General features: G+C 45.7%; 1 protein-coding gene and 2 pseudogenes across 7 annotated transcripts; all 3 read right to left on the bottom strand.

Moving 5' to 3' along the window:
* Positions 1 to 31,933: 31,933 nt before the first annotated feature.
* Positions 31,934 to 39,457, bottom strand: LOC123140095 (disease resistance protein RGA5). Of its 7 annotated transcripts, none has more exons than XR_006469783.1 (5): positions 39,073 to 39,456; positions 37,885 to 38,784; positions 34,188 to 36,252; positions 32,410 to 32,572; positions 31,934 to 32,304 (listed from the first exon to the last, which is right to left on the bottom strand). XR_006469783.1 is itself a non-coding variant. In XM_044559825.1 (4 exons), exons 2-3 carry the CDS (start codon positions 38,703 to 38,705, stop codon positions 34,197 to 34,199), a joined length of 2,877 nt encoding a protein of 958 aa, XP_044415760.1. In that variant the 5' UTR covers positions 38,706 to 38,784; positions 39,077 to 39,457; the 3' UTR covers positions 31,934 to 32,572; positions 34,188 to 34,196. The 7 variants fall into 7 exon arrangements, 3 of the variants coding, with proteins under 3 accessions (XP_044415760.1, XP_044415758.1, XP_044415759.1); XR_006469782.1 differs by having other exon boundaries at positions 31,934 to 32,293; XR_006469785.1 differs by having other exon boundaries at positions 32,410 to 32,555.
* A 9,258-nt stretch (positions 39,458 to 48,715) lies between these two features.
* LOC123135247 (uncharacterized) lies at positions 48,716 to 51,777 on the bottom strand (annotated as a pseudogene).
* Positions 51,778 to 63,921: 12,144 nt separating this feature from the next.
* Positions 63,922 to 70,180, bottom strand: LOC123135246 (UDP-glycosyltransferase 73C4-like; annotated as a pseudogene).
* Between the last annotated feature and the right edge of the window lie 1,909 nt (positions 70,181 to 72,089).

Here is a 72,089-nt window from a genome sequence, read left to right as displayed (position 1 = left end):
AAAACTGCAGGCGGACGAAGTGACAGGCAAGATACCGAGATGCCGCCTCGACTGTCCTGTCTTGTGTACACTAGCTCTGAGGCCACGCAAGACATGGACGTTTGAGCTGAAAGATACTATACTGCTGCAAATGGGATTACCTTTTCCAGTACGAGACAGTGTGACAGTGTATATTCTGAATCCTCTCAACCATTCTTTAGCTAGTCCTCATCAACATGGTGAGCTCACCCCGTCCCAACTCCCAACTCCTAACAACCCTTTTGTTTAGGAGCCCCACTTCGGTACAACCCTTATCTTTATCTGCATTGAACCACTTACAGATGATATAAGTGATGTTTTCCATCAGGTTCTGCAATATCCGAAGAAGGTACGTGTGCTCCATTTGTGTTTTTACAATAGTAGCAAGCTACCTGAATCTTTAGGTGTGCTGAAGCATCTTCGGCATTTGAACCTTGTCAAAACTTCTATTGCCGAATTGCCTGGGTCATTATGTGCTCTTTGTCAGCTACAGGTACTTCAGTTAAACCATAAAAGTTAAGAGCTTGCCTGACAAACTCTGTAATTTAAGCAAGCTACGGCATCCTGAAGGGTACAGTGATATGTCATACAGGATGTATGAAGTAGCTCTGCCACAAATCCGTTATATAGGCAAGCTAACTTTGCTACAACATCTTAAAGAATTTTGTGTGCAAAAACAGAAGGGGTCTGGGTTGCAACAGCTCAGTGACATGAAAGAGCATGGTGGCAGTTTAAGTGTCAGAAATCTGGAGAATGTCAGTGGAAAGAATGAGGCCCTAGACTCTAAGCTATATCAGAAAAATCACTTCGGAACCCTGTGCCTTGTCTGGAGTTCGAATAATGACACGAGTGTGCAGGATAGTTTACGGTTGGAGATTATTGAAGGTTTGATGCCGCCGCCTCAACTTCAGTGCCTCGAAATTGAGGGTTACAATTGTGCCGCGTATCCAAGTTGGCTACTTGAGGGTTCATATTTTGAAAGTTTGCAATCTTTTAAGCTTGTGAAATGTAGTGCATTAGAAGGCCTACCACTCAATACCGAGCTCTTTAGGCATTGCACTAAACTGGAGCTCGAGAATGTGTCAACTCTGAAAACATTATGTTGTCTTCCAGCAGCACTTGAGTGCTTAATAATTGGCGGTTGCCCGTTGCTTATGTTCTTTACTGATGATGAAGTAGAATAGCAGGGTGAGAGAGAGAACATCATGAGGACAGACTACTTTGCATCAAAACTTGGCTTCATATGGGAGGTGGATTCTAGAAAAGATATTAGGAAAGTAGTTGATCAAAACATTCATCTCTGAAGCAGTTGATGGATGCTGACATGTCACATCTTCAAACCATTGCAAGTCAGTAGGCTCCTTTGTGAGTTTTGGCGGCACTCACTCCGGCCACTTTGCCTTCAGCCATGAAATGCAATCTACGACAACAACTTAACGCAAAAGAGTATGGTTGTGCAGCGGCGGCGGTGGAACTTTTAGACCAAAGCTTGTAGCTATTGGAATGTTGGAAAAGTGGTGGTGATAACACATGATTGCCTTCGATTTGTTGGTGCTTCTCCAGTTCTCGGTCTCGAGCTCCGGAGTGAAAACTTAGGGCTAACCCAAGTTGGTTAGACTTGACAATGGCGATATTTCTGTTTCACTACCTTGTTGAAGGCATTGCTCGAATTTGCTCAGAGTTATTTTTCAAGGTGAAAACTTTGATTCTAGCCTTTGATGGTTGGATCTAGTGATGACGACACTTGAGCGTCACTCCCTTGCTGAGAAACCTCGTTTCCCTTGCAAATATCACTCCCACCTTCTCTGTGGTGACAAGTAGCACTTGTCACAGCTAAGAGTTTTTCAGTTTTTTTAAAGATTCATTTTTTTACAAAAAGTTTTATCTCTCGAACCATCCATCCAAATCACGAATCGTTTCCACCATTGGGTTTCTGGCATCGAGATCTTCAAAACTAGATTCCATCTTAATAGGTTTGGATGAACTTTTTTCCGGGGAAAACCAAAAATAAGAAACAAGTCCAAAAACACCAAAATCCGAAGAAAACCAAAAACTAGGAAATAATAAGAACCTAAAACAACAAAAATAAAAATAAAAATCAGGAGAAAAACAAAAACCAACGAGCGTAGTTGTGCTTTCACTTTTTTAGGAAGCGCACCAATGCACCCAAGTGAGCCAATGGAAAAATCCCAGGGTGGTCCATGGACCACCATCTGGCCACCCCTCGTTATGCCAATGCACTGAAGTGCTAGTGGTATGTCTCCATTGCACAAAAAAAGTATTTCTACAAAAATATAGTCCATATAGATAAGTACAAGGACAATAATAATTTAGAAATCACATCTTTATCTGTGCTAACGCAAATAAATTTAATATTTATCTAGCAAAAAACAATCCTATTCTGGGCTTTCTTGTGCTCAAGTACACCCAAGTAAGCCAGTGAAAAAAATCTAGGGTGGTCCATGGACCACCATCCTGGCCAGCCTTTGTTATGCTGCACTGTAGTGCCAGCGATGTGTCTCCATTGCACAAAAAATGTATTTCTTGATAAAACAGTTGATAGGGATAAGTACAAGCACCATAATAATTTAGGAAATCATATCCTTATTCACTTTAGCAATTGTAAAAGCAAATATTGATAGGAAAACTTATTGCATATCATCTCTTCCTTATTACATGAAAACTATTCATGGAAATTGTGTTGAATCACGGGCAATGGGCTTTGCAGACAGTATAGTCATCGTAGCATGGACCAGTATATGCAAAATAATTACAACAGTATTGTCGTTTCCGCGGCCACTTCAACTTCGTCTCTCTCACACAGTCGGGGTCATCGTTAGGCCGTATAGCCATTGTGCTGCTCCCCTTGTCGTCAATGCTCTGTCCTGAAGTGGAAATCAAATAAATTTATATCATCTCAACATGAATGTAATTTTATTTTGCATATGAACATGTAGATAATGCCTATGTAGAAAACCACTCTAGGTCTTTCCAAGGGGTGAGTACTCAAGGTTGACGAAACAAACTTTAAACATAAGGATGAACACTGAAATTTCATGAAATAGTTATTTACAATTGTTCATTACCTTGTACGACTGAAGAAACCAGGCAACTTAGAAGAATCATGGAAAGCAAAACAAAAGGTTGGGCATTGTGCTTGATGTGCTTCCCCATTGTGTGATCAATTCACTGGTTTTGATATGTACCCATTACTTGCCTAGGTCCATATATATAGAAGAACTGCAACTAGTATTGTAATTACTCATCAGTAACAACCATTAATTGAATGGGTTATCCAAATTGTTGTACTCCCTCCGTTCCTAAATATAAGCCTTTTTAGAGATTCCAATATGAACTACACACTGAGCAAAATGAGTGAATCTACACTCTAAACTATGTCTATATACATCCGTATGTAGTCCATATTGAAATAATTAAAAAGACCTATATTTAGAAATGGAGGGAGTAGTTTTTCATTGCCAAACATAGCTAGTGACTTTATCGTCTAGTCTTAAATGTTGTAGCTAAAGATAGGGAAGTCTTAAATGTCATGTCTAGTTTTAAATGTTGTAGCGAAAGATAGGGAAGCCTTAACTGTCGTAGCTAAAGATTGGGTTAATTTTAATGTTGTAGCTAAAGATTTGTTCTTAATGATTGTTGCTTAATGTCATAGATAAACGTAGCTTGATCTTTTCTATATTTCATTTAAATGATATGAAATTTCTAACACATGGAACTCCAAACTCTATTGTTTTAAATAAGGGTGCGGTTGGACCACCATCGACCTGGCAATACAGAATTGAGAACTAACCTTGAATTTTATCAGCTCTTTCGTTGTTGATCAATAATAACAACTAAGAATGCAGCAAAAATCAAATAGAGTTCCAACAAAATTTTCAACATCTAATTCTGAAGAAAACAATAGGGGAGGCAAATTAAGCTACTTTGCAACAAATGTCAAAATATTTAGGTATATCTTGGTGAGCATACTTGAATTGAACACTGAACATGCATAAAAAGAAACTTTTTATAGATGGGAATGAAAGTAATTTGGCAAAAGGAAATTAATTATGGCCGCGATGAGTTTCAGACTATAGAGACATCAATCAAGTTCTTATGTTCCTTGTTTACCTTCCAAGGTCGCTCAAAAGCCCAAGCTGTGAGCATGTGATATATATCAACATTTACATCACACAACCTCATATTCTGCTTCATCCTATTGTAACAGATCCATGCTCATGAAAATGTAGCAATGCATGAGCTACAAAACATATACGATGAAATTGCCCAGAAGTATATCATCGGTAAAAATATACATACACGTATTACTAGGTAATGATAACTCTAACATGTAAAAGTTGTTACTCGCTTTGGAGATCATAGCTACATATGGAAAGGTATACCGTTTTAATACTACTAAAAATTAGCACTGTTACCGGAAATCCAACTCGGTGCCCAGGCTCATCTGCTCCCGGTCAAAAAAAAATTCAAAACAAATACAATATTTTTTTTAAAAAAAGTCCATAACACTTTCTTCGTCAATTTTTATATGGCTAATACTCTTCTCCATATAAGTCAAAGTAGTTTTCCAAATAGTTGACTACCATTGGGAGATCATCTTCCTTCAAGTTGTACACACTACTGGAAAATGGGTTATAGGTGAACCCACATTACTTGTGGGAGCTGTCCAGATATGTTGTTGGACAATGTTACCCATGACAGGCACAAAAATGTGCCCGTCACTGGTACTTGAGTTACCAGAAGCGGGCGGACATACGTACCCACCACTATTAACTTTGGCCTCGAGGCAAATGTGCCAAAAATACCAATGGCGGGCAAAAATATATGCCTGCCACTTGTAACAAAAATACCAATGGCGGACCCTATTTCCTGCCCGCCACTAGTAATTTTTTCTGCCCGCTACTAGTAACATACCGTTCAAACGAGCTCCGAAATTGATGAAAATCGGCATGGTAGAGATTAATACGGGTTATCTAACAGCAGGGATTAACGGATAGCTCGGACCCACTAGTCAAATGTTGTCTCGTCAAATATAGCGGATGACATTTGTAGTGGCGTTTAAAATTGTATGAACGGCGCCAGTAACAGAAGTAGCAGCGATGTTGGCCCGAGACACTAGTAATATGTACCTAGTTACCGGTCGTATGCATGTTGTCAATGCTGCTAGTATACATCATCACCGGCGTCATACTACCGGTGCCTCGGCTCCGCGCCGGTAGCGACATTTCTCGAACGCTGGCATTAGGCTTTTTCCTACTAGTGCCTTCAGAATCTGAAGCAATGTGAAGTCTTTGTAGGTCTAGATTTTCTGCCAAAGCCAGTGCCTCTCGAGCTGCATACGTTTTCAGTATGGTTGGGTCAGTTATGCCTCCAAAATCAACTACCAAAGCGCCCAAAAAGCAGGCCGTTTTGATCTCTACACGCCACCGCAACAGCTTCATGCTGGCCCTGCTGATTGACTGCCCCATCTACATTAAATTTCATATAATCATCTACCACAACTGCTCTTCATGAACTATTGGGACTTTAGGCGGACCACAGTCTCGTTTGGGCCTAGCCCATCTCTGCCTACCCAGAAAGCTCTTTTTACCGGTGAAGGGAGCTACCGGTGAACCATCCACCGTCCACATGCTTTGCGATCTGTGTTTAAGTGGGACCCGTTCATATGTATAACCATGTATTGTGGCAGTTAATCTTTTATATATAGTCAAACCAGTGTCAGATTAATAGGTCCCATGTCAGGAGAAGCAGTACCTTTTGCAGTGGGAGTATGCATGCATGCAACATCTCTCCTCTCTCTCAAACAAACTGATGCTTTTTTTTTTACATTTTTAGATGGCCTATATCAAACTTTTGAACATAAGATCTTTAGAATGAGACCAGTCTTGAGTATATTTAAACTACTTTAATTTTATCTATTTCAATCATATCAAAAATATTAATTTCACTCATTTCAAATTACAGATTGAAATCAGTTATTGAAATGATTGAAACCACTTTTCTTAATATAGTTTTCTTTGTGAGTTTCATATTCCATCTTGCGAAATTGTTTCTTCAATGAAGTAACTGTAATGTGTTTTTCTGAAACTAGTGAAATCTATCTTTTGTAATGAGTATAATCAGTTTTTTGAAACAAGTGAAATATATTATTTAAATTGAGCAACTGTAATGTGTTTTTTGAAATGAGTGTAATATGTTTTCAGAAATATTTATTTTGGAAACTAGTGAAATGAGTGTAATGCGTGTTCTGAAAATGAGTGTAATGTGTTTTCTGAAACTAGTGAAATGGGTGAAATCTATATTTTGTAAGTGAGTACAGTGTGTTTTCTGAAATGAGTGAAATAACTTATTTCAATAAAAGTGAAGTAAAATGAATTTTTGCCGTGAAACTAACTTTTGAGTGTTTGAAAATGATATTTTTTATGAGTGGAATACATTTCAATATATTTCGTAAATTCACAGTGAGATCAGTATTGCAAATGACAGTAATGTGTTTTCTGAAATGTGTGAAATCTATTTTTGAAACGAGTGAAATCATTTATTAACTGAGTGAGTGTAATATGTTTTTCTGAAATGAGTTTCTTGAAACGAGTGAAATATAGTTTTAAAATCTATATATTTTTATGAGTGTAATCAGTTCTCTATGGGTGAATCTAATGTGTTTTGTAAATTAGTGAAATATGTATTATGAAATTAGTGAAATAGTTTGTTTGGAGTGAGTAAAATATGTTTATTGAAATGAGTGAAATAGTTTTTTGAATGAGTGATATCAGTTTTCTGAAACTTGTTTGAAATATACTCAAGTTTGGTCTTGCTTTACAGATCTTAGGGTTAGGAATTCAAATATATAAAATATTTCATAAGTAGAAATTTGGTTCATAAGTTATTAGCCATTCGGAATGTGACCATGAAATAAAATACAACTACTTAGAATGCATGCAGCGATCCAAACCCATTCTCACCTGCAAAAAGCTGCACACTTTCAGTGGTATAATAATTTACATGTTTATACTTGTCAGACTGCACAAATCTTGATAAAACTAATGGATGGTGGATTGCACACTGGTACCTCCCGGCACCGGTAAAAAAACTTTTTCACTTGATCCAAGCGTAAGGACCTGCTGGCTAAAAGTAAGAAGGGGATTATTAGTTAATTCACCTTAAGTGGCTGCTTAGAATCTCACGCCAGATATGTGCCGTTCCTTGTTGATTGGATGGCCCGTAGCAAGTTTCCAGATTTTCACTGAAATCTGGTTTTCACTAGATACTTCGCCCACTATATATGCCCCAATTTAAACTAGAGAGAGTAATTTTATATACGCTTGAACTTGGCTGTATGTATCTCGTTGTTATATGCTTTCACCTTAGATTAGAGGAGCCCAAAGATAACCAATCAGGAAGGAAGGGTCTACACCATAGTTGATTAGTAATAACAATGATAGTCTAATACTCCTTAACGTGGTAATTAGTAGCAATCATATGTCTACACCATCACCTACCTTTAAATAAAGTTTCTTAATATTTAGAGACTTGTCTGTTTGGTCTTGATTCTAAAGTCAACATGTCTGGTGCGTACTTGCTCACGTTCGGAAGTGACTAGCATGCCACCATCTATTCATTTATAGGGAGCAAAACCTGGTACCGGTAGGTCTTCCTCTTGTGTATTTCTCCTACTTGGATCTTTTCCTTGTGAAGTAACACTGTATTATTGGGTTTTCCAGGTTAGCTCTCCAGCTCTTAATTAGATCAACACTTTCAGAACCAGCCTTTTATAGTTCATACAGTTCGTGTAGATATATATTTTTTTACTTTTGAGATTTATGCTTTCACATTGGATCCAAAAGTTGGATGAAACAAAACTTGTTTTCGCATTTGTACAGTTCTAGAGTACATCCACGCAAAATTCATGATCCAAGTACTGCGCTTCTGCCAATCAGAAACACTTCTGTTTAACATTCTGTTAAACATCAGAGAAGAAGAAATTGGTACATAGCCGCAATTAATCCAGTTATCCAGAGCTAAGCTAGATGGCAGATCCCTCTGGTACTCGTAGCTGCGATCTGCAGGAGAAGTACTGGTTCGGGTTGAGCAGTACTTGAAGTTGAAGAAAGCAACCGAGGAGACCATGACCATGAATTCTGCAGAAGCAGTGCCTGCTCCGGATGAGAAATACTTGAAGCAAGCAGCTCAAGAGTTCAAGGCAGCTTTCTCCACAGAGATCACAGATGTACATGACATTCCTAGCTGCAGCCACGAGCAAGTTGATGAGGGCTTGAGCTTTGCTGAAGCAGTACTGTCTCCTGCTCCGGCTGAGGAGTACTTGAATAAAGCAGCGATGGAATTTAAGGTTGATTTTGACAAAAGAAAAGAGAAGATGCATAGGTTTCCTCCAAGCCTACGCGGTCTTGGTTGCCAGTACATCGTGCCGAGGGTCGTGGCCATCGGCCCTTACCAGTGCGGCTCACCACACCTTCGGCAGATGGAGAAGGTGAAGCACGTGGCTGCCTACCATTTCATCATAAGATCGGGCCACTCAATTGAGGAGGTCTTTGGGGCTGTCGTCAAGGTTGCAGACCAGGCTCGCCGCCTGTACACGGATGACGCGGTGGCAGGTATCAGCCATGCTGACTTTGAAGCTATGATGTTCTAGGATGCATGTTTCTTGCTGGAGTTTATGCTTATTGTTAACAGGGAGCAGCTGCCATGTCAAGAGTTGCAACGCATTTTTCTCTCGAGTGCGAAGCATATATATAATGATGTAATGCTGCTGGAGAACCAACTCCCCTGGCTGGTTGTGGACACCCTCATGAACTTTAGATCCGTGCCAGTGAAGCAGAAAATTTCAAATATGGGAGATGGTCTCACAAACCATGTGCATCAAACCAGACCAGAAGAAATCCTTTCAAACATGAATGAAGACATGTCCGCCTCATCTCCTTGGTCTCCTCCGATTCTACAAAACAAGCAGCAAGACCACCACCAAAGTCGGCAAAAAGGCCCACATTAATCAAGTATTTTCAACATTGAATCGTGTGAAATCTGGATCGATTGTTGAGCCTAACATCGACAATATGGAAAGAAATATACCGTCCGACAAGAAGAAGCCCGAGGAAACACATGGTTCAATGTCAACATCTACAAGTGCCATCGAGCTTGCAGAAATTGGCATTAAGCTGAAAGCCAGCAAGTCAGGAAGTTTCACAGAAATCGGCATCAGGAAAGGACCCCTCTTTGGCGAGCTTTTCTTGACGCCACTGGTACTAAGCAGTACAAGGACATGCTGGCTTGTAAACATGGCGGCTTTCGAGCTATGCACAACCTCAGGGGATCTTGATTGTGAAGAAGAGACGGCTGTCTGCTCATACCTCGCTCTCCTTTCTATGCTCATGGACCGGGAGGAGGATGTACACGAGCTACGGACGAAGCATCTTGTGCAAGGACAACTCACAAACAAAGAGATTCTCCGGTTCTTCAAGAGCCTTACAAAGCACCTGTCCGTTAGCAGCTCCTACCTTCGCATCCTGAGACGCATTCAGAAATACAAGGTCAACCGGTGGATGTGGATCAAGGTGCACAAGTTCATCTACAACAATTTCAAAACCATTGTCACGGTCTTCACCGTGGTTGGTGTTCTAGTGGGCATCTTCAAAACGCTACTCTCTCTCAAGCAACACCAGTAAAGTCCTACCATGCTTGTTTACCCTTCTTTAAGTACAAAAATACTCTGCTTTCCTGCTTAGTTACGACGGTCTGGTGTTAGTTTTTCTGTTTTAAGAGTGATGAACGATGAGATGCATTGTATGTACTGCATTTGATAGATTGTTGGTATAAGAGATCTCTTCAAATAATGTACTGTACCTGAAATTGAGTTACAACGTCACTTCATTTATGTTGAGATCTGGGCTCGAAGTTGTATTGAGATAGATACAGTCTTTGTTCTAGAAAAAGCAGACCTGACGGTTCGGTCCATGCCTGTTTTCCACGTGCTGTGGGCTACTATCGGAATATGAATTCTCTCTGATTATCAAACGGCTGTAGGAAAACAAGTAAACAATACGCTTCAGGAGACTCAAACTATAAACGTAGCATATGATTGTATCAAGTTTATTGCTATCGTTTTCTGCATGGCAAGTACATATGTTTCCAATGACCATGAGATCATGCAACTCACTGACACCGGAGAAGTACCTTGTGTGTACCAAACGTCGCAACGTAATTGGGTGACTATAAAGGTGCTCTACAGGTATCTCCGAGGGTGTCTGTTGAGTTGGCATGGATCAAGACTAGGATTTGTCACTCTGTATGACGGAGAGGTATCTCAGGGCCCACTCAGTAATACAACATCACAATAAGCTTGCAAGCAATGTGACCAATGAGTTAGTCACGGGTTCTTGTATTACGGAACGAGTAAAGAGACTTGCTGGTAACGAGATTGAAATAGGTATGGAGATACCGAAGATCGAATGTCGGGCAAGTAACATACCGATAGACAAAGGGAACTACATACGGGATTAGCTGAATTCTTGTCATCGTGGTTCGACTGATAAATTTTCTTCGTAGAATAAGGAACCAATATGGGCATCCAGGTCCCGCTATTGGTTATTGACCATAGAAGTGTCTCGGTCATGTATGCATAGTTCTCGAACCCGCAGGGTCTACACACTTAACGTTTGGTGACGATATAAGTATAATTGAGTCATTATGGTGGTTACCGAAGGTTGTTCGGAGTCCCGGATGAGATCCCGGACATGACGAGGAACTCTGGAATGGTCCGGAGGTGAAGGTCGATATATAGGACGAAGGGAGTCGAAGTCCGAAAGTGTTTCGGGGGTACCAGGTTATGGCCAGGAGTGCCGAAAAGGGTTTCGGGGGGGGGGGGGGGGCAAGTGTTGGGGGGCCTTATGGGCCAAGGGGAGGGGGCACACCAACCCACTAAGGGGTTGTGAGCCCCTCCCACCACATCTCACGTAACCAGGAGGGTTGGTGCGCTCCTAGGGCTGCCTCCCCCTTGCTTGGGGGGCAAGGCACCTTACCCATCTAGGGTTGTTTTTTGTGCCCCCCCCCCAGGGGAAATCCTAGGGAGCCTCCTCCTCCCCCCTTCCCCCTATATATAGAGAGGTAGGGAGAGGGCGCAGCAGCCGCAATCCATCCATGCCACGGCGCTGCCCTCCCTCTCCCTCGTAGTCCTATTCCTCTCTGTAGTGCTTAGCGAAGCTCTGCCGAGATTCCACCACCACCACTGCCACCACGCCGTCGTGCTGCCGGAGGACTCGAGCTACTACTTCACCATCGCTCGCTGGATCGAGGAGGTGAAGGCGTCATCTGTGTTGAACGCAGAGGTGACGTCTGTTTGGCGCTTGGATCGGGAGTTCGTGGGATGGATCGTGATTGGATCGCGAAGAGGTTCGACTACATCAACCACGTTTCTTAACGCTTTCGCTTAGCGATCTACTAGGGTATACAGATGCAATCTCTCCTCTCGTAGATGTTCATCTCCTAGATTAATCTTGGTGAGTATAGGAAAATTTTTGTTCCCCATGCAAGGTTCCCAAACAGGATTGCCATAATTGAAGATGAATAGAATGAAAGTTTTCTCGCAAAAAAAAAAACTACATTACTAACTATAGTCATTATTAGGCGGGCCACACGCTTGTTTGGGCCTAGCCCATCTCCCCTGCTCACCCGATGTGAGCTCATTTCTCCTTTCCGGCATCTCTCTGCCCCCTCTCAGTCACGGTTCGCCAAGTTGCTGCCAGCGGCCAGTAATGGATGGCCCCACAAACAGCCAGGCCACATCAGAGGAGGAAGACTATGGCGACATCACGGAGCATAGGGTTTAGGATTTAGGGTTGTAGGAGGAGGCTCCGGCTGGGCCGGCAGGGGATGGCCACTCTTGACTGACCTGGGTAAGCAATACTTACCGTGCAAGCCAATACCGAAATTCCATGAAATCCATCCAATTTTGCAAAAATCTTTTTGTCTATCTTCAGATAAACTTACACTACAGGTAGGGATTAGCAAACTGGCTAAACCAATTTATATCTACTCCGGCCACATACCATTAATGCAAGTGGCGCAAAAAAACAAAATATCTTCAGATAAACAACTGAGAATTAGCAATTCTCTAAGAAAAAAAGGGTGGTTGGTTCTTGGTTGGTGTCTTGTCTTCAGATAAACAACTGAAAACTACCATGTTGATGAGGACTAGCTAAAGAATGTCTGTTCCGATTCAGATTATAAATCTGTCCTGTAGTGTAAAAGCTAATCTCATTTGCATTAGTATATATGTAGAGTCTTTCAGCTCAAGCGTCCATGTCTTGAGAAGCCTCAGAATATATGTACACAAGATAGGTCAGTCGAGACGGCATCTAGCTCGTTACTCCGACCGCCCGCCTGCAGTTTTGTTTTTCGTCTTGTGAGTTGTGACCGTGCTATTTTTCTGGCAGTGGGTAGGTAGTCGCAGTCCAGTTGTTAGGGCATCTCCACTAGCGCCCCAGGATGCCCCCCAGACCATTTTTTGGGTGCCGACGCGCAAAAAACGCCCCACTCGGCCCCTCAGGACCTCACTTTTCGCCGGATTTTTGACGAAAAACACCGCCGGCAAGCGCAGCCCACACCCAGGCTATCGGGGGGCGTCTGGGAGCACCGGCGCTTTTGCTTAACCAATCCCTTCTCCCCACGTCAGCCACCCACCCCCTTTATCTCTCCTCTCCTCCTCTCTCTCCTCTCTTTTCTTTTTTCTTCTGCCCACCCCCTTCTCTCTCCTCTCAGCTAACCGCGCATCAACGGGGGTGGAGGCCATGGAGACGGCAGGCCGAGGACCAGGAGGGCGGCAGTCGACGGGGGCGGAGGTCGGGTGGGCCTGGTCGTGTGCATGTTGCGCCGTGGCGGCGGTGTGGCTGGCGGGCGCCGGCGTGCTGGTGTGGTGGGCGGTGGCGTTCCACCCGGCGCGGGAGCAGCTCTGGATGGTGCTCGTCGGGCTCGTCCTCCTCGGCACGCCGCTCGTCGCCTGGCTCTCCCTCTTTGCCTCCGGCGCATGCCGCCGCCTCGGAACCAGCCTCCTCTGCACGCCGAGCTGCACGAGGAGGAGCCGTGGCGGAGCTCGCAGTCGCCGCGCGTGGCCGGGGCGGAGCTTGCCCGCGCACGCCTATGCGTGGCCGGGGCGGAGCTCGCCCGCGCCCACCTGTGCGTGGCCGGGGCGGCCCGCACCCGCGCCCGCCTATGCGTGGCGGAGCTCGGCCGCGCCCGTCCGCCTGGGAGCTACCCTACTCCGGGTCACGGACGACGTCTCCGTCAAGGCCGAAGCTGACCGCAACAAGGCCGGCGCTTCGCGTGCCCGGCGTGGAGCTCGCGCTCACTACGCATGGCCCGGCGCGGAGAGCGCGCGTGCCCGGCGCGGAGCTCGAGCTCGCGCGGCTGTGGCGGAGCTCGCGCTCGCTCGAAGTTGGAGCGGAGCACGCATGGCTGGCGCGGAGCGGAGAGCGTGCCTGGCCGTGGCGGAGCTGGCTCGCGTGGAGGAGGGAGCTGGACGGAGGGCACGAGGACGGAGGGCTGGTGGTGTGTGGCGGATGGTGGCGGGCGTTCTCGATGGTGCTGGAGACGGTATGTGGGGGGCGGAACGAGTGGATGTTTTCTCAATCGCTGGCAAAAAAATTCGTTGGCAGCCCCCCAAGGGGCGATAAAAATGCCTCTGAGGGGCTCTACGGCTGGAGATGCCCTTAGATGGCAGCTCTCTCCGGTGCTAGTAGCTGCTACGTGCCGGCGGATTCAGCGGTTGAGGATGTGGAAGAAGTAGCGGCTCCAGTTGAGGAGGACTACTTGAAGAAAGCAGCTCAAGAGTTTTGAGGCTGCTTTCTCCTCTGAGATGACAGATATCTGTAGCCCCAAGCAAGTTACTGATGGAATGGCCTTTGCAAAAGCTGCAGTACCGGCTCCATCTCCTTTTCTCGTAAAGGGGGACTCCCCAGTCTCTGCATCAGAATGATGCATACGGCGACTTAAATAAATAAAATAGGTTCAACAATGTCATAGAGTCTTGAAACAAAATAAATGCGAGCTCACATAGAACCTCGACGCCAAAACAAGAAAATTCCATAACGCCACAACCGGCTGGCAAAATAAAGATAGGAAAACTAATTACCTATCCTATTACATGACCGCCATTCAAACCGGTTGAAGATATCCCGCGCTACCATCTCCCACCGGATAGATCCAGTAACCAAACACTCCCTGGGCTCCATCGGAGTGAGTAAGGACCACATACGGATCAACACCGTAGCACGGAATACAACCTGCAAAAAATGAATAGTAGTTAATCTGTTAAAAGCTAAATCATTTCTGCAGTTCCAAATTGCCCATAACAACGCACAAACTCCTACATGAATATGTCTAGCTGTATCGGACTCTATCCCATCCAGCCACGTTCCAAATAACGACCCGACCAAACTCGGAGGAGTAATGTTAAAGGCAATTTGCACGGTGTGCCATAGAATTCTCGCCAACGGACACTCAAAGAAGAGATGCTTAATGGTCTCGTCCTGATCACAGAAACTACACCTAGTAGATCCTGTCCAATTGCGCTTAACCAAGTTGTCCTTTGTTAAAATAACCTGTTTAGGGACAAACCACATAAACACTTTAATTTTCAAAGGAACTTTTACTTTTCAAACATGTTTGGAACTAAGAATGACAGTCGAGTTAATAACATCGATGTACATCGACTTAACAGTAAATTGTCCAGACCTAGTAAGTTTCCAACACAAGTGATCGGACTGATGAGCTAGCTGGACTTCCATCAGTCTACGCACCAGATGAAGCCAAGCTTCCCATCTATCACCAACAAGCACCCTCCGAAATTGAATATTAAGAGGAATGGACTGCATGATCGTTGCAACTAACGCATCACGTCGCTGGACAATACGATACAGGGTTGGATACTGTAGTGCCAATGGTGTATCACCCAACCAAGTATCCTTCCAGAACCGTGTATCATTGCCATCACCGACAATAAACTTTGTTCTATTAAAGAAGTCTGCCTTAACTCTCATAAGCCCCTTCCAAAACGGCGAATCAGTTGGTCTCACTGTTACCTGTCACAATGTTTTGGAATGCAGATACTTGTTGCGGAGAATCTGCGCCCAAGTTGCGTCAGTCTGAACTGAAAGCTTATACAGCCACTTGCTAAGCAGGCATCTATTCTTGACCTCAAGATTCTCAATACCCAAACCCCCTTGGTCCTTTGGTCGACAAATAACATCCCACTTGGCGAGTCTATACTTTCTCTTAAGTTCATCACTCTGCCATAAAAATCTTGATCGGTAGAAGTCCAGCCTTTTCCTAACACCAACTGGAACCTCAAAGAAAGATAGTAGGAACATCGGCATACTCGTAAGCACCAAATTAATAAGAATTAACCGGCCTCCACATGACATAAGTTTGCCCTTCCAGCAACTAAGTTTCTTTTCAAACCGATCTTCGATGCATTTCCACTCTCTGTTCGTTAGCTTACGATGGTGAATGGGTATACCTAGGTAAGTAAAAGGTAAAGCCCCTAATTCACACCCAAACAATTGCCTATAAGCCTCTTGTTCCTCCTTGGCTCTACCAAAGCAGAACAACTCGCTTTTATATAAGTTAATCTTTAACCCGGTCAATTGTTCAAATAAGCATAACACCAGCTTCATATTTCTCGCTTTTGCCAGGTCATGCTCCATAAAGATGATTGTATCATCAGCGTACTGCAGAATGGACACACCCCCATCAACTAGGTTGGGCACCAAGCAACCCACCTGACCGGCCTCCTTTGCCCTACCTATGAGAATTGCCAACATGTCAACCACAATGTTGAACAAAATAGGGGACATTGGATCTCCTTTCCTCAGGCCTTTGTGTGTCTGGAAATAATGCCCTCTATCATCATTTACTTTAATTCCAACACTTCCTTTTTGCGTAAAGGATTCTACCTGGCGTCGCCAAGCCTCATCAAAACCCTTCATACGTAAGGCCTGTTGAAGGAATGGCCATTTGACTTTGTCATACGCTTTTTCGAAATCCACTTTGAAAACAACCCCATCCAGCTTTTTCGTGTGGATTTCATGGAGCGTTTCATGAAGGACCACTACCCCCTCAAGGATATTCCTGTCCGGCATGAAAGCAGTTTGGGTAGGCTGCACAACAGCATGCGCGATCTGTGTGAGCCTATTAGTCCCGACCTTTGTGAAAATTTTGAAACTAACATTAAGAGAAGACAGATTGGCCTGAATTGCTCAATTCTCACAGCCTCTGTTTTCTTAGGAAGAAGGGTAATCGTTCCAAAATTGAGCCGAAAAAGATGAAGCTTTCCAGCAAACAGATCATTGAACAAAGGCAACAAATCCCCTTTAATGATATGCCAACATTTCTAATAAAACTCCGCTGGAAATCCATCGGGGCCCGGTGCCTTGTTATTTTTCATTTGCGAAATGGCCTCAAGCACCTCTTTCTCGGAGAAAGGAGCCGCAAGAATATCATTATCCACCGCTGTGAGTTGAGGAACATCCTCAACCCTGGACTCATCCAGAGACACACAGTTCTCATCTGGAGGGCCATATAGCTGCTTATAGTACTCGATAATGTACAATCTCGATCTAGGGGGATGAGGAGGTGAGTCGGCAGGTGGCCACTCCCTCTCGCGCTCAGCACACGGTACCTCCTCAGGAAGTGACACAGCTTGTCGTGCCTGGCTTGTCGGGTGGAGCCCTGGGGCAGGCGGCCTCGGGTTGCACTCCTTCTGCTGAGGAAGGGGACTCGGGGTAGGTGACTCCCGTGTCCTTTTCTTCGTTGGGAGGGGGTCTGGGGCAGGATGCCTCGGATACCTCCTCTCCCGTCGCGTCTACCGTTCGGTTCGTGGCGCCTTCGGGAGAGGGCTCGGGGCAGGTGGCCTCGGAGCCTTCTCCTCCTACGGCGCCTGTGGGGGTGGCTTCTCCGGTGCTAGTGGGGTGCGAGGGCAGGCGGCCCTTGTACTGCCTCCACCACCCTTCCTGCCGGCCCCATCCTGCGGGGCGCGCCAGGAGTCTGAGATCTTGGTGAGTGCCGGTCCACTCTCTGGCGAGGATGTGGGTGAGCCCGTGCAGATGGATCGGTCTGCTGGTTGGGGTCAGGCAGGAGACCGGACCCCGACCGCGGTCTCTCGGGCGGAGGTCATTACGTTTGGAGGGATTCAGGATCCGATGTCTGAGGGGCGCCAGGTGAGTGGCCGTCTCCAGGCACAGCCGGACGTGGACGACATTCAGCAGCGGTGCGCCATGAGGGCGGCCAAGCTTCGTGACGTGGAGGTCACTACTGGTATGTCGGTCAATACTTCTAATTCCATTATGCATTTTTCAAATGATGAGATTGTTGAAAATGCAAATCAACTAGGAGTTTCGCTGGGTAGTAATGACACTGAAATCTCTAATTATGTTAATGATCTGCTCGATCTAGAGGCTGAGCGAGCCTTAGAGATGATTCGTAATATTGCGGCTATTAAACCCATGAGTGATTCTGAGGTTGATGCGCTCGGGGTCAGGGTGCTCGACAATTTTTGTGCGGATCTTATGCAACCTATTACTGAGGGGGATGTAGAGGATGATTCTACTGAGATAATTTTGGCTAGCCCTCTGAGACTGGTTGTGAGGACCAGTTGCAGCGGCAAACTGTACCCAAGCGCAAGTGGAAACGGAAGGTGTTCCCGGTGTCCGCAGTGCGTAGGAGTGCTAGGATTCGTACGGTAAAAAAATTCCATGATGAACTATGAAAGGAATCTTTTGGAATAGCAGAGGTCTAAGGACTTGGCTAAAAGAAGGTTTCTTGCTGAGGCGTCTGTCGAGCATCGTTTAGATTTTATCGCTCTATCGGAGACGGGTAGAGATAACTTTGCGCGTCAATTTCTAAATACTTTGTCGGGGGGTATAGATTTTGATTGGCATTGCTTGCCGCCGAGAGGGAGACCGGGTGGAATCTTACTCGGCGTTAGGTGCGAAACGCTTGAGGTTCGCAGTGTGGTTATGGGTGACTTTGCAGTCAAGTTCCGGATGCGGTCGAAGAAAGATGGGTTTAATTGGGCTCTGGTTGCGGTATATGGGGCTGCGCAGCCCGAGTTCTTGGCTGATCTCGTTCGGATTTGTGGTTCCGAGCAGTTGCCTATCCTGGTGGGGGGTGATTTCAACATAATTAAAAGGCGTGAGGATAAGAACAATGATAACTTTGACGGCAGATGGTCGTTCATGTTCAATACTATCATTGAAAGTTTGGACCTGAGAGAAATTGAGCTCTCGGGTAGAAAATTCACCTGGGCTAACGCGCTGCCAAATCCGACATATGAGAAGTTGGATCGAGTGTTGGCCGGTGTCGATTGGGAACAGAAGTTCCCTCTAGTAACAGTCCAGGCCTTGTCCCGTGGTATTTCTGACCACACGCCGTTATTTGTGGACTTTGGTGAGCCCACCCACCTGGGGAACAAGAATGTGTTCTCCTTTGAGATGGTTTGGTTTGAATGAGAAGGCTTCCTTGATCTCGTGGCCAGAGAGTGGGCTAAGGATTCAGAAGAAAAGATTGTGCTTCAGCGCTGACAGAATAAGATTAGGCATTTGAGGAGTTTTCTGCGTGGATGGGCTAAGCATCTTAGCGGGATTTATAAGGTCAAAAAGGAAAGGCTCCTTTCCCTTATTCAGTCCCTGGATGTAAAAGCAGAAACCACGAGACTGCCGGCCGCGGAGCTTCATGCCAAGCTTGACGCGGAATTGAGGCTGAAAGAACTTCTTAGAGAAGAAGAGTTGAAGTGGGCGTTGCGGGCCAAGGTCCGGCGAGTAGTCCAGGGGGACGCGAGCACTCAATTTTTTCACATGATCGCTAATGGTAAGCATCGAAAAAAAAAGATCTTTCAGCTTGAGCAAGATGAGGGTACAATTACAGGCTCCATCTCCTGGCATGGAGTACTTGAAAAAAGCAGCAGAGGAGTTCAAGGTTGATTTCAAGGATACAAGAGATGATGCATAGGTTCCGTGCAAGCCTATATATGTGTCGACAACCAATACATGGTACCGAGGGTCGTGGCCATAGGCCCTTACCACCGCGGCGCACCCCACCTCTGGCAGTTGGAAAAGGTAAAGCATGTGGATGCTGCCTACCACTTCATCAGCAATTCGGGCCACTCACTTGAGGAGATTTAGGGATCTGTGGGTCACGCCATTTATGCTGGAGCTCGAGCATAGACTTTGAAGGTTGATTTCAAGGTGTTCCTGCCGCATCTATGCTCGACGATAAAGGGTTTCAATGGAGACATCCAAACGAAGCGTTATACGAGTCTTGTCTTTTTTAGAGGGGTGAGTAAGGAAGGGTCTTTGCGACACTAGCTAATACTCCCTCCGTTCCTAAATAATTGTCTTTCTAGAGATTTCAACAACTGACTATATACGGAGCAAAATGAATGAATCTACACTTTAAAACATGTCTACATACATCCGTATGTTGTAGTCCATTTGAGATGGCTAAAAAGACAAATATTTGGGAACGGAGGGAGTATGTTTCTGGACTCGCGGTAAGGAAGAAGTAGTGGCTCCAGTTGAGGAGGACTAGTTGATCGACCATATCTTATTTGACTTGGCTAAATATAAATATCCAGATCAATTTGTTTCAAACTGGAAGGTGAATCATATAGTTTGTTCAAGTGTAGGTACTTACGCAAGAGTGGCCGCAGTTCTTACTCCTCCACAGCAAGGAGTTGTAGGCTAATAGGAGTAGTATAATATTTAGCTAGGTGTACTTGGTTTAATATTTTTCTCTACTTGTCTTGATATACGATTTGTGCACATCATAATGTCCATTACTTACATCTACCCACTATTGGCTAGTGCATTGAACCTATCAAACTTTGTTATTCTCATGGACTCCGTAAAATATTCAGTAGTGCGCACAAAGGGAAAGGATGGTTAATTTTAAACTCTCACCTGTTCATCCTAAATCCTAAACCATAAACTCTAAATCCTAAACCCTAAACTAGTAGCTGCGACGAGGCAGCTCAGCCGACTCTCACACGACACAAAAGATCAAACAGTTGGTGCCAGCAATGAAAGGCTAGCACAGCATTGGATTCTCCATCGTGCACATATTGGCCAAGGATTCATCGTGCACACAGTAGTTTCGTTGAACTAATCTTTACATCGAGTCGAGCGTCTGTCATAATAGTAGTATGCTTGCTTGCCTTGGCTAGTGCTTGCGTTAGATGCATGATCCGCATCTGGCACCTAGAGTTGATCATAGTATTGGTATTATACTCAACTTGGCAGAAGACCCAGCCTGATTGGTGTTAAGCTTGTCGGTACTCACATAGACACATGGGGCTTCCATTTTTTTACGGAGGGTCAGTAAGGGATTGGTAGCCTTCGCAGGCACAGGTTCAGTTGCTTGATTATGGCTAAACTCTAACACGTACTCCTTCGGTCCTAAAATAAGTGTTTCGACCTTAACATAACTTTGTACTAAAGTTATTACAAAATTGAGACACTTATTTTATGCGGAGATAGTATTTTTTTGGACTTCTTCTTGATGTATGGTTAAGGACGGACGGACAGAATTGGTCGCCGTCGTCATAGTTCCACCGCCATGGATGTAACAAATTCCCTAGCCTGTAGTAGCATAGTCCGATGACGGTTGCATCAAAAAAGTCGCCGTCAGCACGGTGTCGTAGCTCCGCCTAGCAAAATCCTTCGCTGGTTGCAACTTTTTGCATCGCTGGTTCCAACATACACAGCGACAGTGTGGTTGCGGCTGGCCGACCGCCGATTGTAGCAGCGCCCCGTGTAGGTTGCAGCTTGCCAACCGCCGGATGTAGCACCACCAGATGCCGGTTGCATCTCGGTGGCCGTTGATTGTAGCACCAACGATGGCCGTCCAGCATGTCGCCGCACCGGATGTAGCAGACACGCCGCGCTAGTCCCAACCCCCTTGCCGCTCGCCTGCAGCTTGCCATGGCCTCGCAACATCACTTTCCATAGCATAGGGGTGGCCATTGTTGAGCGTCTGCAATGTCACTTTGGTCCTTGGTGCACGGCGGCCTTGAATCCAACGGCAACTGATGAGCAACAACGGAGAGGCGCATGGATGGGCATGTGGCTGTGGAGGTCGGAGGGAACTGAGATGAGGGGAGAAGAATCGAGAGAGAAGGAGATAAGGAAGAGAATAAACACGGGCCCAGTGCACAGCATGACACACGAGCGAGCGAGCGACCGGCCAAAAGTCTGGTCGGTCGTCCGGGTACAAGCTACCTTACCGGTTCGTGTTCGCTACCTGCTGGTCTTGAGATCGAATCATGTTGGCCGCGTATTTTTTGGATTTTAACAGAAGAGAGAAGAAGTGTGAATGTGTCGGCCCCCTTAAGCACGGAAATGCGAGAATTCTGGAATTACTAAACAGTAAAACTGAGCTACCCACGCCCTCCCACAGCGATTCGACATCCTCCGCCATCGGATCAGCCTAATAGACGCTTCAGATCTGGCGTTCATTTCGTCCCTCGCGCCTGCCCATTTTTCGTTCGATCACCCAGCGTCACCTGGCCACCGTAAACGGGCTGCTGCTCCGCTGGCTGACCTAGGCTTTCTGTCATTAATTGGGCTGAGAGGTAGAGAGAAATAGATTAGGCCCAGGAAAACGAGGGTAAACAACAGGCCCGTTCCGTGCATACCTAGGCTTCCTCTCAAGAGTTACTAAAAAAAGGGCATCCTCTCAAGAGTTATAAAAAAAAGGCATCCTCTCAAGATTTCTCCACCACACTGTGTGCGTTCTCCCCGAGGCGGTGGCGCGCGCCGTCGACTTCATTACCGCGGTTCTCCTTGACGTGTGTTGTCAGCTTCGTCCCTTGCGGTTGGACGGCTTCGACCCTTCTATTCAGCATAGCAGAGTGGCCTAGGAAGTTGTGCAGGTGTACAATCCGTCCACGGAGAAGAAATTGTTGATGCATGGATCGATTCTTCCTATTATGAAGGAACTCTCATGCGTCCCCACAAATCTCAGCTTCCGTAGGTAAACACACCTCGCGAACCATTTGCTTCGATTGGTGAGGAATCGTGTATGCATAAGCGACTGGCTCGTGCCCTAGTTTTGCAGTCGGCGAAGATGGAATCTTGCTCCACTTGATGTTTGTTTTTCCCTTGTGAGTCCCATGCTTGAGTGAATTGCAAGAAACCACCACATTTGGGGCTTATCTTGCAGAAAACAACCTGGTCACTAATCATTTGCAAAAGCCACCGCGGATTCAGTAAAAATGTTGCAGATTGCACTGAACATGTAATTTGGCGCGGTTGAGGACGTTTCCGACAAATGGGACCCGGTTGTAAGGATCTGACTCAGCAAACAATTAACACACACCCCTATATCTAACAAAGAAAAGCATGTTTGACTCCATTTTTTTTCTCTCATCATGCGAGGCAAATATATATATTTAATAATTATCTGGTCTAGTCACGTTGACGCATATTCACTTGTATGGGTCAAATCGTTTATTGGATCAGCCAGTTTGCCAATAGAATGAACCACATGTGCATGCACGGACCCACTGATCAGCAGCTATCCCAGCAATAACGTCTGGTGCGTATAACGTGAACGAAATCTTGTACGATGCCACCGGCTAGTTGGACGCGTATATATTTAAACTGGTACAAAGCAAGGTGTGTAGCGGCTGGAGATAAAAAAAGCTAAATCAATTGGACTTGACTAGATCCACGAAGAGATAAGTATTGGCCAAGAGTTTGTTGTTTTCTCGGTTCAACAACACCGAGAGACTAGAGATAAGATATGGTTTGTTACTAAGTATTAACGGCAGCGGCGACGATGCTAATCTCTCGTACTTATCTTTTTATCTATTCGTCGGTGGAGACGATGCTATAAAAGGGCTGCTCTAGTGACTGCAAAGGGGGTTCAGCTCACTCACAACGCACGCACCATTTACACGCTCATCTCACCACCATTCAACACACACACACTTCGTATCATCTCCATCCCAGCACTCACACATACACACATCTTCATTTTTCGTCTGGCGTTTCCCTCCGTGGCCGGCGTCGATGGCACAACCATATGGTGAGTAAATCATATGAAGGTTGCATATGATCATTTATCTCTTTTATTTATTTTTCTTCTCTTTGTTCACTTCTTTTTGTGGCATCTCGCGGCTCTACATGGCGATCTAATCGTCGCCGTGGATGTCTCATCGTTTGATCTACAACAAAAATCGGCGGTGTCCCGCGGCTCTACATGACGATCTAGTCGTCGCCATGGATATCTCATCGTTTGATCTACAACAAAAATCGGCGGTGTCCCGCGGCTCTACATGGCGATCTAATCGTCGTCGCGGGTGTTTCCTTGTTTGATCTATAGAAAGAATTCGGCGGCATCCGCGGCTCTACATGGCGATCTAATCGTCGCCGCGGACGTTCTATCACCCGATCTACAGAAAAACAGTTTGATGGCATCCCGTGGCTCTACATGGCGATCAAGTCGTCGCCACGGATGTTTATGGTTTGATCAGTAAAAGGAAAAGGGAAGGTTATGATGTTTCGTGGCTCTACCTGACGCTTCAATCGTCGCCGTAAACATTTCATGGTATGGAGTTACAAGGGAAAGCAATATAGCTGTACAAAAAAAGTCAACATCATCGTTCAGCATACATATTCATATATTCAGAGGTAGCAAGGGGGTCACGTGATATACAAAGGATGGTTTCTCATCATGAGATAATCCAATATTAATAAAGACATGGCTACCTACTCTGGAATAAACAAGACGCCATTGACAAAATTCTGCAGAACCATGTTTCTCAATCAGATGAGGGTTCATCTTCAAGTCCATGCTCAATACACTTTCTTCCGCGACCGACGAGGCCGAAACTTACATACACTTCCTGGCCGACGAGGCAGGATACATCATGTTCGTGACCGACGAGGCCGAACGATCCACTTTATTTTCTCTTTGAGACTTGATCTATATCCCTTGTTTGATTTGGTGCATGAATCCATAAATTTTTAGCATGGCGAGATTTTATTTTTTTTGCTCAGAGCATTTGCATATTCTTTTTGCCTTGGAGACAGAAGCCAGGAGTTTGATAATGATGATGACCGTTTGAGGCAGCTTAATCGGAGGTCTTTCATAGATATGCTATGAATGTAATTAACTAGAGATCCCTTCGAGGTTCTAGGAGTCGAGAATTACGCAATTGTCTTTTATATGTCAGATGCTATACCAAGAGCATGTAAAAATGAGATTTGTATATCTTCAGCAATAAAGACTACAAGTTTCTCCGCATAATTTTGTGTGCTTTATTTTATTTTGTTTTAATTCGTATACACTCGTATACTGGCACGCCCGCACTTAAAACGCCAACACGGATAAATTTGATATTTATCTCGCATTAAAACAAAGCAATCAACCCCTCCCCGGGGTCCACGGGGGCCGGCGCCGCCGCCTCGAGCTGCCTCGCCGCCGCGTCCGCCCGGTCCAGGTCTTCCTGGCTCGCCGCGAGGCCCCGGTTCAGCCCGGCGACCGCGCTCTGCGTTGATGAATCATGCGAGGGTCCGTCAAGCGAGCGTGCGAGTGGCTACGAAATGCTCGGTCAGATGCTGGAATATTCTTATCGGCCACTCACCAGCAGCTTGATTTTCAGCGAGGGGATGTCGCCGGCGCCGGCGCCGGTGTCCGAGTAGTCCACCGCCAACGACGGTGCGGCCACCGCGCGGATGGACAGCTGCTGCTGTCTCTTCCCTCCGCTGGCGCTCCTCCTCCCGCTGCTTGCCCGCCACAGGTTCCTGCTCTTGCTGCTCGCGGGAGGACTAGGCAGAGGACGGGTGGAGGTAGAGGCGCAGCAAGATGACCACGACGGCGATGCCATGGCCATGGGCACCGTCCGTGAAGCAGTCAATCAAGAGATCGAGGAGAGCAACAAGAAAATAAATTTTCAATTGGTGAAGCAGTCACATCTCCGCCTCGCCGTCGTTTTGCTGCAGGAGCTGAGGCAGTCGCCCCCTCTCAGTTCGTCGCGCCGCCTCCAGTCCCACCGAATCCTGGCCGGATCCCGCCGTCGCGCTACCGTTCCTCGCCTGCAGCTCCGCCCAGCTGCCGCCATCCCGCTTCTTCCCGGCGAGAGGAAGGAGATGCCCTCGGGGGGGGGGGGGAGGCTTGATTGCTTTTCTTTTATAAGATCCAGGGAGGTATATGTCAATTTGTTGTCAAATCAGCTCCTTACAGTCCGGCCCCACTAGTCAGAAAATGGTTAAACGGGCTAAACCACCTGTTCAGTGCTTTTTGCAACACTTTTACTGAATCCGCGGTGGCTTTTGCAAATGATTAGCGACCAGGTGGTTTTCTGCAAGATAAGCCCCAAATGTGGTGGTTTCGTGCAATTCACTCCCCATGCTTCTATTTCTTCCCTTGGGTCGTATTCCTGTTGAGAATATACGCTACCAGAAAGGGATAATTTCACCGATACAAAATTGGAATGAAAAATTGTTGTCCTGATAAGAATAGATGATTGACACAATCATTTTCTTATGTTTAGTTAAAACATATGCTTTTTTGGAATTTTCTGCTGGTAAGAGTAAATCCATCAATGGAGTCTTCTCTTTTCATATATTTTTATTGAGTAAAGATGCTTAACCTGGGTGCATCTTTTGTTGGTCCCTTTCGAAGTGATGGTACACATGTCGATAAATATACAAGAAATTATAAGGCCAGTTCATATATACACTTGTCATTGTTGTTTTATGTCTGAAATTCTTTTGAAAATGATGGAATAACTATGGTTGTGCACATGCAGGATCTTATTGTGTTTTAGGTCACACGCACTGCTATGAGACTTGCATTTTCATTTCTTGTTTTTGGGTACTATTGTCAATATGTGCTTTGTATTTGTCTATGAATAAATAGTGAGCAGGAAATTAGTGAAACCAAGTTAATGCAAAGAGGCCCTATTGGTGCAATGTTTACATTCCAAAATGACTTTGTATTCAAATAGATGTTAAAGCCAACCTATATATTATAATTTTGGGATGGGCGCGGCAACGCGCGCCTTCACGATCTAGTAAGGAATGAAGGTGGCGCCACTCCTCCTTGGTGCTGTATGGACGAGTTGGTGGGCCTGGTCGTGAGAAGCCCGATCCGGTAAACCATGGTACCGGCCCCATGGCCACCACGCGCGCATCCTCTGTTAGACATCGGGGCGGCCCTTTTGTAGCTGTGCGCGCGACAAACGACACCGAGAGCGTTCTTTCTTCTTCGGAAAAACTAATGCCCACACATGTGGCATCTTGCATATCGCCCACACGCCTCCATCACCACACATGTTGCCAGGTATGAACAGATGACATCAGCAAGAATCTTTTTGGTTTTCGGTTTAAAAATGTTTTATTTTCTAATTAAAAAATCGAATTAAAAATCCGTTTACACCATTAAATCCGTCTCGACGAGATCTTCAAAACTAGACCCCAGGTTGATATGTTTCGACGAATTTTTTTCCCAAAAGTTGCCATTATGTTTACACTGTAGTTGCCACAGTGCTTAAACTAAAGTTGACATGTGGCAATTTTAGTTTGTAGAGCATGGTAATTTTAGTTTTTTATGATGGCAATTTCAGTACTTTGACCATGAAAATTAGTTTTTGTATGAACCACGACAATTTTAAGTGCATGTATCATGGCAATTTTAGTTTATGGTTCATGGCATGTCTAGTTTCTTAACTCCCCGTTTTATAATATGTCAAAATTTACTTTTAAATGTAGAAGAAAATAGCTGAAACATATCATGACAACTTCAGTGTAAACATCATGAAAATTCATATGCAATAGAAATGACAACTTTTAAACCAAAAAGAAAAACCGTCGAAATATATTGATATGAGATCTATTTTCGAAGATCTCGTCGCGTGGGATTTAATGATGAAAATAGATCTTCAATCGGATATTTTATTTAAGAGATAAAACATTTTAAAAACAAAAAATCCAAAAAAAATCCACATGCATGCATACGGTGACGTTACGCAGTCTGTGTGTTATAGGGCGTGTGGGCGGCTTTGACTCCCACCACACGTGTGGGCGTTAGCGTTGTCCTTCTTCTTTTCTTTCAGATTCATAGAAAATTAAGGCCTAGAAAAGGAATCACTACTACTTCCTCCGTTCCTAAATATAAGTCTTTCTAGAGATTTCACTATCGACTACATACGGATGTATGTAGACATAGTTTAGAGTGTAGATTCACTCATTTTGCTCCGTGTAGCCTATATTGAGATCCCTAAAAAGACTTATACTCCTAGTACCAGCCATGCATGCATGCATGCAGACCTTATTTCTACTTGGTGTACATTGCATGACGATGGCAGACGGCATCACCTATATATCCAACCCCGCTGCTTGCCGTGCACTGATCTGATCTCTAGGAGTCGAAGACGGCGTCGCCGCACCTGCACTTCCACCTGACGGTCTCCTAGTTGGCCTATCTACTTACTGTACCGGCTGTAGGTCGTGCCGATACTTACTGTACCGGCTGTAGAGCGTGCACGGAAACTAGCTAGTCCATTGCTGCGTGGCTGTGGCCTGTGGGTGTACATGCATGGGCGGGGGGGCAGCTGCCGTTTCAGAGAGTTCCTTCGGCAGTGCCGTGCCGTCGTAGCATCCAAAGGCTACGGGGGTAGGAGTAGAGCGGATTTAGGAAAAGTGCGCAGGCTTTTCTTCTCCTCGGCCTGCCTAGCTAGGCTGCAGCGCTCCCTGCTGCTGCGTCGCAGCGGGCACTTCGCTTGCTGCTAACGACGCCGGAGAGTGTAAAATTGCGGCGCAGGAGGAAAGGGAATTTGCCGGAAGTGAACCCTAAAACGCCCGGGTTCCGGTAAATATAGCAGATACGCCTGAGTTTTACAGGCGGGGCCTTTTTTACGGTATCTGATCGGGCCGTTTTTTTTCTCGGGTCCTGTAAATCGGCTGGAATTTTACAGGCCAACAAACTTATACGCAGTTTGCTCGAGATGCTCTATGATCGAAGTGCGCCGCTGCTGCAGTGCATGACGTTGTTGACAATGTGCTTAGGTACGCTTTCAATCCAACGTTGGATCCATCTCTATCGCAAAGCCACGGCGATGGCCATTGGCGGAGACAGGAGGCGACACCGCAGCCACAACTCGAGCTGACCACCACCGCGACTCATGAACTCATTGCACAAGGCCCCGACGTTGGATCTCTTCCATGCAGATAGCATCCTGCTCAACACTATCGCTTCATTTTCTTCAGTTAATCTCTACAAATTGCCATGCCATGACGCAATCTCGACATCAAGTTAGCGATGGCAATCTTACTGTATCTGTAGAGGAGCATCATCATCAGTTTTTAGAGTAGAGGGAGTAGATATCCATGAAATTGTTTCCATATGCATTGGCTAGACAAGCATGCAGTACACCATGGTCATTTAGTTACACCATGGCAACTTTTCATAACTTTCCTTTTGACGGCTGAAGTTCGGGCTGGGGGGACTCTGATCGAACGAATTAAAACGGTGGTGATGAGTAGGTGGGTACGTACCCACCTACATTAATTATGACCTTGCCTCGAGCCCTCGACACGTACTGGGTATCTCTGGTCAAGTCAGCACCCGAACCCGTTCACATACATTGACACCCTGCCCGGTACTCTAGTACGGGCCCCGTACGGACATCACCTGCTGTGTCATCGGCTCATCGCTCGTGTAGGTGGTGGTTACGGGCTAGTGCTGCACGCTCACCAGTGCAGAAACGGGCTATTGTCTCGGTTCGGAAGTACCTTTAGTGCTGGTTCTGCAGCCGACATTAAAGGGTGAGGACTAAAGCCGCAAAGGCCCACCATGTGGCACGAGCCCGCGCCGGGGGTAGTGAGCCTTTAGTCTCGGTTGTTTACACCAACCGGGACTAAAAGGTTTAGGGGTTTATAGGTTTATGATTTGTTTTTCCTTTTAATTTCATGTTTTCCATTTAACTATTTTTTATTTCAAACATATTTTACGCTTTCTCAGATTATACGGAAGCCGGGGACGAAAGCGAATTCGTCGCAATAGCCACCAATCTGACGAGGCGGTTTCGCCGCGCCGAGCTCGGGGAACCGGATTCTCCCGACCCTGATGCGCCTGTGGAAGAGCAGGAGGCTCATTCCATGGGATCCCCTCAAAGCACAAAAGCAAATGATGGGGCGATTATGCATATATATATAGTATTTCTCGTAGAAACGATCATATATATCATCGAATTTCTCGTACACACACACACAATTTGGTACATATAATTTCTCCTACAATTTGCGGACCATTACATTCATGCAGACAGCTTGTAATGAAATTTTTCTTTGGGATCTATGACCTGGTCGACCAAAAATCCCGATATTTCCTCTTGAATCGCTCGTACGCGATCCTCTGGAAGGAGTTGATCCTCATGCAGGGCCTGTGATTTGTCGGGCACACTACCCAAGGGCGCTAGTCTCCCTATTAAAATGTCACACCACTCCGATTCATCTCCCCACCTCCAAGATGGAAATGACGCCGGAGAGTGTAAAATTGCGGCGGAGGAGGAAAGAGAATTTGCCGGATGCAAATCCTAAAACGCCCGGGTTCCGGTAAATATAGCGGATACGTCCGGGTTTTTACGGGCGGGGCCTTTTTTATGGTATCTGACCGGGCCGGGTTTTTTCTCGGATCTTGTAAATCGGCTGGAATTTTACAGGCTGACAAACTTATATGGAGTATGCTCGAGATGCTCTAAGATCGATGTGCGCCGCTGCTCCAGTGCAGGACGTTGTTGACAATATGCTTGGGTACGCTCTCAATCCAACGTTGGATCCATCTCTGCGCGGATGACCATTGGCGGAGACAGGGTGCCTGGTCCCCTAACATCGGTGATTTAAGCTTAGTATGAATAGTAACCGTGTTTTTTTCCTTGCTAAAATAATGTTTTTTGATGAATTGGCCCTTCCCAACAAGGTTTAACAATACTCGGCCTCCTTGTCCGATTTCAAGTGGTTTTTACCTGGTATGTGAAAGATATTCAAAAATTGCATCTAGAACATCAACCACCACAGTTCAGTTTTATTTCGGGATAAGACATCTCGTTAAAGATCTTCAGTTCGGTTGCTTTCTGCAGGCCATGGGTTCCGAATCCGGTATAAAGATGTTCCGACCAAGAATTCAGCAATCGAGTCCCTCCTGGCTAACCACAAAAGCTAGGAGCATCTTATGATCTATGGATTCTAGAATAAACAGGCCTGGAGGATATGGAGTCCCAGCGATATAGTGATGCTAATGTTATTTTCCTTTTGTCCAAACACCATGGGTGCATGTATTGATAGTTTTGATTTTGCGCATAGTCTAATGCGTAACATTGGTAGGTTGAATTAAGCTGAAATCATATTTGACACTAGCGGGCCGTGGTCATCGCTTTTCCGACTAACAGATACGCATGCTACGAGTTTTCTCTACTCTTTTTCACAAAATGAGTGTGTCTCTCGAACATCAGCCACGACAGTGAAAGAATAATAGAGAACTTTCCATTCAAGCATATGGGGATTGAATAGCACTGCAAATAATGGTACCATCAAAACTTGGCAGTGATGGCCTCGGCCAACGGCTCCGTGTTTTGGAAAGGGATCCAAGCGGTCCGGCCCGCTTTTGCTATTGGGGCCAAATTTCAGATTAACAAAGGTCAATCCACTCGGTTTTGCCTTGATCATTGGCTGGGCGCCTCTCCCCTTTGGCAAAGCTACCCCAACTTATTCCGGATTGCCACTAACATCAATATCTTAGTGGGGGAGGCAGTTCGTACTGACCCGCGTGCGATCCACTTTATGCGGGCCCTTACCAACGCCGAACGAGAGTCATGGGCCGGTCTGGTACAGCAAATTGGTGCCAACCATCTAGGGACGGGCGATGATTCGGTAGAGTGGAGCTTGACAGCTTCCAGGAAAATCTCAGTTAAGTCCCTCTACAACAAGCTAACTGAAGGGACAACGCTTGATATAGCTAGGGGTTGTGGAAGGCAGGCCTGTCCTTGAAGATTAAAATCTTCATGTGGCAAATGTTCAGGAATAGGCTGCCCACTTCGGATAACGTGGCCAAGCGTAACGGTCCGGCTGATGATACTTGCACTGTGTGCGGCCTTGGTGAAGATGCAAACCACGTCTTTTTTAGATGTCACCTGGCCAGGTTCGCGTGGAGTGCAGTTAGGGAAGCTTTCCACACGAACTGGAACCCAGCCTCGAGGAATGACTTGATTTCCATCCTCAAATCCATGAAAGGGACTAGTAGTAGAATCGCTTGGCGTTGCGTAGGGGCGCTGCTTTGGGCTATTTGGACGACGCGCAATAAAATTACGATTGAGAAAAAAATTCCCTAACCATCCCGCGGACGTGATCTTCAAATGCCATCTTTTTTTATAGACGTGGACTCCACTGGGGAAGGAGAGCGATGCTGAGCGCATGTCGAAGGCCATTACGCGCATCAAGACTATCCAGGTGATGGCAAGACAAGATCCGTCGAGTCGTTGAAGCTTTTGGAGTCTTTTAGAGGGAGTTCTATGTTAGCTAGGTCTTCAGCGTTGGATGTTATGGTTGGTTGTCATGTTGCCTTCGTGATGAACCTGGCGGTCGTGGACCGAACGTTTCCTTTTGCTTTAGCTAAGATGTAACTTGTTCAACCTGGTGCCTAAGGGCTTTATTAATTTAAAGCCAGACGCTTCTAGCGTCTTCGTTCTAAAAAAAAACTTGACAGTGATGGCAAACATATAACATTAAACTATAAGTATGACATCATCCAAATTGTTCTGAAAATGAAAAGAGACTGTGAGCTGCTTAGTTCAGTAACCATAACGTGGCAAGAACCAAGAATGACTAGCTAAAGGAAAAGGAAATGATAATAATTTAATCATACACTGTACAGTATGTAGTACCCGCTCCGTCCCATAATATAAGACATCTTTGCAAGCTAAACGTCTTATATTGTGGGACAGAGGGAGTAATAAATAAGATGAATGGCCACCAAATTGTCGATACAAAGAAAACTTCAACATACATAACTGAGTCTTGCTGCAGATTGAACTAATGCATATCAAACCCCACAATGCTCTACACAGTACTGCAATTAATGGGCCAGCTAGTGCCATCTTGGTGTCATTATTACCAAATCGAAAGCCCTCCGTGCAAAAAAGCAATGGCATTGGCCAATTTAAATGACTACAGAGAGGATATTATTTTCCCTGCAGATTGGCTAATTTAAATGCCTCAAATATACTGTCTGCAGCGGCAGTTATCTGACTAGCTAGGGATGTTATGGAGAGTAAAAAATAGTAAAAAAAATCGAGTAGATAAGTACCTGCATCTGGCATCCCTCATGCAAACAAACATGTAGAGAGGCACCGCACATCCACAAGAACTTGGACACATTCATCGCGGAAAATGGTGAACAGAACCCAGAAATACAGTGATGATTCTTGAAGCTGCATTGAACCGTGACCCAGCCTGAAAAGACAGGCAACCTGAAGTCCTGAACATATCAGGCAAAGAAAGGGAGATACAAATATTGGGAACTCTTAACGTAATCTTGTATGGTGGTAACTTATACCCTCCATGCATCATATATAGTTGCTTGATTCACTAGTAGAAAACAGGGCTTTCGTCCAGGCCAGTTTAGCCCATTAGTCCCGATTCAATCCAGAACCGGGACTAATGTGAGCATTTATCCCGGTTCGTGCAGCTAAGGCATTAGTCCCGGTTCACCTGTGCCCTTTAGTCCCGGTTTGTGCCTCAAACCGGGACTAAAGGGTGCGATGCCCATTAGTCCCGGTTCATGCCTCAAACCGGGACTAAAGAATAGACCTTTAGTCCCGGTTTGGGCACGAACCGGGACTAATGGGGTTGAGACCTTTAGTCCCGGTTCGTGCCACGAACCGGTACTAAAGGCCCCATTTTCAAACTCTACCCCCCCAGGATCGCCTTTTCAATTTAAAAAAAATAAAAGAAAATGATGGAAATGTCAAAAAAATAAAAGAAAATAAGTTTCCCATGTGATATGTGGTCTAGTTGTTGGAAAAATTTGCAAATGTGAATTTCGACTTTATTTGCAAAATCTCTTTGGAATTTGTAAATATGGGCATAACTTTTGCATACTAACTCGGATGAAAAAGTTTTTTATATGAAAAATCATCTACTCGAAAAGTTACATCCAAATTTAACTGGGGGAACCCCGTTAAACATTTTCAAAATCCTCAAAAAACCTAACAGAAAAAAAGTTACGGGGCTTTTAATATCTAGAGTGGAAAGAATCGAAAAAATTTCAAACTGTGGTCAAACAATGGTCAAACCATGGTCAAACTAATTATTCTAGAATATTAGTGTTACTAAATAATTTGTTCAGTTATTTTGAATTTTGGTCAAATCTGGTCAAACTATGGTCAAACTATGGTCAAACCATGGTCAAACTAATTATTCAAAATAACTATTGTTTTCTAAATAATTATTGTTTTTGAAAACAATAGTTTGAAACTCAAATAGTGAAATGTGTCAATTCATGCTCAAGCAAAATTCCTGAGGGTTAATAGGATTGACATCTTACTATTGTCAGGAAAACAACAAGTGCAGACTTGGAAACGAGGGAGAATAAAACCCGAAAGTTAAGCATGCTCAGGTTGGGTGAGTGGGAGGATGGGTTACCGTTCGGGAAGTTAGGTGATTTGGAATGATGAGGGTGATTAGAAAAGAGGATAAATTGAGCAGTGATGAGGGGTGCTGATTAGAGATTAGGGGTTAAAAAAATTCAGAAATTTGAAAATAAAAAAAATTCAAATAAAATTTCAAAAAAAAAATTCAAAAAAAATTTCCCAAAAAAAATCATAAAATTTCCATTAGTCCCGGTTGGTAACACCAACCGGGACTAAAGGTGGATTGTTAAAGGCTCCATGTGGCCACGGCCTTTAGTCCCGGTTCTGGATTGAACCGGGACTAAAGGGGTGAGGCATTAGTACCGACCCTTTAGTCCCGGTTCACCAACCGGGACTAAAGGCCCTTATCAACCGGGACAATAGGCCCTTTTTTTACTAGTGATTACTTCAAAGCAGGGACAAAGCTAGAAGAAAACACCACTGGTAGCATTACCTCATTGGGTCAGTCAACTAGAAAACTCTCGAGAAGACTGGAAAAATTCATTGGGTTCATTTGGCACCACTGGTCGTATACCAGCTCCGTCCCTGGTTCAACGATTATACTAGGATGGTTGGGATGTGTGCTGGCCACTCTCTCCATGGCAGCCTTTGCAGCCTGAAATGTTCTATCCTGCCAGCGATATACTCTACATCTGAGAGCAATGAGGCAAGGAAGGTTTTCGATTCCAAAGTCAAAACCACCACTAGTATTCAGAGACTCGGTTTGATCCGCGTCAAAAGAAATCTCGAGCGTTTCTAGCTCTGGCATGGATCCTGCTGCAAATATCAGATTCATCGCTTCATCCCTGATATCATAATAAAACTGCCTCAAGCTTCGGAACCCAATTCCACCATCGACCTTGAGACTTCTATGATTACGATTTTCTCTTACCATCAGATCCAAAACAAGTAGAGCAGGTAAGCTTCCAAGGATGCAGAGATCTCCCTTACTGACTCCCTCCACTTCAAGGTGTAACCGTTGTAGGTTGACGAGAGAGCCCACCCAAGCCGGGCCCCGACAGATGGTTGAATTCCAAGCCACAAGTTTCTTGAGGCTGAGAGGAACAGGGCACAAAGGTCCCTGTAAGAAGCTTCCCCCACTCCAAACAGTAAGAGAACGTAGGTTTCCTAGCTTATGAAGACAAGAAGCAATAACATTCTTGAACTCATTCTTAGCCTCAGTAGCAGAATCGCCATGAAAGTGAAGGGATAACTTCCTTAAATTCCGTAGCTTGGCAAGTTCTTGCGGGAAGTTAAATGGTTGTTTGAGGATTCCGACCTGTTTCAACGTTTCCAGTGCCTGCATCTTCTCAATTCCATCAGGAAATTTAACACCAGTGTCGATAAATAGATGAACCAATTTTCTGAGATTAATAATAGTTGCTGGTAATTCAAATATCCTGGTGCCTCTTAGGTCCAACAACTCTAGGCACCGTGCTTGTCTGATTTGATCTGGAAGCTCGCTTATTCCTGTCCAACTCAGGTTCAGGTACCTCAGTTGAAAGAAGCTCCCCATATTTGCAAGATGATGGTTTTTCATATGGCGGCAACCCGATCCATAGCCAAAAACGCGCAAATGACGAAACTCCACCGCTGAAGGGATTTTCCATGATTGCCCAAACACAGTGAGTGATCGGACATTAGACAACTCTAGGCTCGTCAGTGGAATAGAATTCCTTTTATCATCAACATGGAGAGAGAGCCGATTGGTAGAATTTTCTGCATCTTCAACATGGAGAGAGAGCCGGCGAACTTTGCTTTCTGTATCAATTTTAAGATTTGGAACACCAACTAAAGTAACAAAGTTCTCTTCGATGGACCTGGAGATGATGAAATCAAGAATTGTGTTGTGAACTCGACAACCGTTCACCTTACCATGCTCTTCAGTCTTCACGGGTTGGATTAAACTCCTATCCACGAGCTCATTAAAATACATATCACCTACCTCATGTACCGTATATCTGGAGTTTTTATGAATGAATCCTTCAGCAGTCCATCTTCGTATGAGATCTTGCTTGTCAATAACATAGCCCACTGGAAATATACTCAGATACAATAAACAAGTCTTGAGATCAGGAGGAAGATCAAAGTAACTAAGTGACATAATCTTCATCATTCTATCAACAGTATCATTTCTTTCCAGTGCACAACCAATCGAATTTTCCACTTCATCCCACTGATCCTTTGTACTTCCTCTATTTGCCAACAAACTAGATATAGCAATGATCGCTAAAGGTAAGCCACCACATTTTTCCAAGATTTGACTAGAAACCTCTTCAAGGTGTGAAGGGAAGCCATTTCTATAGTTGAATAGTCGCATGAGAAATAACTGTCTCGAATGCATCATATCAAGAGGTCTTATGTTATAAATATGACCATTGAATGATGAACGACATGAACAAGCGACATCCTTTCTACGAGTAGTGGTGATTATTATGCCACAACTGGTTACGGGGAATGCGCACTTGATGACATCCCATGAATCATTCTTCCATATATCATCGACAACGATAAAATAGCTGCACACAGATATCATGAGTGATATTAGCGTGGACTTTATTATTATCAGAAACCTACTTCTCATTGACAACATATAAAAGAAGTTCCAAATAAGATAGCTAAAAAGAAGTTTATGTTATCAAATACATCATACTAAATTCATGCCAACTCCCTGTTCCAAATAGATGGTGACCTACCCTTCTAGGTACAAAACTAGTTGCCATACTTTTCTAATTTTGACTATCTGTATATAAATATTACTGATATTGGTCAAATTAAGGTAACTTTATTAGAATTATCAAGTAAGACACTTCATAATTTTGTATTTTTTAATGTTTTACTAACATATTCATAAAAACCTCAAAGTTACATTTTGAATGATTTGTCTATGTCTAAGACATCATTGTTTTCTGACATTTTTCCCTCGGGAAATCAATAGTGCCATCATTGCTACGTTTTCAACTTCTACCTTACTTTGAAACATGGTAGTGGTTATAGTTTGTCAATTAATAAAAATATGCCTGGTCACTTCTCATTAACACTTTTGGAATCCCTCTTCATTGGTCGGGTGAATGTGATTTGATGATAGTTATGGTACAACAGCTGGAGTGAAAAATACATTAATATATATAAAAGGGAGATAACAACAACAATTTAGTATGATGAAAATATATTTTGACCACAAAACTGTTGTATTGTACATTGGCATATTCTCCGGAGTTATTTTATATGATTATTTTGTATGTGATATTAAATTCGTATGTGGGAAAAGAAGTTTTTCAACATTTCCTTTGCGCGTGAATACTAGATTAGTCATAAAACTAGGGTTCACAACTTCACATCGGCAGCCAGCCAGCCGTTCATTAGTGGATGATATTATATCGACATGTGGACTTGAAGTGCACCAAGCGATTATAGCATAGTTGTGTTTTCGGGGCAGAACTTGTTGGAGACACCACCATCAGTGTCTTTGTCAGCGTAGACCATGACGGTGCCTGTCGAGGATTCTGTCCATGGTCGTGTCTTTGACAATGGCGGCACCGCTTGTGGCTGTAGACAACTGGGGACACCAAGGGTCCAGGGTGGACATGCAGAAGCCATGGACTAGTGATGCTAACCTACTTAGGCTGCAAATAGGCCGCGGTGGCGTCACTCGAGGCAATGACAACAACGCTTGTACCCTGAGTGGTTTCTTGAAGGAGATCATTGTCCCTATGTTACTAAAAGAAAATCTGAAAAACAAATGCATATAGGTTGTAGTGTGAAGTACATACATTTAATTTTTTGGTTCATGTATATATGACCATTTGCATATGCACAAAAAGTAACATATTTACTTTTATGTTTGATAAATACTAAATTGTCATATTATGCAACCAAAATTTATATGTACATATACCCCTGTGACCCATATGCATGAATATTTATTTCAATGTTTTTAGAACTTTGTTGGAACAATTTTGTCCTATCAGAAAAATGTCTGGGAGCGGATATGATGGCTTAGGGGGAAGTGAGGTCCAAAACTTTTAGGAAAGACCCCCCAAAAAAATGATTAAAGAGAGGGAGTGCAATATCGCAAGGATGAAAAATTGAGTTTTTCTTTTGTACACATCTAAGGAGTGCGAGAAAACATGAGTAGACTAAGATAATACCTTTTGTTCTCTAGAAATCTGGAGATCTTGAAGATCAGTTGTTGAGCATCCATAGCTTCTGTGATGGCATAATCTTTCTTAGCCACCTCACTGAGAATAGTTCTCAGGACTTTTATCATGTCTGGGTGTTGTGAGACTGAACAGAAAGCCTGACACTCGAATTTCTCTTTGAGCTCTAGATACACTTGGTTTGCAAGAGTTGTCTTGCCCATCCCTCCTGATCCAACTATGGAAACCACCTTTAACTGCATTTGTGTTGACACACATCCATCCTCTTGTGTCAAGATTTGGATTATCTCAGCCTTTGGTTCGTCAATTCCAACAAGCTTTGATTTATGCTCAAAGATCGCAAGAGCTCTGTGGTCAACAGTTGCATTACTAGCCTTGGAGAAAGCCTCACGAGCCTTGTACCTTGCATTCCTGTCGCCCACCTCGATGATTTGTTTCTTCAAATCTTGGATCTCGCTACCAATCCGACGGCGAGCCTTCATCTTCCCAAGCGAGCTCTTGATGATCTCCAAGATGCCATCTGGCTTAGTGTCTTTATCATCGACACACAACATGAAGTCGTCGATGGCGTCCTCCATGTCATAGGAAAGCTCCCGCACCTCATTCATCCACACCTTATCCTGCCAATCAAGATCCTCCACTTCCGACATCTTGAGGAGAAAATTATGCATGGTCCTGAGTTCGTCGGTGAGGGACTTGATATCCTTGCGCACCCTATTGAAACGCTTGTACTTGTCACCGAGAAGAGTGACCAGCTTCCCCAGGACAGGTTTCAATGCCCCGGTAGCTGCACTCACCAGAGCAGCCTCCATGGTTATGAGAATTTGCAGCCCGCTGAGTTAATTTTTGGGTGGACAGGAGTGTACGTAGGTCGAGTTGTCGTTGTAAATCCTGAAAAGAAAAAGGATTGATGATTGAAGCAAAAGCCCAGGTGACGTTGCATACGACAAGCTACGTTCTACAACCCGACCCCCTCGCCAGATCTGACTCAAATGGCACTGCAGAGAGCTCGGCCAGTTAAATTTTTTGTCGATGGAGCAGTGTAGGACGAACACACACTGATAGAGAAAGATGAATCGATGTAATTACGCCCACAAATTATCGCCTGTCAAGTTCAACGTGCTACAACTCAACGAGGCACTAATTAAGGCACAGAAGAAATTAAAGGGTCGTACGCACCTACCGGCCGCGGTCGGCACGGCTTCCGTCGCGGAGGATGGCTTCGAGCTAGCAAGGGATGTGAACCCTGTATAGCACGCACGTACGCCGCGGCCGGCACCTTCCCCGGAGACGAGTAGCTGGTGCAGCGAGGCGACGGGGGCCGCCGGACCGCAAACGATCCTTGGTTTAATCACGGGGGCAGACTAAAGATTTCTTGGATCGTCTCAGCAACCAGGCTGGCTTGGAGAGGATTTGGATTTGGGAGGACTTGTGTGGACTGGGAGATCTGATCTGCAAATTTGGGAGGACTTGTGTGGACTGGGAGATCTGATCTGCCGAAGTTTGGTGGAGAAAGTAGATGCTTTTGTGGGTCCCAAAATATTCCTTCTGTGGCTCATGTGTTGCTTCCTTCATCCCATATATAAGACGTTTTTGCAATCCATGTCATAATATAAAACATCTCATTTTGGACCGCACCGATCAATACGTCTGAAATACTCTGTACCGGTGGCCTAGGGGAGTCTAAATATCTGCCACATAAGCATATGAGAAGTCAGTTCCACCCGAAAGCCTACTCCCTCCGTCCTTTGAAGAGTGTACTTTTAACATTGTTTTTTTTAGCATCAGTACAGACACAAGCGCTCATATACACGTGCATACACTCATCCCTATGAACGCACACACGCACACCCTACCCCTATGAGCACCTTCGAGAGACTGAGCCGGCATATCATCTTGAGATTTACGAAGTCACCGTAGGCGCCTCGTCATCGACGGGAACGTCTCCTCCCACTGAAAGCGCATCGCCGGAAATCCTGAAATAAATTCAGGAATAATGTGAGCACCAGGATTTGAACCCTGGTGGATTGGGGATACCACTGTTCATCTAACCAACTCAACCACAGGTTGATTCGCTACTTCCAACATTGTTGGAAAGTCAAACTTTTTTATGTTTGACCGTATTTATATAATAATGCATCAACTTTATGCCATCAAATTAGTAGGATTAGATTCATGATAAAATGTATTTTCATCATATACCTATTTGGTTTCATAAATATTGATATATTTTTCCACAAACTCGGTCAAACTTTAAAATAGTTTGACCCTCTAAAAAATTAAAAGTACACTTTTTTTTAAAGATCGAAAGTACACTTTTTAAAGGACGGAGGTAGTAATCGTTATGGAAGTATAGAACCCAAGCTGCCTTCACATCGGCTCAATGGCTATCTGCCTACCCCCATTGAAGCCGTTCGATCTAGGACAAACGAATGGATACGATGCACGATACGTGGAAGAGTGGCATTGAACAATCATAATAAAGCGCACAAATCACACATTAGTGTATGTAAAAATGTTTTAGGGCCAATCGACGAAGCAACAGTCGTTTCGCATGCAAATATGGTATGTTCCTTCTTAAACCTAGTTTCTTCCTGGGATATAGTTCGGTATGTTAGCGAACTATTTGACATCTTTTGGGAAGTGTTCTTTAAATTTTGCCCCGGCCTATAGGGGTCTAACCACGTTTTATGATTTTCAGGCTTCAACTGATTTTTTTGAGTTATAATTAAGGTTAATAACAACCATATTAGTGTCATAGTTTCGGCCACCTGGTGTCTATGAGTCCTCTTCCTACCTTAGAGCATCTTCAACCGCGCCCCCAACAAGCCCCCCTCCCCCCCCCCAAGGCCATTTTTACTGCCGGCCCTAAAAAACGGGTCAGTCGAGCCCCCAGAAGCCCATTTTTCATCGGCTAGGCCCGATTTCGGCACCGGCAGAACCAGGCTGAACTCGTCGCTCTGCGGGTCGCCCGAGGGCGTTGGGGGGAAGCGATATTGGCGCAAAAGCCCGGTGGGGCCGCCGAGTCAGCGACTCGGCGCTTCGTCGTCCTCATCGTCTCGATTTCCCGTAGGGAATCAATGCCAAAGCTGCCAGGCTACAGCGTCGGCCAGCCTTGAAGGAAATATGCCCTAGAGGCAATAATGAAGTTGTTATTATTTCCTCATATCATCATAAATGTTTATTATTCATACTAGAATTGTATTAACCGGAAACATAATACATGTGTGAATATATAGACAAACACAACGTCACTAGTATGCCTCTACTTGACTAGCTTATTAATCAAAGATGGTTATGTTTCCTAACCATAGACATGTGTTGTCATTTGATTAATGGGATCACATCATTAGGAGAATGATGTGATTGACATGACCCATTCCGTTAGCCTAGCACTTGATCGTTTAGTATATTGCTATTGCTTTCTTCATGACTTATACATGTTCCTGTAACTATAAGATTATGCAACTCCCGTTTATCGGAGGAACACTTTGGTGCTACCAAACGTCACAACGTAACTGGGTGATTATAAAGGAGTACTACAGGTGTCTCCAAAGGTACATGTTGAGTTGGCGTATTTCGAGATTAGGTTTTGTCACTCCGATTGTCGGAGAGGTATCTCTGGGCCCTCTCGGTAATGCACATCACTATAAGCCTTGCAAGCAATGTAGCTAATGAGTTAGTTACGAAATGATGCATTATGTAACGAGTAAAGAGACTTGCCGGTAACAAGATTGAACTAGGTATTGGATACCGACGATCGAATCTCGGGCAAGTAACATACCGATGACAAAGGGAACAACGTATGTTGTTATGCGGTTTGACCGATAAAGATCTTCGTAGAATATGTAGGAACCAATATGGGCATCCAGGTTCCGCTATTGGTTATTGACCGAGAATAGTTCTAGGTCATGTCTACATAGTTCTCGAACCCGTAGGGTCCGCACGCTTAACGTTACGATGACAGTTTTATTATGAGTTTATAAGTTTTGATGTACCGAAGTTTGTTCGGAGTCCCGGATGTGATCACGGACATGACTCGAAATGGTCGAGACATAAAGATTGATATATTGGACGACTATATTCGGACACCGGAAGTGTTCCGGACGTTTTCGGAGAAAACCGGAGTGCCGGAGGGTTACCGGAACCCAACCCCCCCCCCCCCCGGGAGAAGTAATGGGCCTTATGGGCCTTAGTGGAGAGAGAGAGGGGTGGCCAGGGTAGGCCGTGCGCCCCCTCCCTCTCTAGTCCAAATTGGACTAGGAGGGGGGGCGGCGCCCCCTCTTTCCTTCTCCCCTTCCCCATTCCTTTCCCCCTCCTAGTAGGAGTAGGAAAGGGGGAGTCCTACTCCTACTAGGAGGAGGACTCCTCCTCCTGGCGCGCCCTCTAGGGCCGGCCGGCCTCCCCCCTTTTTCTCCTTTATATACGGGGGCGGGGGGGGGGCACCCTAGGACACACAAGTTGATCTACGGATCGTTCCTTAGCCGTGTGCGGTGCCCCCCTCCACCATATTCCACCTCTCGGTCATATCGTTGCGGAGTTTAGGCGAAGCCCTGCGCCGGTAGAGCATCATCATCGTCACCACGCCGTCGTGCTGACGGAACTCATCCCCGAAGCTTTGCTGGATCGGAGCCCGGCGATCGTCATCGAGTTGAACGTGTGCTGAACTCGGAGGTGCCGTACGTTCGGTGCTTGGATCGGTCGATCGTGAAGACGTACGACTACATCAACCGCGTTATCATAACGCTTCCGCTTATGGTCTACGAGGGTACGTGGACAACACTCTCCCCTCTCGTTGCTATGTCATCACCATGATCTTGCGTGTGCGTAGGAATTTTTTTGAAATTACTACGTTACCCAACAAGCCTACCATTGATGCCTCATGGGCGGCGCAGTGAAGGCACCGCGATGCGCGTTCCGCCCGCTCCCTCCACGCGTATCCACGGCGGCCACGCCCCCACCGCCGCCTGTGGCTATAAAAAGCCACCCTCCGCCCGCCGGTGAAGCTCACACTTGCTCGTCGCAGCTCATCTCTTTCCCTCTCACAGCGTCACTACTCTTTCCTCTCTCCCCGCCAATTGCTTCGGTCGCCGTCACCTGCACGAGGACGAAGCCCGCCTCCTCTACGAGGCTGACTACCCAGCTCTGCTGGATATGCGGGTGCCGGGGGCGTGGAAGCTGAGCATCGGCAGGGTCCCAACGCCGCCGCCTCCAACTGGGCCGGACCGACAGGCGAAGATTGCCCACATCCGAGCCTCGCTGCCGCAGGCGGCGAGGAACGAGCCGATGTACGCCTCCAACAGCATGCTGTGGGAGCCATACTTTCAACGGCACCACGGCAAGCAACTCGTCGCCACCAATGGCGCCGAGCCTCATGGCCGCTACAACTCGGAGGGGCGTCCTGAATGGTGGGGTGTGCCTGGCCGCATGCTGGAGGCTATCCTCGAGTACATCGAGGGCGGCAACACACCACAGCTGGAGTACCCGTCGACCCTCACCTACTCCCGCCGGCGTGGTAGCTTATGCACGCCGAGGCGCACGGAGACGACGACCTCCTCCTCGTCTGGCTCCTGCTCCCGCTCCTCCGACTCACCCGCGCCCCGCCCCGTCAAGCCGGAGCCCCAGGAGACGCCGCTCGGGCGGCGCCCCGTGGCGGCGCGCTCGTCATCAACGAGCCCTCTCCTTCCTCCCCGCCTCCTCAGGCAAAAGAGGGAGCCGGCGCTCCGCGCCGTGAAGAAGGAGCACAAGCTCATGGCCGCCGCCGACGAGACCGCCCTGTAATGGGCTCGAGAGGACCACGTCCGCGAGAAGATGGCCCGCCAGCGCCGCGTCCTCGAGCCTATAGCCGCTCGCCATCGTGGATGCGAGGAAAGCGGCGTCATCGTCCTCGACGACAGCGACGAGGACACGGTCGGGCTGTCCAACCCCCCGCGCATTGGCGACCCTGGGCAAGGGAGTAGCAGGGGACGTCGGCGGTACGCAGGGCGGCGGCGATGACAACGACGGTGGCGACTGCACAATGTTCTACAAGTTCGTCGGCATGTAGGCGACGGCGAGGGCGACAGCGGGCGGGGTTTCCTTTTTTAGTTTCTAGTTTTCCTTTTTAAAATTCTATAAAAAAATCAATGAACTCGCCGAGTTTGCTCGAACTTGCGTCGTGTTTGACCGAATTGTGGCCGAGTTTTGTTTTCGGACAAAAGGAAAAACGGCGTCTGGGGCCGGCCTTGGGTCAGCGGCTCGGAAACATATCGCCCCCAGGCGATTTCTTTCGCCGGTCGGTCCCCGGGCGGCGATATTTCAGGCCCCTGGTTGGCCGAACGGCTGGAGATGCTCTTACATGAGGCCTATACGTACATACACTACATACCACTAGTGAGATTTTTTAACTCATTTCTGGTGATCATTTCATGCACTAGCAGTTCAAATTTGAATTATATGTAATAATTGCCTACAATTTGTATGTTAGCATTTGTTTTTCAAACCAACCATGTTTGATGATATTTGATATATATATATATATATATATATATATATATATATATATATATATATATATATATATATATATATATCATTTGGTTTGTTTTTTTAATAAGTTTGCTTTAAAGACGGCTGACCATGCACCTCTTTTATTTGGAGAAGGGGAAGATAGAGCTTTTACCCCATACAAATTCTGGTTTGAAACAACTTGGTTGCTGAAAGAGAATTGAAAGGAAGAGTCTATTTCTTGATGGCCATCAAGATGCAAAGCTAATATGAAGGATCAAAAAAAGATGTATCCCAATCCTTTAGAAAGTATTTGAGAGGTCAGAATGTTAATGAGGACATGCCAGTATTCATAAAGATAATCTTATTAGAAGCAAGCTTAGAGGTAACTGGAAAAAAAGGCCGAGGAACATGACCATTCAAGAATGGATACTCAGATATGAGCTAGAGGCTCAACTTGTGAAGATATAAGAAATGGAGGGAACTCTACTCAAAGGCAAAAAAGCAGATGTGAACAATGGTTGCTGAAAGGATACTCAAACACAACTTACTTGAACAAGAAACTAACCAAGTGGCAAGAAGAGGAAATGTCAGACTTATTCCTTGGAAAATGGGGATAGAGTTATTTTCGATCCATTAATGCTTAGGCAACATATTGCAGATTCTGGACAAGAGTTTGTTTGGCATGTGTACTTTGCCCAAAGTCTTTGAATCTTTAGACATCGTTTTAGAAGCGACAGATCATGGCGCATGAGTAATTGTGGCGAATGGCCATTGCCTAGGCTGATGGGCAAGCCAACTCGGAGAGAAATTCAAGATGCAAAAACAGAGTGAATTGTACTTTCCCTACTATTCTTCGCTAGAAATCGTGTCCCCCACTCTTGAGTAGAAATGCCTCGTAGAGCGTCAACACCGACACATTGTAGAGCAACATCTTGCAACTATGTACAAAGCCTCTAGCATGGGCATCGTGTTTGAAAACACTTTCTTTGTCATAAACCGATTACCCTCCGCTCCAAATGGCTCTACCAAGGATCCCACAAAGTTCCTGAAACCAATTTTCTAAGAAAAGGACCGGTATCCATCTACTCACAATGATTTGAATGTAGAACTGAAGAAGCACAATTTCCTTCTTTGAGAGTATCCAAGCAAAGAGAAGCAAGCATCATAATTGCTTGATAAAATGTATTTAGAATAAGAGGACATTCGCGTCAATTATCACGCCTCTGGCTGCCGAGGACAAGGTTTGAGTTAAAGATATTATGAAAGTTATCCTTAAACCGGGTTTGCCTCTGTTAGTTACGAGGTATACCACATGGATCTCATCTATCCCCCTTAAACAAGGGATAACATGGGTCCCGACCTGGAATCTTGACCCCCAATTGTAGTGTGTTTAAAGAGATTGGAGGAACTCTTCCTCGGTCTCCCTCCAAACATACTGGTAATTAGAGCTTCAAGTGTTTGGTTCTACTGTTTGTTTTATTCATAGTAAGGGAGTGTAGTTTGGTTCACTTGCTCTTTGGCTGCATTGGCTGAGATTTGCTCTGTTCAGTTCAGTTAAAGAAGAGATGGTATCTTGCTTGTTTCAATTATCCGGGCTCGCCATCAATAGATACAGGTTTCTCTTCCGCTTTGGCCCAATTGACCCACTTATCTTACAAAGGGCGAAGCCACTAACAAATACTTCAGATTGTATCAACCTTAGCTATGGAGATAAAGGCCCTGCTCAATGTAAAAAAAGGATCTGGAAAAGAAGATAGGAATGGGGCACCAAGGAAGGATTGTAGGTAGGGATGCCCTTAGATCCGTTCTCAATAGCTTGTGATAAGCCAACAAAGCTAGTAGATACCATGCCCTCGCATTAAAGCATCGATCTAGTCATATATTAGATATGAATTTCCTGTTGGAAATCGAGGTACATACTCCAAAAATCCCTGGTTTTTGCCTTCGTTTAACAACTCGTCGATATGTTTAAGATCGTATTCCATTTTCGTAAGGACATAGAAAGGGATTTCGGTAGTGACTGCCCTATCAATAGACCGAATGGTCATCAATTGCCCTCATGGCCTAACACCATTATTGAGCTCCATCACATGCTTAAGAAGGACTTGCCGCGGAGCCAAGGCCTATTTATGAGCCAGGCATAGAAGATCACTGCTGTCGCGCTAGTCGTTCTAATCACAATGAGAACTTCTCCCAAAGAGGGTTCCTATTTCATTTCAATAAGTAGTCAATTGAATCGGTTTCTAACCTAAAGAATGTGTTATTATAACCAAATATCTCATCCAAAAGCCGGCCTATTTTTGATTAAGTATCATTAACCGACCGCTTGCTTATGAACTTGGTAACCGCCTTGGAGTCCAGGCAGGCGGATGAACCTCTCGAACATGGAATCCACTTTCCACTTGTCCTCTATATGCTCGGGTGTGCTGTTTGACCAGTATCTAATGCAATTTCTTACTTCGACCAGACGGGCACTTTTGCATTACGCAGTGAGATTGCTTACTCCTCTCAAGGTTGGTGTTTTCCAGTTCATATTTCATAGGTCGCCATAAAAATTCCTACTTCAAATTAGCATATTTTCAGAACATATCGAACTTTCATCCCTCATTATCTGTGCAAAATTTTATCATTGTTCACTACTTCCTCAAAGCATTCAATGTGCTATCTCCATCCTCTCATTCATCTCTACACCAGAACAATTAATTAGGCCCAGTCCTTCTATCGTCGGCTTTGTTTAACATATTACCGCAGCATCAAAGACCCGACCCGACCTCATGACCTAAAAGACGAGTTGAAGATCGAACTCACAACCTCAAAGACCCAACCAAGTGTTGCCAACCACTCAAACGAAGAGATCCTGTTAACCAATGGCCAACGCAAATATTTAAGAACATCATGCAGCATTAGATTCAACACATTTTTTACTGTTTTTGATTTTTTTTTCAACCATTCATATAATAATTATTACTATTATTATTATTATTATTATTATTATTATTATTATTATTATTATTATTATTATTATTATTTTTACAATAAAAATGAATTGCCGAATATTCTTGGAAACATGAACAATTTTTTAAATCCTAAATAGTTTCAAAAATGTGAACTAATTTTTAAAGATTCCCTACATTTTTGGAAAAACAAGGACAAAATTTGACACGGAAAGATGTTTTGAAATTCTTGAATAATTTTGGAAAACAAAAACATTTTTTGAAAAAATGGAAACATCATTTTTCATTTTAAGAAATTCGGGGTCCTTTTCGAGCTAGCTCACGAACCAAGCCATCCTCCCTTCGTCCAACTTAATATATCCATCTTTCATCCAGCTTATTGCTACGTCTAGGTTGGCACACATATATAAATTGGTATGACTTTATGTAAAGGAGAAATATGGGGCTGTTTTAAACAAAAATTCTTGAATTAGTGGACATTTAAGTAAAACAATAACATTTCTTGAGTTTGGAACATTTTTTAAATGCATTTTTCAAAATCTCAAACAAGTTTTCAAAACAGAAACATTTTTAGAAAAAAATAGGAACATCTTTTGAAATTTGAACAAAATTTTGGAACTAGAACAAATTTTGAAGTTCTAAACATTTCTTAAAAAATGGTTTTTTTTTTAATTCTAAACATTTTTCGAAAATTTAAACAAAAATTAAAATTCTAAAAGTTCTTGAAAAGTTTGATTTTACAAAAAAATAAAAAATAATAAACTTGGAAGGGAAAGAAGGAAAAAACATGAAAGAAAAAGAGAAATTAACAGAAAAGGACAAATAGAAACAGAACACACAGAAATAAGGAAACCGGGCCGGCCAAGTCTTGGACGCCTTGTTCGAAGCTCGGACTATCTGTTGCCCTGTGCGGCAAATAGGGTTTTCCTAGCTGCATGGGCAGGAAAATAAATGGGTTGGCTTCGCTGGGCCATAGTATGGAATTCTGAACAAACCATTTTGTTTTTCTTTTGTAGCACCTAGGATAGAAAAAAAAACTATTTTGGGCAGTGACCGGATGAAAAAATCAAAGAAATTCTCCTTTCTTTATTAGTAGGTAGGTATAGGTATAGGTATAGATATAGGGAACGAAACTTAAAACACTTTTGCCGGAAATCCTCGATGTAAAACTAGACATTGCAAACCATTTATTGAATTCACAGAGCAGAAATTAAGAAATCTTCCCGCGCAAACTACGCGGGCCACTTTGCTAGTTCACTTGACATTTCAACACAGTACATTCGATGCAGGGTTTGCCTAGCTGGCTAGGCTTAATTATTCAGTTCGTGGATTACAGTAGAGGTGGCACACGATCAATCTGGTGATGTGGATGCATTACATTACAGGCTCCTCCTGACCTCCATGCCATCAATGATGAGGCCGCTCATCTCTTTGTTGGCGTCCTCATGGAGGAGCTGTACAGTTACCGCTTTCTCGTTAGAGAACTCCCCCAGTCTAAGCTCCAGCCACCCATCGCCCCTGGTGACAGGATGGGTGACACCTTGGGCACTACTGGCGCCATGATCTTTGGGGTGTAGGCTAACCTGGCTGCTGGCAATGATATTATCAAAATGGAGCGTGCTCGCTGTTTGCACGGTGCCTTCCAGGGTGCTGCCAGCCCGCTTGTACACGAGGTAAGCCGTGTAGCTTGTGGCGGCAGCAGGTAGGTCCTCGGGTGCAATCAGCCGAGAGACCTTCAGATAGCACACCCTCAGGAGTTTCGCGCATTCGCCAGAGCTTGTACCATGGAGAGGAGAACAAATAATGGTGCATCAGGTTTAATATATCTGTCGTCCGAGAAAGACGTGAAAAGTTTATTTCAAAGATGGGCGGGTGAACCTCGAGTCCCGGCGTGAGATCCATCTCCAGTACTCGGGATTCTCAACCCATGCAATAGTTAATGACCTCGATGGTAGCTTGACGACGGTGCTCTCCGGCCCCATAGGACGACTCTGCGGTTTCTCAAGAAAAATTCAAGCATAAGTGCCAAGTATGTACCATCTTTTTGTGGGGAAGTATGTACTCCCTCCATAAAGAAATATAGGAGCGTTTAGATCACTAAAATAGTGGAGTAGACACTTATATTTGTTTACAGAGGGAGTACTAGTTATAGCGGAGGATACCTTAAACTAATGTCATACATATGACAATAGTCTATGTTACCATCTTCACAGTGAAAAATATAGTACAGTATGAGGCTAGCATGCATGTTAGCTACTCCACGGAAAAAAAATGGAGAGTAACTTAAACTAGTGTCATGCATATGAAACATGTAGTGGAAATAACTTAGCTCCTGCACCGAAAAAATAGTACGTATGGGGTTTAACATGCATGCACATAATCATTAACTGTGCATGCCATGTATGCAAACACCTACAAGCTCATTATATATGGACGGGTCGAATCAGAAATATATATACCTGCAAGTATCACATCTGATCATAATAATAATTCAGCATTCTCGCAAAAAAAGATTCCTAATTAAGTAGGTTAATTAGGGGTCTGGATCATGCATGATGTTGTAACGCTGGAATTTCACATATAAACCTTCGGCAAGAGAATACAGCTCTCCTTTGAATTAATCTTATGTACCTGGCTTATGGAAGACCATGGAAACATGCTCTCCAGATTGTCCAGGCCACGAATAACTTCACCTATTGTAGGTCTCTTATGTTTGTCATGGTCCATGCAGTTTCGAGCTAGTTCGGTGCACCCCCTCATTCGTGGGAGGCTCGTGTCTATATATTTATCCCACTGCTCATTAAGTTTACAACTGAATATTAGGATCACTTGACCATAATTATTAGAACATAAAATGGAAACACACAACTTATGTATATTGCAGACACATTTGTTATGGCGTGATTTAGGTGATAAGTAGAGATAGTTTTCTGAATTAAATTTGCATTGCTAAAATGACACTAAATTGTAAGAAAATGGGCGAACCTCAAACGTAAGGAAAACCAACTAATTAAGTACCTTATTTCTTCAGATGATAATGGTAACATTATTTATAGGCGGAATTCGGCTCATAATACTAGTTCTATAATATTTTACTCATATATTCATCAAAAGAGGTAGTGGGCAAAATTTTACAATGCAGATTATGCAAACTAGGAAAAAAACTTCTATTTCTATGTAATGACAGCACCAATGAATAAATTTTTCCATAATTTAATGACGTAAACTAGAATATAAAGCTAATTTATCCTTACATTCATCAGATTTATCATGCTGATGCCGGATAGTAGCTCTACCATAATGACACCCAAAGCATATATGTCTGACTTTAGTGATACTTCTCCTTCATCAATTATTTCCGGTGCAATATATCCCCTGCATGCATTGATAAGATAGTTTATTTGAAGTATCACCGCACAAAACAAATTTAACGAGTACAGATGTCACCATGCTAGGTTTGCTTACAATGTTCCAGCTATGTGTTGAGTAACCAATGTGGATATTCCTTGGTCTAAGAATCTCGACAAACCAAAATCAGTAATTTTTGGTTCCATCTGAGCATCCAACATAACATTTTCAGGTTTTAAGTCACGATGGATAATTTGCTTGTCATGAAGATAGTGCAACCCTTGACAAATTCCTCTAATCATTTTGTAGCGTGCTCGCCAGTCCTCTTGATGAGGTTTCTCTGCAAGAGCAAAGGATCATGTAGTCTTTCTAATATATATATATTCTTCATTAATGTACGTGTTAGTTTTGCATAGCAAATTCATAAATAGATAATTAGTCGTCTCCCTATTGTACCCAAACCACAAGTAGGCACCAGGCGAATATTTATCAACTATTTATTCAGTGATATAATTCCAAAGCTATTTAGTAGTTATTTTTATAGTGATTGCAAATAGATAAATGAAGATGTAAGCTATCCATACCTTGTTGAAGATACTGTCGAATATTTCCTTTAGGAACATACTCGAAACAGAGCAACCTCTTATAATGCCCTGCCAGCACAAGTACTCCATCGGATGTCTTAACTTCCTCTTGTATATCAGAACAATAGCCCAGAAATCTTACTATATTCTTGTGATTTGCACTTTTTAAACACCTTATCTCATCTAGGAATTGCCTACCAGTAGAATTATGTGTCTTGGAGATCTTCACAGCAACTACCCAGTTTTCCAACTCTCCCTGTTTTCCTCATGGTGTTAATATGTAGTATTTCACTCCACCAGGGATTTGTTTTTTAAATTTAAACATTTGTGAAACAATCAAGAAAAAACCATACCTGGTACACAACTCCAAACCCACCACAACCAATCTCGTTAGAAAAAGAATTTGTAATGTATTTCAGTATCCCATAAGATAGCATGGTTGGCTCCACACTTGGATCGCTCAGTATGCGTTCTAGAGCTCTCAGTTCACGTGCTTGATCATCATCCATCTGTACAACATAAAAATACGCTCTTTGGTAAGACCAGGTATATTTTGGTATTGATTATTCTTCTTAGATAAAAACTATTATAGTGGTTGTTAGTGCTACTACAAAATGTTATTAGTTGCTCCACTGAGATCCACAAAAATAGGTAAGTTGTACAACAAACCTCAAACAAATCAGACGCAATGTTCTATTATATGTCTATCTAATATTGCACACACCGATTCAACATGGCTTTTTTTAACATAGGCTTAGTAACTATATAATGGGTAGGACTGAGTTGAACTACGGTGGAAAAACTTACACTAGTAGAAAAGAGGGATTTGGTCCACCCCGGGTTAGCCCATTAGTCCCGGTTCAGTCTAGAACCGGGACTAATGGGGGCATTAGTCCCGGTTCGTGCGCCCAGGGGCCACGTGGGCCATTTGTCCCGGTTCGTCTGGACCTTTTAGTCCCGGTTGGTGCCACGAACCGGGACTAAAGGGTGTGATGCCCATTAGTCTCGGTTCGTGGCACCAACCGGGACTAAAGGGTTAGACCTTTAGTCCCGGTTCGTGCCACCAACCGGTACTAATAGGGTTTGAGGCATTAGTACCGGTTCATGGCACGAACCGGTACTAAAGGTCCCATTTTCAGACTCTACCCCCCCCCCCCCCCCGGTGGCTCGCCTTTTCAGTTTTAAAAAAAAATAAAAGAAAATGATGAAAATGTCAAAAAAATAAAAGAAAATAAGTTTCCTATGTGATATGTGGTCTAGTTGTTGGGAAAATTTGCAAATATGAATTTCGACTTTATTTGCAAAGTACATGTCATGATTTTTTGTAAGTACATGAAATTGTACTTTGTAGGTCTATTTCTCTATGGTCTTGCTTCTTAATTTCGATTTTATCTTGGGTGGATTTTGAAAACATACATGAGTGTTATCCTTTGTGTTTATTGGTAAAAAAACACATTAGATATATCTGAATTTTAGTTGAGTAAATGAGTAGAGTACAAGTAAATTCAAACACGAAGCAAAAGCTTTGACGTTTCATTAATTTCCAGAACACCGTAAGCACCACTCTGCATGGTGTGCCGTTGAATGACCCAACAAACGCCAACCACACAAACACACACTAGCTGGACTAGCGGGAATGTTCCTATATTTTCAAAATCCTTAGGATTAAAGAGGCTCTTATAGATTTCGCGAAAAAAAAAAGAGGCTCTTATAGGAAAATCTATCTATCTATTTTATATACTTAATGGACTGTACAAAGAGAGAAAATAGACAGAGATGCTAGAAGTTTTCAAAGAAAAGTAAATCATCTGACCCTTAATTTGGTGGGCTAACATTAACTAAAGAGATCATAAACGTTAGATCTTCGTAACTGTAGATAAGCAGAGCTCAGTTGTTAGATCTTACTCGTTCCCAAGGATATCACAACTGTTAAATCTTGAGAAGATACTTCTTTTAGATGGAATCTTGAGAATATACTTTCCAGGAAACTAAGAGGAGATAAAAGGTATCATGCATGCTACAACTGCTCGGAAACTAAAGATAAACGGGGGTTACCTGTACAAAAGTGCCCTGCTTTTGCAGTGCTGCGTACTGATGGCAAGTTTCAGATGGCGGTTAATCTTGTGGAGGGGGCGTTATATCAGTGCATGGGTACCTGCTGAGGGGTGAGACCCTATATATATATACCCAAATAAAACGATGAACTATTCTGTACGTACGTACGCAGTGTGCTGGAACCCAGCTGGAGAAACCATTTGAAATATCTAGACATGCCAATTTGCGATGTCAAGAATCTCTCAGCCAATCAGCAGATCATGTTTCTATTCAAAGCTCACCGAGGCCATGCAAGTTGCAGCCAACCAAGTTGGCTTCGTTGAATGGTGGGAAGGAGCAACGTCAACAAAGGTGTAGGGCATTTTCTACAGCCAGTAGCTATTGTTATGTTCATCCCCGCAAGACAACTAGTCACACTAATTGACAGCTTTTTTTGGTACCTACTATACTGCTATACCTCTTAATCACACACACTCCACCTCCTATGCACCGGAGAAGAATAGTTCAGAAGATGCAATCCATCAAGTTGCACCTCAATTAGTATTTTGAGATGATTGCTATGTGACATCCAACGATTTGAATGCTGATCTGGACTGTCTCGTTTGTGACGCAGGTGCCACGTCAAAATTGTGCCTTGGGTATTTAAACATGAAGCCACCCTTTCATACATATATTTGGGCCACACGCAGGAGGGTTGGTGTTCTGACCTGCCATCGTGCAGCTTTGGATGACACGGTCATCCGTGAGGCCCACGCGGTCTAGGGCATTGATCTGCAGCGAGAGGGGTACACCATGGTAATTTTCTCTTGGTTTGTGTTAGGATAAATAATAGTGCCAGATCAAATTTGAGTGCATGCATTCCCAATATTCCCTCCCGCTGCCTCGAAGTGGGGGGACCATCACTCTACTTCTTGAACCTTTCTGCCGGACTGTCGGGTTTGTAAGGCAGGTGCCACATCAAAGTTGTGTCTTGGGTATTTAAACATAAAACCACACTTCCATACATATATTTGAGTCACATGCAGTTAGGGGTGGTGTTCTGACCCTCCCTCGTGCTGTTTTCAATGATGCGCCCACCAGTCAGGCCCCCGCGGTCTAGGGCGTTGACCTGTAGCAAGAGGGGGTAAACCATGGTGACTTCCTCTAGGTTGGTGATAGGGTAGGTCATAGTGACATGCCATGCGAAGTGTGAGTGCATGCGTTCACAAAATTCCCTCCCGCTGGCTCGATGTTTGGGGGGGTGGGGGGGGGGGGTAGAACTTTACGTCTTGTACATTCCCACCGTTTTGTCCGGTTTGTGAGGCAGGGGCCACATCAAAGCTGTGTATTGAGTATTTAAACATCACACCACCCTTTCATATATATTTTTGATCACATGCAGGTGACGGTGGTGTTCTGACCCTCCCTCGCACGGTTTTGAATGACAAACCTGCCTACTTGGCCCGCACGGTCTAGGGCTTTGACCGGCCATGAGAGGGGGTTAACCATGGTGACTTCCTCTTGGTTGGTGATAGGGTAGGTCATAGTGACATGCCATGCGAAGTGTGAGTGCATGCGTTCACAAAATTCCCTCCCGCTGCCTCGATGTTTGGGGGGGGGGGGGGGGGGGTAGAACTTTACGTCTTGTACATTCCCACCGTTTTGTCCGGTTTGTGAGGCAGGGGGCACATCAAAGTTGTGTATTGAGTATTTAAACATCACACCACCCTTTCATATATATTTTTGATCACATGCAGGTGGCGGTGGTGTTCTGACCCTCCCTCGCACGGTTTTGAATGACACACCTGTCTACTTGGCCCGCATGGTCTAGGGCTTTGACTGGCCATGAGAGGGGGTTAACCATGGTGACTTCCTCTTGGTTGGTGATAGGGTAGGTCATAGTGACATGCCATGCGAAGTGTGAGTGCATGCGTTCACAAAATTCCCTCCCGCTGCCTCGATGTTTGGGGGGGGGGGGTAGAACTTTACGTCTTGTACATTCCCACCGTTTTGTCCGGTTTGTGAGGCAGGGGGCACATCAAAGTTGTGTATTGAGTATTTAAACATCACACCACCCTTTCATATATATTTTTGATCACATGCAGGTGGCGGTGGTGTTCTGACCCTCCCTCGCACGGTTTTGAATGACACACCTGTCTACTTGGCCCGCATGGTCTAGGGCTTTGACTGGCCATGAGAGGGGGTTAACCATGGTGACTTCCTCTTGGTTGGTGATAGGGTAGGTCATAGTGACATGCCATGCGAAGTGTGAGTGCATGCGTTCACAAAATTCCCTCCCGCTGGCTCGATGTTTGGGGGGGGGGGGGGTAGAACTTTACGTCTTGTACATTCCCACCGTTTTGTCCGGTTTGTGAGGCAGGGGCCACATCAAAGTTGTGTATTGAGTATTTAAACATCACACCACCCTTTCATATATATTTTTGATCACATGCAGGTGGCGGTGGTGTTCTGACCCTCCCTCGCACGGTTTTGAATGACACACCTGTCTACTTGGCCCGCATGGTCTAGGGTTTTGACCGGCCATGAGAGGGGGTTAACCATGGTGAAATACTTTTGATTTGTGTCTTGGTACGTCATGGTGACGTACCAGACAATGTTTGAGCTCATGCGTTCATATAATTCCCTCTCGTCGGTTCGAAGTGGTGGACCAGCACTCTAAGTCATGAACCTTCCATCTTTAGAATTGCATGCGTTCATAGGATTTCCACCCATCGGTTTGGATTTTTTTTCCTTTTGCATATGATCCTAATATGGATACACTAGGGGGTGTGAAGAGACAATGCAATATTCCAAACATTTAAAGTGGCAAAATGGTGATAATTAAATTAGATAGACCGCAAAATTGATGCATCAAAAGGGCGATGAAACTAACTTAGACAAAATGGGTGAGAAAAATGGAAAATAGATAAAACTTAATTAGTAAATATAAATAAAATGGACCACATTAAAACTAATTTTTTACACGAAGAAATAGGTTATGAATAAATAGGACATTGTAAGCCGAATGTCGTTTATCCGGTACTTGGCTTACAGTTAGCTCTGTGACATTGACGTCTGTAGTCTCCATGATCACCACATGACCACGATCGTTGCTGCGAATTGGGTTTAAGCTGAATGTCTTCTTGTGATATGCCGAGGGCCTTTTGTAAACCGAAGACTTTTCTGTGGACCCACTAGGCTTATACTTAGACATAAGCCGAGTACCATAGGTTTGTCATGAGTTTCTTGTTTCTTCCTTGTCTTATCTGGATGTAAGGGCCAGTTCTTTTGAGCGGCTTAAAAAATAAGCTGGCTCTCCCAGCTTAAAAAATAAGCCGCCTCTAAATTTTTCCGAGATTTCTGAATTAGTAATCCCATAATTAGTTTAGAAGCCCCAATGAATATAAAAGGCGGCTTATCGAAAAAGATGGGAAGAGGCGGCTTATTTTTTTAAGCCGCTCAAAAGAACTGACCCTAAATCGAGAACACATGTTTTTGCACTAGGCATACGCGTTGATACATTATGACGTGTGATTTTCCTGTAGTGTGAGACCTATGTATGGCATGTACCCAAACGAAAATGTTGAACTATTTCATACGTGGTATGCTGGAACCCAGCTGGACAAAACATTATGAAACACTCCTTTTTTATCTTAAAATACTGTTTATTGCAAGGTTATCACCATATTATCTTTTCCAAGAATATTAACAATCTCTATGGATGGATCTTTCATCCATTTTCCCACACACCTCACTTCTAACTAGTTTCGCTAAATGATGGGCATCATAATTAGTCTATCTAGGAGCATGCTCAAGAATAATATGCGAAAGGTCACACGCAAGATGATATATATATCATAAAAAAATTGCTACCTATAGACCGAAAAAGCGACCTCCATTTTTCCTTGTCTCTATTATGAAATACTCCTAGTTGAGCTACGCCAGACATGTCAATTTGTAATATGTCAACTATCTCTCAACCAATCAGCGTGCCCTGACGTTCACAAGTTTGAGCAGGTCGAGTCTCTACTCAAGGCTTCACATGAAAGTAATTTCCCAAGATGACACACTAGTTGCAGCCAGCCAACCAATGCTCGCTGACGTTCCTAACGTTCGTCACTCTGCCATAGGTAATACGAAGTTTACCTTCAAGTTGGCGGGCTCTATTGTTGCTCAACCAATTGACAGCTGATTTCGGTACCCACTACTACCTCTTAGTCGCATCACACGTATGCGACCTTCTGTGCACGTTACTGATTTGGAGAAGAACATTTCACATTTTCAGAAGATGCGGTCTAGTTGCACTAGTCAATGCTAGTATTGTAAGATGATTGGTATGTGCCATCCAACGATTTGAATGCTGATCTGGGTTGGTGTATCGTAAGCAAACCCAAGTTGGAACGTGCAAGTCATCTCGGCCATTGGATCGATCCATTAGGTAGGTGTTTATAATTGGTGTTCATCATATAAACTTGTTCAGTTATATACATGGCACCAGAAAAGGCATACGCAAGATGCATCATGAGGATGCGTGCATCATTTCGACACAGCAAAAGAGCATAAGCTAAGGCAGTGAGGCTCCTCTTTTATCTCTAACTAGACGATGCCACATGCGTTGCTACAGAAATCATACTAAAGCAACTACACAAATTGGTGCTTAAAAAAATAAAACTATTGGAAAGATAAATGTAAGAGTGATTTCGATTTTCGTGAAAGGCGGATGAAGTGGGTTGGGCGACCCGTGACCCACGCGTTGCTCTCCCTGGCAATCCAGGGGGCGAAAACCTAGCGTCGACTTTTTCCGCACCCATCCCCTCCCTCGTCTCGCCACCACCATAGGATCCGGCCGACGAAGCTCACCTGGCGGAGGCGGCGCAACTCTTCGGCTGGCACGTGGTGGCAGGAAGCACTAGCTAGTGCACGATAGCATGAAGTTTTAGGTCGCCCTGGGTGACGGTGAGCGGGAGATGTGGTCTACGGCAGTGATTCATTTTTTGTTTCGGCTGGCAGCTGCAGGAGGCAGGGGTGTGGAGGGGAGGGACGCGAATTTGGGCTGCTCGGTGCTGCTCCTCATGTGCATTTGTTGGCGACATGGAGCCCAGGGACTGGCGGGGTGGAGGTCCGTAGTGCCGGTGAAGCGGCATGGATCGATCCCCCTCCTTTAGTGTCGGTGCTCGTGGTGAGCGGCAGCGTCTATGGGGAGCCTCCTTTTGGACCCAATGAAGATGCTCTTGTGCTAATGTGCTAGCTGGACCTGGCGGCCAGCGTGCGGTGATGATGTCTGGGATGCGAGGCTTTGGGTGAAGGCCTAAGATCCTTCTCTGGATTGGACGACGACGACGTCAGATGTCGTTTTCCTCTTGAGGGCGTAGTCTTGGAGCCATGGATCCGTCATTGGTTTATTAGCCTTGATAAGTCTCAGTCGACTGAGACTTCGTTAAGTCTCAGTCGATGCTATATCCGTGCGATCTTACATTAAGATCCATGCAAAAAAAAATCAGTCTTTTTGTCTCTTACATGTTATGTCACTTGACTGAGACTTAGTTAAATCTCAGTCGACTATGATCTAGCCACACCCTTGGTTTATAGGTGTCTCAGTTGGAGCGTGATTAGTTTGTTGGCCTGTTTGATGGTTGATAGGACCAGTACTCGAGATATTCGTCCGGAAGGAGGCAGTCATAACCTCAGTGTCTGAATGGCTGGTACGTGCATTGGTTCACTCTCTTTTCACAGAGCATAACAAACTGTGGCTTCACACTCGTCGTCACGCTGCAGCTCCCATAGAAGGAGAACCTGTCGCATATTTTTGGATTGAAATCTTCGGATCACGCAGGTATTTCGTGAAGGCACTGGACAACGGAGAGAGCACACGGCTGCTGTACGGGTCACTGAAGAAAGCGTCGGAGCTGCACCTGCAAACACAAGCGCGGCTGGCATTTCTCGGAGGTAGACAGCAAAAGATGTCGATGACGGCTCGTTTGGGAAAATATCAGGTAACCCCATACTCCAACTTCAAAAAAATTAATTTTAAATGTTTCAAAAGGTTCTAATTTTTTATGAATATTCACAAGAAATGTAACTACAAGTCCTAAAAAAAATCAGATCTAAGCTCTAAATGAAAATAGAGAAACGAAAATGTGAAATCTAGCATGAATAGTGTCATAAAAAGACAAAAGCAACATTTGACACTATTTACATCTGAATTTGTCTTTTTTTGTTTCTCAATGTACATTTCGAGTTTGGATCTGATATGTTTAGCGGTTGTAGTCACATTCCTTGTAAGCATCCACATTTTTTACTGAAATTTTTGAAACATTTAAAGTTGATGTTTTGAAGCAGTCACATGCATGTAGCTACTGCGATTGTGAAAAAGTGGTGGCGACAACACGAAAATGGTGTCAATGGTGGTGCCACTCGAGCACCCGGTCTCGAACTCTGGGGTGAAAGCCTAGGTCTATTTATACCTGGCAATGGTGAGCGTTTCTATTGGGGTGACATGAGAGGAATACATGCGATCAACAAAGCCCTCGTGACATTGCTTCCAAAGGTGGATGGGGCGGAGGAGCTAAAGGACTTCCGGCCTGTTAGCTTAGTCCATGGGGCAGTGAAGATTGTTGACAAAGTCCTATCTTTGAGAGTTACGGACGATCTGCCAAAGCTTGTTGGATTGCATCAGAGTGCATTCGTCAGAGGGAGGGCCATCCATGATAACTTTATGATGGTGCAGGGTATGGCTAGGAAGTTACACTCTCTCAAGCTGCCGGCTGTGATGATTAAACTGGATATATCTAAAGCCTTTGATTCGGTGATTTGGCCCTTTGCACTGAAGTCCTGCGAGCCCTCGGTTTTGGTAGGCGATGGATTTCGTGGATTGCTGGCCTGTTCAACACTGCCTCAACCCGGATCCTAGTCAATGGCGAGCCTGGGGCCCCAATCACGAATAGAAAGGAGTTTAGGCAGGGCGACCCGCTATCCCCTATGATGTTCATCTTAATGATGGAGCCACTCCAGCGGTTGTTTGCCATGGTGGATAGCCAGGACCTGCTCTCGCCGTTGGTGGGGGCCCCAAACCAGCGGGTGTCGATCTTCGTAGATGATGTGATGCTTTTCCTGAAACCGGAGGCCCAGGATCTACTTCTATGTAGTACCATTCTTGGCTCCTTTGCGGGAACCTCGGGGCTGCGGGTTAACAGAGCGAAGACTTGCGCGATGCCTATCAGGTGCTCTGAGGAACAGGTGGACCAAATTGCTGACACGCTTGGCTGTCCTGTGGGGTCCTTCCCATGCCGTTACCTGGGCTTGCCGCTAAGCTTGAGGAAGCTGACGACGAGGCAGCTCGATGATCTGGTAGTCTAGGTGGCGAGAAAGCTGCCTTCTTGGAGGGGAGCACCGCTGCCGCCAAGCAGCAGGCTGGTGCTGGTGAAAGTGGCCCTGTGCGCCATCCTGCTACATGCAATGCTTGCTCTTCAGATTCCACTGAAGACAATCAAGGCAATCAACAAGATCTGTCGTGGGTTTCTTTGGGCGGGAGCATCGGAAGCTGGGGGTGGCCAATGCAGGGTAGTGTGGAAAGCTGTGTGCACTCCAAAGTGGGTTGGTGGACTGGGTGTCCCTGACCTCCAGTGGCCGAATGTTGCCCTACAGGCGAGGTGGCCCTGGCTGCAGAAACTTGATGAGCAAAGGCCATGGAGAGGGATGGATATTAGGGTTTCTAAGGAAGCCGGGAGGATGTTTCAGGCTGCAACGCACACTATGATCGGTGATGGCCAGCAAGCAATATTCTGGCAGGATAGGTGGATCGGTGGTTTTAGGGCCCAGGAGATCGTGCCGGGGTTGTACAAGCGCGTTCCTCAGAGGATGAAGAAGGCTATGACGGTAGCGTAGGCGCTAGAGGATGGTAGCTGGGCTACTTGCATCGGTCTGGACATGGACGAGGTCACTCTCCGGGAGTACCTGGCTTTGTGGTCGGCGACGGCCATGGTCCAGGTCACACCCAGTGTGCGTGACTCTGTCAGGTGGGCTTGGGAGGACTCTGGTCAGTACTCGGCCAGGTCGGCGTACGCGGCAAGATTCTGGGGTCTCAAACGGGCAGCTTATACCGCTATGTCTTGGAAATCCAAGGCTCCCCTCCAATGTCGTTTCTTCAACTGGCTGGTGGCCCGAAACCGATGCTGGACATCAGACAGGTTGGCGCGGCGAGGGTTGCCACATTAGGCGGCCTGCCCATTTTGCGATCAGGGTGAAGAGACGATCAACCACATCATGCTAACTTGCGTCTTCGCCCGCGTGGTGTGGGCCGTTGTGCTCGCGGCACTCGGCAGGCTGGATTGGGTGCCTGGCCAGGAGGACGCGATAATCGGTTGGTTCACGGCGTGCTCACCTCCGAGGGCCCACCAAAGGTATGTCACCACCGTGTTCTCTCTGTGCCTGTGGGAGCCGTGGAAGCATAGGAACAAGATTGTGTTTGAGGGTGCCTCCCCTTCGACGACAGTGGTGATCACGCGCATTGAGACGGAAGGCAGAGCTTGGTCGCGAGCTGGCTTGTTCAAGCATGACATGGCCTTATTCCTGTCGATGCTTTCTAGGTGGGATGGTGCGAGTAGTTAGACCAGGGCAGTTCAGGTGGGGCTAGCCAGCGTTTGGGTGGAGTGCTCAATTGTAACCACATGTAATTTCTGAACTTGGTGGATGGGGCGCTCCCCCCCCTCCTTCTGTAATGCATGATACACACACTAGTGCGTATTCTAGAAAAAATGGTGATGTTTTCATGTCGTTACCTTGTTGAAGGCATTGCTCGGATATGTTTGGACAAGTTCTTCAGGCTGAAAACCTAGATTCTGGCCTTGGATGGTTGGATCCGGTGACGGCGGCGATTGACTGTCGCTCCCTTCCTGAAGGCGTTCCTGTTGAAGAACATCGTCAACCATGTGGTGTCATGAGATTGTTGGTGCAGATATGGTCGTGGTTGTAGTTTGCCGATCATGGATTAGATCGAGTTTTTTTTTTCTCGCTAGAGCATAGCTTTGGTCTTATATGACTTTGCCATTTGCCGGTGTGTTTTTATGAGCGTGTGTTTATTTTGGCTGTGTGCATTTTAGCTATGCAGAGGCCGGGTGTGTGCTCTTTGTGTTTGTATCTTCTTGATGCTTTCTTTTGAGCTAATAAAATCCACCCTTTGTCGAAAAAACTGCAATGCCGAGTTCAAAAGCCTATTCCATCTTGGCAGAGAGTTTGCAGAGTTCAGATCTCGGCCAAGCGTATTTAGCCTGAACCCTTCAGGTAAACGTCATTTTGCAGAGCGCCCCCTGCTTTTCTGAGAGCCTGAGATCCTTTCTTTCCCACTCGGGAAAGCCGACTGAGTAACCAGAGCCTGACGCGTGGCACCTTTGCCGAGCTTGGTTCTCGGCAACGCCCTTTTGCGGAATGCAGTACTCGGCAAAGCTTCTGCCAGCTGTTTTTTTTTAATTTGTTCTTTCATTGCCCTGAGCTAAACACATATAGAAATTATATCACTGCCTGCATATCACAATTTTTTTTCCTTTCGAAAAGGGGGTTACCCCAGCCTCTGCATCAGAAAGATTACAAATAGTATCACGTCATAGGAAAATCACATACATTCATTATAAGCTCACCAAAGCATCATATGTGGTCCACACAAGCATCATAACAAGTGACAAGTACTCGCTGAACCCCAAATGTGACCAATTTATGTTACATATGATGAGACGATAAATGCAACACCATAATTTGGATGAACTGGACAAAGATTATCAAGTTCTTCAGCTCACTCCACCTGCTCTGATAAGCACCCTTGCCTACTTCATGATTTCTCTTCTCTTTGAGCACATACTTGGAGTAATCATCCTCTGCCTCCTCCCTAGTATTAAACACTTCGCAACAACTGTCTTTGTCACGACTCACTTGTTCATGGCATGCTTGCCATGAATCGTAGACTCCTGAATATCTACCTGACTACACCACGTACCCCACTTCATCAACAATGGAAGAATTACAGGATTTGAAGTATGTGCAAGGATTGAGAAAAACTTAAGCAACATAAGCATTCATGATTAATACACCCAAAAGCATCAAAAGTTGTCATTCGAGTCGACCTCACCAGCTACATAACTTCGTCCCTACATCGACATCAAACTATCTAGCTAGACAACTCCGAGAATGGAGCTCTAATCCAAGTGGTAATCCGTGAAGCTGGTCATTGTGGAGTCAGGGCGGGTGGGGATCTCTAACCGCCCACCCTCCAAGCGGAGCAGCCATCGTCGTCGGCACTGGCGGTCCAGCATCCCACCGATGCCTTTCTTGGCTAGCTCATCAAGAAACATCTCAATGAGGCGGACCAGCATCTCGCGGATGCCCTCGGAATTCCGCTCGTCCATGATGGACCCGTAGATCATGTGGTTCTCAGCGGGGAGCTACGGGTTCACTTGGACGAGTGCTGCCAAGTACGCCTTATTTCTTGGCGCAAAGAAAAAAATAATAAAGCAAGTGTTACGCGCATGAATAACATATACGTCCACGATTCCATCTCCGAAAAAGGGAGTAAACTGAAAGTGACATAAGGAATGACACCGATAATGATGGAGATCGTGACAAGCAAGTACTTAGAGGCGAGATCCCTTGGCTCCTCTTGCTGCCATGAGATCATCAACCAGACGGTGCCAATCACGGTGTCTTCTGCCATGGCTTCATGAGACCTGGATGCAAGGTCCATAACCTTGTTCCTCGCCATGTCCCCTAGTCCTCCCAGACTCTTGAATGTGATCAATGCCCGCCCCACATCATCGGCCGGGATTACCTCATGTTTTCGGTAATTCTCACTTCGTAAGCCGGCTCCATGCGGCCAGAGCCGCTGACCGATCCCTAATACCTCTGTGATTAGCCTCTCGGTGATGAATGTTAGAATTAGAGATAAACATCTATTGTAATCTCAACGGTCTCTCATTTGTATCCCTCTCGTATCTATCTCCTCTCCTAGCGACAGCCTGTATCCTAGCGATCGGGTTGCAAGTCTTGTACGCCACGGCAGAGGCTGTTCCTGCCTCATATCAATATATACCACGCGGCTCCTCATCGAGGAGTAGGAACGCTTCAATCTTACATGGTATACAGAGCCAATTCTCTTCCCAATCTAGCTTCGAGAACTCATCTCCATCGCCATGTCGTCTTCCTCACCAGCCGTCCTCAACCTCGGATCTCCACCAGCCGAGAAGCTCACCAAGGGGAATTACCTCTTGTGGAAGGCCCAGGTTATGCCCGGCCTGCGAGGAGCGCAGGTCATAGGGCTCCTGGATGGAACCGACGCCGCACCCCCTCCAATGGTGGAGCAGCAGCAGTCGGACAAGACCACAACAATGGTGCCGAACCCACTATACTCACCATGGCTATCGAAGGATCAACAAGTTCTTGGTTTCTTGCTGAACTCCCTCTCCAAAGAAGTCCTCGCCCAATTTGTTGGTAAGGAACACACTTATGATTTATGGACTGGCATCACTACCCTCTTTGCATCGCAATCTCAATCCAGGATTACAAACCTGAGAATAGCCATCACCACAACGAAGAAGGGCAACATGTCCAGTACCTCCTTTATCTCCAAGATGAAGAGTCTTGGGGATGAACTTGCGGCTGCAGGGCGCCCCGTTTCAGATCCTGAGATGGTTGATTACGTGCTCGCTGGACTGGATCGGGACTACGATCCAGTTGTGGCGGCCATCGGCGCTGTCAAGTCCGTCATCACCGTCGACGAGTTGTTTGCTCAGATCGCTGCCTTCGACCAGCGCCTAGAGATGCTAGGTGATGGTGGTGAAGGCGGCTTCCACACATCCGCCAATCTGGCCTACCGTGGGCGCGGCCAGTACAAGCCTCGGGGGCGTGCACGCGGCACCAGAGGCCGTGGACGAGGGAGACGATCTCCTTCTGCTCCAAGCAGCGGCAACAGAGGAGCGCGCGGGGGTTGTCCACAACCCCAACAGCAGCAACGCCAACCGCATCGGGACTATCCCGAGTGCCAAATCTGCCTCAAGCATCATCGTGGGGGCACCCGCGAGTGTTGGGATCGCTATGAAGACGACGAGTACGAGGAGAAGGAGGCCAATGCTGTCACCGACTCCTACGGCATCGACACAAACTGGCACGCGGATATCGGAGCTACAAATCACATCAAAGGGGGAGCTCAACAAGCTGACGATCAGAGACAAATACCGTGGGGGCGATCAAGTACACACTGCGAGTGGTTCTGGTATGGAAATTACTCATGTTGGTAGTTCAATTGTCAAAACCCCCATGAAAAATTTGCATATAAAACGAGTCTTATACGTGCCTGAAACATCAAAGAATCTTCTTTCTGTTCATCGTTTTACCCGTGATAATCGTGTTCTCATTGAATTCTATCCTTATTTCTTTTTGGTAAAGGATTTGGACACGAGGAGGGTACTTCTTAGGGGCAAGTGCGTGGGTGGCCTCTACCCACTCATATCTTCATCATCGTCATCGTCAAATAAACATGCTTTTGTTGCTGTTAAGCCTTCTTCAGCAAAGTGGCATAGCAGATTAGGTCATCCCTCGTCAGTCATTGTTAAGTTTGTTCTTAGTAAAAATAAACTTCCCCATAGTCATGAGTCTAGCATTGAGTCTGTGTGTGATCCATGTCAGCAAGCTAAAAGTCATCAACTACCATACCCTATATCTACCAGTATTTCCACTGCACCCTTACAGCTTGTATTCTTAGATGTTTGGGGGCCAGCCCCTAGTTCTGTTGGTAGACATTCATACTATGTAAGCTTCATTGATGATTATAGCAAATTTACTTGGATCTATCTTCTCAAGAAACGATCTGAAGTGTTTCAAGTTTTCAAGAACTTTCAAAATCTTGTTGAACGAAAACTTAACACTAAGATCATTGCCATGCAAACCGACTGGGGAGGTGAATACAAGAAACTGAACCTATTTTTTCAGCAACTTGGTATTTCACACCATGTTTCCTGTCCTCACGCACACCAACAGAATGGTTCTGCCGAGAGAAAACATCGCCATGTTGTTGAAGTTGGATTAGCTCTACTAGCAAATGCATCCATGCCACTCAAATTCTGGAATGAGGCATTCTTGACTGCCACATATCTCATAAATTTGCTTCCTAGCAAAGTCATTGATTTTGATACTCCCATCACACGTCTTTTTGGCACTACTCCTGATTATAAATCGCTTCGTGTTTTTGGTTGTGCTTGCTGGCCCAACCTTCGTCCATACAATACACGCAAACTTGCTTTTCGTTCAAAGAAATGTGTATTTCTTGGTTATAGTCCCATTCATAAAGGAGTCAAGTGTCTGGATGTGTCCACAGGAAGGGTTTATATATCTCGAGATGTTGTATTCGATGAGTCAGTATATCCTTTTGAATCTTTGCATCCAAATGCCGAAGCTCTCCTTAGGAAAGAAATTCTCCTCCTTCCATCAAATCTCCAAAAACTTGATCATGGGGGCGACGATTGTACTAACTCAACTGATAATCCTACTAGTACTCGTACTGTGCTTCCTCATGTGCAGGGATATGCAGAAAATGCGGAGGAAAATGATGCAGAAAATGATCAATTTTTTGAAGAAAATGACCCTATATTTCATGCGCCAGAACTGGACGAAGCTGGCGCGGAGCACGAGGATGATCAGCTGTCTCCTGGAACTCCTGTGCGTCAGTCCTCCTTGGATCGCGCGCACAGATCCGCTCGGGATCACGCGCCGGGCAGAGCTGAGCCGCCCCAATCAGCGGGTGCCACGCCCCTGCATGCAGGCACCGCGCGTGCGTGCACAGCGACCAGCCCGGCAGCGACTGCGGGATCTGGCTCGGGATCGGAGCCCCACATGCATGTGCAGGGCGGCTCTCCAGGATCTTCTGGGGGCGGCTCCAGGCTGGATGCGGTTACTCCCTTAGCCACACCACAGGTTACGGGATCTGCTGTGGAAAGCGGATCCAGAGGCTCTCCAGGATCGTCTGTGGCTGGGTTCTCTACACCACCTCCTGTACAACGGGCTGCACTCCATGTTCCACCGCAACCAGCGTCATGTGTTTCAACTCGACTGCAAAAAGGTATACTAAATCCAAAAATTCGAACTGATGGCACTATACGATATGGTATGTTGTGCGTTATAGGCTTCAAGCAACGTTATGATTTAGACTATGAAGATACCTTTAGTCCTGTTGTTAAAGCTGCAACTATTAGGCTTGTGTTAGCTATTGCTGTTTCCAGGGGATGGAGCTTAAGACAGCTAGATGTTCAGAACGCGTTTTTGCATGGTGTTCTGGAAGAGGAGGTTTACATGAGACAACCACCTGGGTATGCAGAAAAACGGACACCTCATTATGTTTGCAAACTTGACAAGGCACTTTATGGTTTGAAACAAGCACCGAGAGCTTGGTACTCAAGGTTAAGCTCTCAGTTAAGGCGTTTGGGTTTTGCTGCATCCAAAGCTGATACTTCACTTTTCATTTATAACAAGGCAAATACAACTATATTTGTATTGATATATGTTGATGACATTATAGTTGCGAGTTCTTCACAAAGTGCTACTAATGCTCTCTTGCATGATCTAAGTTCAGAGTTTGCTTTGAAAGATCTGGGTGATCTACACTTCTTTCTAGGTATTGAAGTCAAGAAGATTCAAGATGGCATAGTACTTAATCAAGAGAAATATGCTACTGAACTTCTTGTTCGCATGGGGATGAAGGATTGTAAGCCTTCACCCACACCATTATCTTCTTCAGAAAAACTTTCAGCCTTTGAAGGAGAACCGCTCAAGGAAGAAGAAAGTACAAAATACAGGAGTGCAGTAGGGGCTCTACAGTATCTGACACTGACAAGACCGGATATATCCTTTGCTGTTAATAAGGTTTGTCAGTATCTACATGCACCTACTACTGTACATTGGACAGCTGTTAAAAGAATTGTACGGTATATAAAACACACTGTGAGCTTGGGCCTTCAGTTCAGACGTTCTAATTCCACCCTTGTCAATGCTTTCTCTGATGCTGACTGGGCAGGATGCAGTGATGACAGAAAGTCAACTGGAGGATTTGCAGTATTCTTTGGCTCTAGTCTTATTTTTTGGAGTGCCAGAAAACAAGCTACAGTGTCGAGATCAAGTACTGAGGCTGAATACAAATCACTAGCCAATGCAACTGCTGAGATCATTTGGTTAGAATCATTGCTTCGTGAATTGGGAATCAAGCAGCATCGTGTGTCATGTTTGTGGTGTGACAACTTGGAAGCCACTTATCTCTCAGCAAATCCAGTGTTTCATGGCAGAACAAAACATATTGAGATTGACTTTCATTTTGTACGAGAAAGGGTTGCAGAGAAGAAGTTGGACATACGGTTCATTCCTTCCAAGGATCAAGTTGCAGATGGTTTTACTAAAGCTCTACCAAGCAAACCTTTTGAGGAGTTGAAGAAAAATCTTAATATAGGATAGTTGAAATTAAGGAAGGGTGTTAGAATTAGAGATAAACATCTATTGTAATCTCAACGGTCTCTCATTTGTATCCCTCTCGTATCTATCTCCTCTCCTAGCGACAGCCTGTATCCTAGCGATCGGGTTGCAAGTCTTGTACGCCACGGCAGAGGCTGTTCCTGCCTCATATCAATATATACCACGCGGCTCCTCATCGAGGAGTAGGAACGCTTCAATCTTACAATGAACTACTCGTACACCTTTGGCCATGTGAGCATCGGCACGCCAGCTGCCACTGCCTCTAGGACAGAGTTCCACCCACACTGCATCCCGAATGCACCCACTGCCGAGTGCGCTAGTATAGCCATTTGTGGGGCCCACACTCTGACGATGAGCCCCCGGTCTCCAACACGCTTCTCCCACCCTTTCGGTGGATCCCACTTCTCGGCCGCCCTGACCACCCACATGAACGACCGTCTTGAGGCCTCCAGCCCAAGAGCAAGCTCGTCCAGCTGCGCATCCGATATGTGGGCACATGTGCCGAAGGACAAGTAGACCACAGAACGGTTAGGCTTTGTGCCAAGCCAGTCGATGAACCGTGAGTCGGCAACACCTTTGGCGGCCCGTGACGACTGTTGCAGTTGCAGCGAGAGAGGCCCTAAAAAGTATGCGCGCTTCACGTACCCTTCGCGCACGTACATCTTGCAGTACCGCCGCTCCAGGTCCGAAAATGTATTGATGGCGACGCCAAAGCAGTCGGCTTGCATCGAATGAACCATGTTGCCGGCGTCATAGTTTCGACTCCTCAAGATGTCCGGCAGCTCGGTCCTCGGGGTCCGTATATGAGGGAACGGAAACCGAGGGACTGTTGTGACATCATTATCGTCGACGGCAACGTCATCGATGATAAGGTGGTGCACGACGAGCATGGGGAAGGCGCCCATGACATTGAACGCGACACATGGCACACCGAGCTCGTTAGCGATATCGGAGCTCCAGGTGAAGTGCATGTCGGTGAAGATCGCGTCCGGGGACAGCGCCCGGATGAGCGTCTCCTGTGGCGGGCGCATCAGGGCATCGCTTAGGGCAGCGAGGTTGATGCGCAATGATTCAGCCGGTGTGGATGCCTTTCCGAGGTTCTCGACACCCTTCGGGAGGTCGTCCACCTCTGGGAACGGATAAGTAACGATCTTGATAGCTGCTGGATTATGCCCCGGCCTGTAGTCGTCGCTCCAGCATGGACTGGACGACAGAGACATTCGCCGGCGTGACTGCGATGGTTGGTCTCACAACGGCGTTTCGCCTAGATGCGGCGAGGCGAATGGCGAGCTCGGTGAATGGCTCGATGTGGCTAGTCGCGAACAAGGGGATGAGCAGGGCACGCAGGGTCCTTCCACCACGGTTGCTGGTGGTAGAAGCCATTTTTTTTTTTTTTTGGTTTCTATACTACCAGCAAAAGGCTGGCTCTGCTGGCTTGTGTTGTGGTTAGTCAGGATGCGATTTGGCCTATTTATAGGACAATATGTTCGATGGACTTGCGTTACTTTTCCCTTTTGATCTGCAAATTACTACTCCCAACTGGTGGATGAATGATAATGCAGAATGCACGGCCAGCTGTTGATCCAGTACCATGATTCAACCCACTGATCGACTAACAATAATGCAGACTGGCGCGGGTTGATCGAGTATGTTGAGTAACGTGATTGTATTAGAAAACATAGGTTAGTGATTTAAAAAAAAAACATAGGTTAGACTAGGAAATATTCTGGCTTGCCTTATACTCCAAGTAGATCATGTACTTCTATATATATGCCCATGAGGCTCAAGCAATACAACGAACAGACTATTCCACCAACCCTCTCTCTCCTTTCTAACATGGTATCTATCACAAGTCGATCCTAAACCCTAGCCGCCACTGTTTCCGCACCTGCGCGCCACCCCCGGGGCGGTCGGCCTCCATGACCGTCGCCGGGGGCCGTGCCGCCCGTACCTAGGGTTCGTCCGCCGGCCGTGTTGGCCGGCTGCCCCAGAGAGTCTTTTTCCCGAGCCCTTGCTTCGGGTTTTTCGCTCTCTCGCCGGTCGTTTTGATCGGTGTTTACTTTTTGGTTTTCCGATCTAAGATTGTTTGCGTCGCCCGCCGCCGCCGTCAACACCTCGCGCCTCTACTCCGACATCGGCGCGACCGGACAGCTACTTCACTGACCCACGGCCTCGCGTGACAGGCAGCCCTCAAGGCCGTCGTCCGCGCGCCGGCCCGCCCGTCGCCCTGCGCCGGCCGTCACCGCCCTGCTCCGACCGGGACTCCTGCATCACCCGACCCGGCGGCCTTGCGCCATGCGGTGGCCAATCATAGCCGCCCTGTTGCCCACCGTCGCCGGCTTCATCTCGGACTCCGCCACCACCCCGTCTCCACCGAGCGGCGTCCCCGACCTCGCGCGTGATCGGCTTGATCACCCGCTCGCCGCCGTGATCCGCCTCATCTACGCCGCGCGACCAACCTGGCCCGTCAGTTACGCGTGCCTCCGTAGGTCCCGTGAAGATCGTCTCCGAGTTCAGCGCGCCCCTCCGCCGATCGAGCAACGGGCTGCCGCTGCGTCGCCCCGTCGGGCCGCAGCGCCGCCGCCCCGTGGTTCTTCTCCCTGCTGCACCGACCCGCATCACCGCTGTGTCGCCCCTTCGGGCCGTAGTGCCGCGGCCCGCGGTCTACCGCCGCCCCGAGGCCATCCGCTCCAGGCCGTCCCCGTGGCTGCACCGACCCTCGCGCCGCCGTTGCGTCACCCCGTCGGGCCGTAGCGAGCGTGGCACGCGTTCCACGGTTCCTGCGACCGTCCCGAGGTCTTCCGTCATCGCCCGGACCTGCACGCCGCCGCTGCGTCGCCCCTTCGGGCCGTAGCGCCACGGCCCGCGGTCCACCGCCGTCCCTGCGCGTCGACTTCCCATGGCATGCGCCGCACCACCTCCTTTGGCGCGCGTGCATTCGTCTACTATGTGTCCCCGGGGTTGGCAACCCCGGCGCGATGTGTCGTCAACATCATCTCCTTCCTGGCGCACCACTACTTCGACACCACTGCGCCCATGACTAACTCAGCGCCTCCTTGCGCCCGCGGCTCCACCGTGACTTCCTCGACGCCGGCTACCCCGACTCGACATCGACCACGGCATTCTTCGCACGGCTACCTCGACCACGGCTCCACCACCCACGTTCTCGGCTACATCGACAAACGGCACAAAGGGCTACCGCCTGCTTGAGCAACCTCGTTGATTTCCACTCCAGCCACGACTCCGCGATGCGTCGACTGTTACGACTGTGGGGGTGTCCCTCGGCTTGCCT

The sequence above is a fragment of the Triticum aestivum genome, chromosome 6B (assembly GCF_018294505.1).
Source record: "Triticum aestivum cultivar Chinese Spring chromosome 6B, IWGSC CS RefSeq v2.1, whole genome shotgun sequence".
Classification (NCBI taxonomy): Eukaryota; Viridiplantae; Streptophyta; class Magnoliopsida; order Poales; family Poaceae; genus Triticum; species Triticum aestivum.
The sequence above is the reverse complement of the archived record's forward strand: the minus strand, read 5'-3'. Positions and strand labels throughout refer to the sequence as shown.

What these genes read in the sequence shown, in the direction of transcription:
- LOC123140095 (XM_044559825.1), bottom strand. Translation starts at nt 38,705, where the DNA reads ATGGAGGCTGCTCTGGTGAGTGCAGCTACCGGGGCATTGAAACCTGTC. An exon ending in AGATTTCTAGAGAACAAAAG is followed by an intron (nt 36,253 to 37,884) that starts GTATTATCTTAG and finishes ATCTGTGTGCAG; the next exon opens with CTATTTTATCGTTGTCGATG.